Below are 72,089 nucleotides of genomic sequence, written 5' to 3' on the forward strand. Positions count from 1 at the left end.
GCTGTTCGATTTCTTATTTGCCATTCCATTTTTACCTGCTGTTTCATTTACTCGCATTTGTTATTTTGGTGTGAGAGACGATCTGTGGCTGTAGTGAGCCTCGGCATTTACTGCCTCACTCCCAGACCCGTGGTCCATGCTCTAATTTTCTTTCCATCAGTTTCCAAAGGGATGGGCTATTGCTGTCAAACCCTTGACTGATAAAGTTGCCTAGCTTTAAGAGTGTGTGATTTAGTCATTTGAAGTAACTTAGTTATAGACAAGCATCCGTTTACTCTTGTATTTTTGCAGAACGCTGTACTACTAGCATTACTATGAAAAATAGCCTCAGATTGAGTCACTCTTTGAAATAACCAAACGCTCCCGGATTGACATATTAATGTGAGGTAATTAGAGGTGAAAGAGACCCTTTTTATAGCTCTACATTTTGGCGCCGTTGCCGGGGAAAGAGTGTAGCCATTTGTCTTTTTCAGAGTAGTGTACGAACTTGCTAGGGAAGAGTTGGATCTTAAAAACGGAAGGTAAGAACCTACGTGCAGAGCATGTAAAAGCCCTGCTCCACTGTCCGCTTTCCTAATAGATTTGTTGTTGCTTTGTTTGAATAGAATTTAGTAGTTCATTTGAGTGCATGACTAAGCAGAAAAAACCAGAAAAGAATATTAAGCTTCCATCCAAGCCCGAAAAAGCTAAGGGGCTGGTGACCCTTGGCCGAACAACTTTCATAGACGAAATCTATAAGAAAATAGAATCTCAGCCATCAGTAGGCCCCAGGAAAATAATTTCTAAACAAACTACTAGTTCCCTTCAGGCCACAAGATCACCATCCGTAGCCTTTGCTGAGGTGCATAGTCAAACTGAAGAGCAGGACTTTCAAGAAATTGAAAATTCTACTCCAGAACTATTGCAGGAAGGGAATTTCAGCAACTTTTGTGAAGGAGAAGGAGAAACAGGGGAAACCGAGGAACCAAAATCTCCCATTGGAACAGATCAGCCATTAAACAACCCAGATAAGGGGAGCACTACGGAAATCATTGTTGAAGGAGTCCAATCTCCTCAGACATTAGGTATTCCCCTTATCCCAGATAAAGGAAGTGCCATTAAAACTATCCCTGCTAAAATTGTTCCCTCTCAACCTAGGAATACCCTCTTAGATATCCCAGAAGGTTATTGGCATATATTCGATCCTATGGCTCAGAACCAGCCAAATACTCAAACCTCTACATTACAATATCCTATAGTGGATTCTGCAGCAAATGCACCCATGAAAGCTATCCCTCTTCAACATATCCTTACATTTCACGGTCTCACATCAGAAGATCCGGATGCATTTTTATTCGAATTTGATGTGTTGTGCAGGGGATATGATTACACCACGGATCCCCAGAAATTGAAATTATTCCCCTCTACATTAAAGGGGGCTGCTTTAAGATGGTTTATGGGACTAGGTGGTGGGGTCATCAACAATTGGGATCAAATGAAAGAATCCTTCTTAAAAAAATATCAGGATTATTGTAGGTCTAGAGAATTGAAAGACGAAATATTCCAAATGACAGCCCAACCGAACGAAACATTAGAAGAATATGTGGAACGTTTTCAATACAAGTTACAAAGATCTCCTTATGCATCACTACCTTTACCTGATAATGTGTTAAAAACTGCATTGATAAGGGGCATGAAGGAACAGTGGATTGAAACATTAAACATCATGGGAAAAGGGGATATTTATCAAGAGAATTTTGCTGACATTATTGATTTATGTATCAGGAGTTCGAGAGGCAGCACAAGAGTAAAACCAGCAGAATATGATCGGTTTGCAAGAGACAATAAAATATCAACAGAAGGAGTAACGCGTGTGGAGATTGGAAATTTATTAGAAAATTTTAAAACTGATATTCTAGGGACACTAACTACACAACTTGATATTATGCATGCCAAACAAAAGCAGATGGAGGCAGAACAGAATTTGGCAATCTTCTGCCCCTGATGCAGTAAAAAGCATAGTCACAAGGAGTGTCCACTAGATACAGTCCAAACATGTGCCATCTGTACAAAAGATCATCTGACGGAAAGCTGCCCCTCACTTCCTGGATTAAAAGCAGTATATAAGGAAGCAGAGGAAGAACCAGAATCGGTGTGCTTGATCAACCAGCGCCACCAGTGGCAGCCAAGACAATCTGGTATGTTTCCAGATCCAACCTCTTCTTTTCAGCCTCCACAATATAATGCTCAACAATATAATATGTGGCAAAGTCAGTCCCAACCCCCATTTTCAAACTGGTCACCACCATCGTTTCCTTCTTCAAACCCATGGTTGAATCAGGCAAGCCAATTTGGTTGGCCGAATTTTCCTTACACCCCACCATATTGGCAAAATAGCCCATATCCTCCGCAATGGACTCCCCATACTTCACAAAGTTCACCCTGGCAGACAAACTAGCAAAGACCGATGCAACAGCCAGTAGGAACTATTCCACTCCCTCAACCTACTCTGCCAGCTTTACAACAAAATCCCCAGTCTAATCTGAGACTGCAACTCCCAGCCCAACCCAACCCCAATCCAAATAACAGACCGGTCCATTCTCTTCAAATCATAGAATCACCAGAAATAGGACCTGACCTGCGGGAGTGTAACGATCTTCAATTACGATCTGGGCGTATCATTGAAAATGAGGGAGATAAAACAGTTCATATTGAAGATCAGTTATCAAGAGAACATCAGTTGCAACAAGAGGATGTAAATAAGCAGCAGACTCATAATCAAGCAACCACATCCTCTCCTCCGTTCCCAGAACGATTAGTCATACCTCGACCTTTACAGTATCTTGACTTTGACATTCTGGGAGAATTACAAAAATTGTACATAAAAATCCCATTCCTCCAAGCCATTCAAGACATTCCTATATACACAAAAACTATCAAAGAATTGTGCATAAAAAAACCAAGGAGGAATATAACAACTAATCCAAGAGTCCAAGTAGTCGGCACTTTATCTGATTTATTATCCGGGAAAGAAACACCCATTAAATATGAAGACCCCATACCCTGTCTAATGCCTTAGTTGATCTAGGAGCTGCAATCAATATTTTAACAACCACTACCTATCAAAAGCTCGGCATTACATCTGTAGAACCCACCTCTACTTTGTTAGAATTGGCTGACCGATCTGTGGTTAGACCAGAAGGCACTCTACATGATGTCATGGTCTCTGTAGATTCCTGGGAATATCCAACCGATTTCCTGATAATTAATCCAAAAACCCGACTTGATGGACACCTGTTAATCCTAGGAAGACCTTGGCTTGCCACTGCCGATGCTTATATTGGTTGCCGGCAAGGAAATATGACCATAACCAAAGGACCTGATATCAAGAATTTAGTTCTATATCCTCCAACGCAGCCAAGTGTCACAATAATTAAAACTACCAAGTGTCCTGTATCATATCTTACTGATAACATTAGATCTCCATTGACTATACAAGAGGCACTTGATTTTAAAGACCAAACAGAAGATGATGCCATTAACAATTTCATTAGTCAAACTGAATCCGGAACCTGCACACAATGTCATATGATAGAAGCAGCATTTGATAATGAATTAGAAGAAGATCCTCTGAAAGAAACACATGATCAAACAATACCTGTTACTTCTGTCACAAATAGTAAAATTGTGGAAATTGAACCGGGAAAAACTTTAAATATCAATGCCAACCTCACATCTGAACAAGAAACTAAGCTCATCCATCTGTTAAGAAAATATCAAGAAGCATTTGCATGGGATTACCCTGATATGAAAGGAATCGATCCACAATTGTGTACACACCACATTTATATAGAAAAAGATGCTAGACCTGTCCGTCAACCGCAAAGAAGACTTAATCCTCATCTAAAGGATGTGGTAAAAGCGGAACTTCAGAAACTTTTAGATGTCAATTTTATTTATCCTATTTCTGACAGTAAATGGGTCTCTCCGCTTGTGGTGGTACCAAAAAAGAATGGGAAATGGAGAATTTTTGTGAATTACAGGGAACTCAATAAAGCAACACAAAAAGACCACTTTCCTCTCCCGTTCATAGACCAAGTGCTAGATACTTTGGCAGGAAAGAAATTCTTTTCCTTCCTGGATGGCTTCAGTGGATACAATCAGATTCAGATTGCCCCTGAAGACCAGGACAAAACTACTTTCACTTGTCCTTGGGGAACATTTGCCTACCGAGTTCTACCTTTTGGCCTATGTAATGCTCCCGCCACATTCCAAAGGGCTATCCTTAGCATTTTTGCAGATTTAATAAATGATGGACTTGAAGTATATATGGATGACTTTACACCATATGGAGATGATTTTGATCCAGCACTAAATACCCTAGAAAAAGTCCTACAACGCTGCATAGCTACCAGGCTTTGCTTAAGCCACGAAAAATGCTACATGATGATGACTAAAGGGCTTATTCTAGGACACTATGTTTCAGCAGCCGACATTCAGGTAGACCCGGCCAAAATCCAAATACTTTTGCTTATTCCCACTCCTACTACTCAAACAGAGGTACGCAGCTTTAATGGATTTTCTGGTTATTATAGACGATTTATAGAACATTATTCACACATTGCTGCACCTTTATATGCACTAACTGGTAACGTTGATTTTCTTTGGACAGAAAAATGTGAACGTGCTTTCAAGGATTTAAAGGAGCTCGTATCTACAGCCCCAGTCCTTCGAGGACCAAACTGGGATTTTCCATTTCAGATATCAGCTGATGCTTCAGATACAGCCATTGGCGCAGTCCTTGGGTAGGAAGAGGATAAAAAACCATACGCTATCTATTACATTAGAAAAAATTTATCCCCTGCTGAATTAAATTACACTGTTACTGAAAAAGAATTCCTAGCTGTAATACATGCTGTCAATAAATTTAGACATTATATTACAGGTTATCCTGTTATCTTGTATACGGATCATTCCGCCATAAAATATTTAGCAAATAAGCCTGTCACAAATGCCATAATAACTAGATGGTTGATCTTATTGCAGGAATTCGATATCACAATCAAGGACCGGCTCGGCAAAGAGAATCCTGTAGCCGATTTTCTCTCAAGAATGCCAAAGCCAATTGATGCAACAACAGTTGAAGATCGATTTCCGGATGAACATCTGTTTGCTGTTGCCGTTCGAACACCCTGGTATGCTGATGTTGCCAATTACCTTGCAGTAGGTAAACTATCAAAACACTTAACCCCTAATGAACGAAAATAGATTGTTCAGAAGAGTACTCGATTCTCCTAGATTGGGGGCTATTTGTTTCACACAGGGGTAGACATGCATATCAGGAGATGTGTTCGAGAAGATGAAATCTTTGACATCCTAAAAGCCTGTCATGACGGACCATGTGGGGGACACTTCGCTGAACGTAGATCTGGACACAAAGTATTACAGACAGGATATTATTGGCCCACGATTTTCAGAGTTGCAAAGAAATTTGTCCAAGCCTGTGACAGCTGCCAACGAGCAGGACGTCCTGGTCAAGCTGACGAGATGCCTCTGAAACCATAGTTAGTCATCAAACCATTTGAGCGATGGGCTCTTGATTTCGTTGGACCCATCAACCCTTCATCAAATCAGAAAACATATATCTTGGTGGCAACAGAATATGTCACCAAATGGGTTGAAGCAGAAGCATTGCTAAGAGCCACAGAGGACTCTGTCATACAGTTCATGTTCCATCTATTTGTACGTTATGGCCTTCCAAGGGAAATAATTATAGACGGAGGACCACAATTTGCTGGCAGTAGATTAGCTGCAACACTTAATAATTATCATGTCCAGCATAAAATCACTACTCCATATCACCCACAGGCGAATGGACAAGTAGAAAGCAGCAATAAGGTAATAGAATCAATCCTAATGAAAACCATTGTGTCACATAGGCGTGATTGGGCTGCCCGACTACCTGAAGCACTCTGGGCCTGTAGAACAACATGGAGAAGCACCACTAGTTACTCACCTTATTAATTAGTGTTTGGAAAACAACCCATTGTTCCTATAGAATTTGAAATCCAAACATTACGAACAACACAGGAAGTTGGCTTAGATCTAACCGAGGCACAGATTAATTGACTACAGCAGATCAATGAATTGGATGAAATTAGGCTCTCTGCACTACAAAATACAGCACTGATTCAACAACAGCGAGCTAAATGGCATGACGCGCTCATCAAAAACAAAGTATTCCACGAGGGAGACTGGGCTCTGTTATATGACTCTCGGTTTCAGGACTTCCCTGGGAAACTCCAGACTCGTTGGTTGGGACCATACGAAATCCAGAAGGTACATGACAATGGCACCATCACTTTAATCACCATTGACGGTTCTAGATATGCCTTCAAAGTAAATGGCCACCAAGTTCGTCTCTATTGTAAACCACTCACTTGGGAATCCTTCTGCCAACAGCTACACAGAGACACTGATATGGAGATTTTAGGAGAGGAAGAGAAGTCTTCCTCACCTGTAATTCATTAAGGAATTCATTTCTTTTCACAATTTGTACATAATTTCTTTTCTTTAAGTCGTTTGTGTACATACGTTTGAACTAAATGTGTTCTTTTGCTCAAAGATTTCGATTTTTGCCCTTCCTAAAACGAATGGCATTTGCATGTTTCTGCTGTTCCTTTTTCAAAAGAAACAACATTTTTGGTTTTTCGATTTTTCTGCTGTTCCTTTTCAAAAGGAACAACACTCTTGATTTTTCAGCTGTTCTTGATTTTTCTGCTGTTCCTTTTCAAAAGGAACAACACTCTTGATTTTTCTGTTGTTCCTTTTCAAAAGGAACAACACTCTTGATTTTCCTGCTGTTCCTTTTCAAAAGGAACAACACTCTTGATTTTTTCTGCTGTTCCTTTTCAAAAGGAACAACACTCTTGATTTTTTCTGCTGTTCCTTTTCAAAAGGAACAACACTCTTGATTTTCTTGCTGTTCCTTTTCAAAAGGAACAACACTCTTGATTTTTGCTGTTCCTTTTTCAAAGGAACGACGTTTGCTTGTTTTGCTGTTCCTTTTCTAAAAGGAATAGCATTTTGATTTTTGCTGTTCCTGTTTCAAAAAGAACGGCACTGCGGTGTGTTTGCTGTCCCTTTTTCAAAGGCGCAACATATTTTTGATTTTTGCTGTTCCTTTTTCAAAAGGAACGTCATTTTGAGTGTGTTGCTGTCCTTTTTTTCAAGAAAGATAGCATTTTTTTTTATTTTCTGCTGTTCCTTTTTCAAAAGGAACGGCATTGGTGTGTTCTGCTGTTCCTTTTTCAAAAGGAACGACATTTGCACTTTTGAGACCTATGCTCCTTTGTTGTTCTTCTCTCAAAAAGGAACACTTCTAGCATACTTTTTCTCTCCTTGTGAAATAGCTTATCCCTTTTGTTGATCTAAATTTGAGGATGCTTCTTGCTCCTGTTCTTTCAAAGTCTTTTAGAGACAGCTATGCACTTATGCAATGAATACAAAATCACAACATACTGAAATCAGAAAATTATAAATCGCTATCTTTATAAGGCTCTGTATTGGTAAGAGGACAGAAGGAAGGACATACTTATCTTTTGTTGTCATTGTCTTACTAATTTTGCCCTGATTGGTTATCTTTATCATGCCATTCTTTTTAATCCTCTTTGATTTTTGTTTAGGAATAAGAGCAAAGGGTTTATATCCTCCTATTGAGATGATAAGACTTCTTCCACCATTCCTACTCTTAAGGAGTGTTGAACCACCCTTTGTGTATATATAAGGAAAAGTGCTTTATGAAAAAAAAAAAAAAGTAAAAAAAAATGAATTATAAGTTGTCAAATGCAGGATAGGGGGTCTCATCAAGAGCCAGCCTACCATGATCATGAGGATGGAAGTGAAGTGGAATTCCCACTATGGCCACCACACCAGGGATATGGTCCAAAAGGTATATCAAATAAACAAACCTTGGAATAGGAGGTCTCATCACGAGCCGGCCTGCCCACTCTTCGCCCCCTCCTCATGAATGGCATTATGGCTAACTGGTTACCAAGCCAGCATAATGGCCTACACTTTGACATTACGTTCCTTAATATGCACATAAAGGATCATGGTTCCAGGGGTGAAATAAACAACTCTGCCAAGGTTATGGACACCTGTCGGCAGCAGAGCACTGTTAATGGTATTGAAGTCACATTGATTACACCAATAGGTAGGATACTAATACTCTTTTGTTTCTTATACCCTAGGCACTAATCATACATTATTTCTCGACTTATATATATCGCATGAACATTTATTACCACCAATCATGGAAAAGGAGGTGACAATGACCACTTGAGATTTTGCAAGTACGACAGACGTCCTATCCCCTGGCCTCGCATCATATCACAACAGCCTCTTACGTAATACACGATCCAACTTTATGCCTCGATTTCGGTAATCCGTTGTTTTTCTAAACATGGCATATTTTCATACACTGTTCCTTTATGACTTGGTTACAGATCGGGTGCTGCTCCTTTCTTTGACGACTGGGACAGCCTATCGCATTGTGGGGGGGAGGTTAACCTCATTATTCCCCGGGTTATGTGTCAGCTCACTATTCGGGAAAGATAGTGTACCAGGGAATGGCACGGTTTAACGGCATGATATTTCTATTTTCTAAACAAGTTGCTATTCATAAGTCATTTCTGTTGCATACTCTATGTTTTTTCTAAATCCTACGCTTATTACCCTCTCTGTGTTTCAAACAGCACAAGCAGTTGTTGTTCCATTGAGAATCCACAGCGAAACCATGGGAGGCAGGGCAATCCTAAGCGAACCACAGGAGTTGACAGTCTCCGCTGCTGCTCGGGAGATCCTGGAAAGAGCAGGGTGGCTGACTTATCTCAGTCGCCTGCAGGAGTCTAATGAAACATTGGCGATGGAATTTCTGCAGAACCTGCAGGAGGATCACTCCACAGTAAGGGGGAAGCGGATAGCGGTCACCGCCGATATAATTGCAGAAGTCTCGGGACTACCAGCCACCGGACCTGTATGGACACTAAAGAAGGAAATATTACAGAAGATCATGGAAATTTTCCAGGACGAAGGCCAGAGCTTGACGATTAAGGGGAAGGGAGTCCTGCCAGCAACGCTAGGAGAACCCTGGGCAGAATTAGCAAGAACAGTGCAAAGCTACATCACCTGCGAGGGGAGGAAAGACGTGGTAAGACCACGACATCTTAAACTCTTAGCTATTCTAAAGCAGAAATGCTCTGTAAATCTTCCTGCACTTTTGAATTCATTACTTCATGACATTGCACGAAGCCTAAAAAAGGCACAGCATGTAGAGTCAGTTGTCAGCCACCATGGATTAATTCGATTAATAGTTAGTCATAGCCTCACCCAGCAGCAAAGCAACTGGGAAGAGCTAATTGCAATAATTGAGGGGAGAGCGACAGCACCATCCCCAAAATGTAAACATACTACAAGCACACTAGAACGTCCGGAAAAACACAGAGAATTAGGAAAACAAAAACATGTTGCGAACACATCTAAACGACCAGAAACACGCCAGGAATCAGCAAAGCGTAAGCATGACACTGATACACCGGAATAGCCAGAGAAACACAGAAAATCAGTCCGGTTAGCCCGGATAAGAGGAAGGCTGGAAAAGCTCCAGGAAAGCACCAGCCAGCCAGTGGTAATTGAGGACGAGCAACCCTCACGACCAGAAGTAGAAGAAGAACAAGCTGAAGGAGAAAAGGAAGGAGAAGCCGAGGAGGTCGAGCAATCCGAAGAGGAAAATGAGGAAGCAGCTGAGCATTCGGAAACAACAGTTGAGCATTCGGAAATAGCAGTTGAGCATCCTGAAACAGAAGCTGAGCATCCTGAAACAAGAGCTGAGCATTCTGAGACAGAAGCTGGACAATCCAAGCAGGAGGAGGAAATTGGACAACGGGAAGGTAGCCCACCACAGGACCCAGTAGGAGAAGATGAATTGGCCGCAATCTTGGCCAATATGGGTGAGTATGTCCAACCTTCCACTCCATCATACCTCCACGGCAAACCCCAAGAAGAAGATACACCCGAAAAAACACATGCAGAAGAGGCAGAAGAAGGAAATCTGCCTGTTCATGATGAAAAGGAGATAGGAGACACTGAACGGGAACAATCTGTTCCCAAGGCACCAGAGGAAATTCCGGAGGAAGTAGGGATAGAAAAAGAAGTCACGGAACCAGTTAGGGTTCCTACCCCAGAACAGCCAGCACAAAACAGTGAAGAAGCACCCCAGGAGAAAGATCCAGGGACTAGTCACGGCCCAGAACGCAGCAGAAAGCCTGCTGTTCCTTCTAATAAAACATTGGAAATTAGGGAATTACGAAAGGAACAACGGAGGTTATTGAGCATAATAGCCCAGCTCCACCAGTAGATCAGGATCCTGAAAGCGAGGCAGAGGGTAAGGAAGACCGCAGGGAAGAAAAAGATGACCACTGCAGTAAAAATCCGCAAGATAAAAAGGCGGAGGACCAAAAATCGCCCTGCTGATCAAAACCCTGCTGAAGATCCAGCTGCTGTTCCAAATGATGCTGAAGATCCAGCTGCTGTTCCAAATGATGCTGAGGGACAGACTGCTGTTCCATTTGAAAAGGAACAGCAGCAAGCTGATATTCGTGTTAAAAAAGAAACGGACAACAAGAAAATTCAAAAGGAGGCACCACCCTCAGGGGTGATAAGGGTTCTGAACTCGAAACAACGCAATAAGAAAGTTCAGGTAAAACTCCCGGCCTCCACTGCTGCATGGAAAAGAGATCCAAAGACAAGGACCTTGCACAAGGGATTGAAACAGGCTTAGCAAGAAATGGAACAGCTTAGAGAGCAAACAGTCCCTCGCGAGAAGTATGAAGAACTACAACAACAGCTAAGGAACGTCAATCAATCCGAAAGCCAAGCCTTTGAAGGGTGGCGAAAGGAACAAGAGAAAGTTGCAAAGGTAACTCGTAGGCTAGATACTGTTATCAAGCAGATGGATACCTTGTGTTCTTTATACAATGACGTTTTAGCATGTAGGGCCCCTGCCAAAAACTATGCTCTGTTTTTATTGGAACGATACTTACAATTAAAAATAAAAGCTGTTAAAGAAGGCGCCCCAATACAAATTAACACTGTCAATGACTTTATAGATTGTTGTAAACATTATGGGGTGAAGGTCCAGAGATTGCTATGTGAATTTTATTTGCATAACCTCGTGCTAGATCAGGAGACTGAATTGAACCCTGGCCCTTTTGTTGGAGACATCCAATTGCAAGCATTCATCTCATTCAGGGTTAATCAGATTAAATGGCTCAAAGCCTATAACACTTTCCAGAGGCAGGAAAATGGCCTAGACTTGTGGGTAAGGGCTGAGCCTAGGGACCCAGTACGGTTGTGGAAAGCACATAGAAACCTCATGAGAACTCCGGGTGTCATCGAAACGTTAGGACCCATGCACGAGGCACTCATTCGACAAAGTTTAGAATATTTTCTTTCTATCAAAGACCTTGCCATTGATGCAGCCAAATTTCAGTATCGAATCTCTAATCCAAACACCCAGCTCAGGGAGCCATTTAAGTATGAGAATTTTCAATTAGCTGCCAACCGTTTGAACCTCTATGGCGAAAGCATTTTGAGGGCAGGACCATCCTGGTTAGGATATAGATTCCGCAGTCCAATTATCTGGCACCCTGCACCCAGATATCAAGCCCTATATGAGATGCCTGAGGGTCAAACATGCCAGTTCTTTGACTACCTAGTCACTCACCATGGCTGTAGGCCTCCGCATGAGATTCCTTCTCCAGCCTATTCTCTCACTGCTTTGCATGTCAACTACAACGTTTTCATGAGGGCATGAAACAGGGTAAGCAGGGGGGTGTGTGGAGTACTAAAAAGGTATGTTTTTGATGATCATTTCAATGGTTTTTCAGTGGGACTTGTGAATCTTTTACATCATGAATGTGGAAAACAATAAAGAATTATGACAAAACATGTGGAATTAGTATGCAAGACTTAACCGCTGATAGTTGTCATTCTCCTGTGCAGGAAAGGGTAAAAACGAGGAGCTGCTGTTCCAAAGAAAAAGACAAGAACAGGGTAACTGCTGTCCCTTTGACGAAGGACCGAGTGCAAACGAGGCTAAGCAGGTTGAAGCAAACCGGTCCGGAAAAGGAGGAGAAGGCACCAGCTCGGCGGAGGAGAAAAGAAGTGATTAAGGATTAACAGTTTGGCGAATCCCTCAGGATCTTCGATCCTGAGGGATCACTGCTTTATTTATCTTATTGCTTAGACATCTCCGCCGTCACCCTTATATAAAGGGACGACACTGTTAGCTTTGGGGGATTATGCTTTTATGTAACTTTCTGTTAAAGATTGAACTTTGATCATCGAGTCTCGTTGAACTTGGCTCATTGTACTTTCTGTTTTATGCATTAATATAAACTTGGTGATTATCTTATCTCTGCGTCTGGATTAACTTAAAGCGGTGTACCCTTGAGGCTAAGGGCCCAGCCCCGGAGGACACTTGCTTCTGTATCACTACGATTTGATTTCTGCGTGGTTTGCTTATCATCATTAGTTGGTAATCTGATATGCTTTATAAGTTACATCATATGCTCTGTTAAGATTCGTTCATTAAGGTTTTTATAACTGTTATATTGACTCTGCATTATATCACCAATACCTTCAGAGTTGATTGAATATTATTAGACTTAATTGAACATTGTTATTATTTTGTTACGGAGCTCTTATGCTGTATATTCGTGTTGTGGAATTTATCTGAAAGATGTGTTCTTTATGATTCAGGAGTAATGCTGTTCCATTTTGAAACGCAGTTGTAATTCCTGTTGATGACGATTGGTGCTAAATCAGATTACTTTTCAAGGGTGTTGTGTGTGTATGATTTCCAAATGCTGTTCCATAACTTATTAGTAATTAGTGTTGTTCCATTAGCGCGTGCTGCTTGATTTGCTTGGAGAATGAAAGATTGATGTTTGATTACAATGAGTGCATTTGAGTTGATAGGATAAAGCTTGATTACTGCTCGCGAGGTTTAGTTATTTGATTGCTGTTCCATTTCAGAATTGCTGTTCCATTTTAAGCATTGCTGTTCCATTCTAGATTTGCTGTTCGATTTCTTATTTGCCGTTCCATTTTTACCTACTGTTTCATTTACTCGCATTTGTTATTTTGGTGTGAGAGATGATCTGTGGCTGTAGTGAGCCTCGACATTTACTGCCTCGCTCCCAGACCTGTGGTCTATGCTCTAATTTCCTTTCCATCAGTTTCCAAAGGGATGGGCTATTGCTGTCGAACCCTTGACTGATAAAGTTGCCTAGCTTTAAGAGTGTGTGATTTAGTCATTTGAAGTAACTTAGTTATAGACAAGCATCCGTTTACTCTTGTATTTTTGCAGAACGCTGTACTACTAGCATTACTATGACAAATAGCCTCAGATTGAGTCACTCTTTGAAATAACCAAACGCTCCCGGATTGAAATATTAATGTGAGGTAATTAGAGGTGAAAGAGACCCTTTTTATAGCTCTACATCCTGCATCCCATGTATTTTGTCACATCTGATATCTCTTCTGTAGATTCATCTAGATATATATAAGTGAGTTGTTCTTCTACGAGTGGGTAGCCATCAAGTACAACACATGCATCATAATGCCAACAATCTCCCCCTTTGGACTTGATGGCAACAACACCAAATCACTCTCCCCCTTTAACATCAAGGGCAAAGGGCAGACCAAGATATTCTCTTTCCTTGATAAACATTTCACTGTCCATACTCCCCCTGAGTACCTGTTGAAATCTTTGAATGAGCTCCGCCTTTGTATATACCAAGGTGTACCAATCTGACCATGCTCCCTCTGAGTACATGCTGAAGTCTCTGCTCTGAAGTGTGCCGTTCATGCTCCCCCTGACTGTAAGCAAGGTCTGCAAAAAGATGTTCTACAAGAAGAACATGACTCTATCATAAATGACCTTCCTATCACCAAGGACTCATACATACATCCATCTCCCAACCCAGTGGGGATATACCAATATTGACTCATCCACCCAACCAAGTGGGGATATGCCAGATACCAAATGTTTATACATGACTGAACTATTACATCATCCTTCCCATGCATAGAGGGGGTACAAATTACATCATATGACCAAAAGGGATTCATCAAATGACTACAATAGATAGAGACAAACTATTACATCATGAGTCTTGATATGACCTTTACATGACATTTATAACAGAGACCAAACATCTAAATAAGATCATGATAGTCATCAGCAACTATCATACACAATGTATGATTTGCTCCATAATCATCTGACAACAACATCTAGACCAGCAACAAGGTATGTCTGCATCAACTCATCCTTTTGAACAGAATTCTATCATCATATAGGTAAGAACTTATCATCATCATGTCTCCAAAAATGCAACTTTGAGTAAACATTCATGTATCCAACACTATGTATCTTCAGCTCAAGATCATTTGTCAAGACTTCTTGATATCATCAACAACAACAATCCTCATCCACATAAGCGCCAAGAACTATAGGAATCCTGCATCATAATAGTATTATAAGATCTTTATGCATATGACGACAGCAGCATATGAGTGACTCATCATCAAGTGTATTCAAGCTTTGTACTTCTCCTTATCCTTATGAAGATCACCATGTAAGCACCATATATGCATCCACAAATCTGATCAAAACACCAACTATGTAAACCCAAGAATCATATGAGATTTTGTCATGGACAACTCATAACCATATCATAGCAAGATGTATCATTTAGCCATATAAGCATCATCACTAAGGACTACTAACCATAATTCCAACAATGTATTATCAAAATCATATTCTCCCCATGAACTTGTGCCATCTTGGTTACTGTCAGATTTGATCATGCATATATCAGCAAGAAGTATCATCATCCACAAGTTAAGATCAAATCATTCCTAAACATCTTACAAGTATCAAGACATTTCCACACAACATCAACAGATTGTAACCATTATGAAATAGAGAAAATAATGGACTGAATCATATCAGACCCCTTTTCCTGAGCCTATCCCATTGCTTTTCCTCAAACTAACATATACGCGACTATGTAGTAACCAACTCGCGTATATACGCGACTTCCCTTTATGAAACTTGCGTATGAGATTTAGCACACTGAAGTTTTTGCACTTTCAGGTCCCTCTGAGTCTGTTATGTCTGTATATTGTGCTGTGCCACATCTTTCTGATTGTACTTCCTTCTTCTTCCATATCTTCAAGTGTGATGATGTTTTCTCCTTTTGGTATGGTGCCCGTACTTTGTTCCTGCATTCCTTTGCTGTATGTCCAAGCTTGTTACATGCATAACATCTTACATGTTTCATATTCCTTCTATAGCAATCAACAACTCTGTGACCAAACATATTGCAAGCAAAGAAATATCCCTTAAAGTACCTGGAACATGATGATCTTTCTGAGTGATAGTCTTGAACCATTCTTCTTCTGCATCTGGCTGCAACATGTCCAAGATTATGACATACATAACATTCAACATTATTCATTTGAGGAATTGACCGACTATTATTTCCATAGTTAGGAATAAAAGATTTTCTTTGAAGAATTTCTTTCCTTGGTTGTTGATGGGATTGACCTCTCATCTCCTTGTTGAGCATTTCAGATTTTACATTAGAGTCCCTTGTCTTACTTTGAGAACTAGATTCTCCTTCAACAGATTCATGAAAACCAAGACCTTTGACTACTAAGAATATCATCCAAGATCTTAGTACTATCTTGAAATCGTAAGAGCTTATCCTTTTCTTCTAAGTTATCTTTAAGAATATTTACCTCAACCTGATGTTGCTCCTCCTTTTCATGATACTGCTTCTTCATGTTTTCTTCAGCTTTTCTTCCTTCTTCCAATTGATGTCTTAGTTCAAGAACTTCGTTTTCTTGTTTTTCAAGAGCTTGGAGTAGTTCTTTATTCTGCCTTTTTGATTCTTCAAGATCTTCTTTTAGCGAGAGGATCGTAGCTTCAAGACTTTCATAGTAACTAGATCTATCTCTGAGTTTCTTGATTGTTGTGCTCCTTTCATTGACTTCATTTCTTAATGATATCACTTCATCTTACAACTTTTGACATTTATCTTCCTTGTCCTTGAATAACTTCCTTACCTTGTTCCCTTTTGCTCAATAGATCTTGTTGATCTCTAATTTTGTCTATACGCCTTTTAAATTCTGCCTCTATTTGATATCTTTCTTGCTCACCCATAAGAGAAAATTCAGTTGTTTCACTATCACTTTCATCATCTTCAAAAGGATGGATAAATGTATCACCAGAGTATAACAAATTCATACCTGCTAGTTCTTTTGCTTGTTCATCTTCATTCTAAAGTGATTCTAAATCTAAAGTGCTTCTTCCACATATTCCCCAATCAATTCTCCCACTGTCATAGCTCTTTTGAGATGTCTTCTTCTTCTTAGGCGCTTTCTTATTAAGCTTCTTTCCCATTGATCTATGGATCTCCTTCAAGCGATCAAGCTTCTACCAAAGGACTTGCTCTGATACCAATTGTTGGAAATAATACTGAGAGGGGGGGGGGGGGGTGAATCAGTATTATTAAATGAATAAAACTTTTTCATTTCCATATTCAGATTCATATACGCTACTTCAGTTAAGGCAAACCGTGTGTATACGCAACTGTGTTTAAAGCAACAAGTGTATATCCAGTAAACTTATGATTTAGTTAGTTGATCCTTAATGAGTGCATCAGAACATTATTAACCATATGAACAGTAAATAGGAGCAGTAAAATAGAAAAGATCATCACACACAAGAAGCACACATGAACACCATGATGTAAGGTGGAAACCCAATGTGGGTGAAAACCACCTGCTACAAGTCGTCTCAATCTTCTTTTAATAAGAAACTTATTTATACAATAGTTTTGTACTGGTGCGGTCTTATACCAGTACATAGGCTTCTACTTGCAGAAGGCTACAACCTTCACTCGTTTTCCAGCATCTACTGGAAGGGATCTACCACCCCCTTAGCTCATGTACTAGCTGATGTACTAGTACGTAGGTGCCGACCTACAGAAGGCTACAACCTTCTCTTTCTTCCTCCAGGTACCACGTTTCATAAATTTTCAGACTGGATATTCCTGAAGCACATCACCATAATCTGAAAGGCCACATTTCATCCAATTTTCATACTGGACCTCATCAACAACATTGAAGCACAAAATCAATCACCACTACAAAACACCCATCAACTACACCTGCATCATTAATCTCTGAATCACCCAATACTAAAACACTGAAACCCTGTCAACAACATAATAACCAGAACACAAAACAGACAACAGAACTCTGCAACAATAACCAGATCCAATTGTAACTTCAAATATCATGTCCCATAATGTATATGCTACTATGATGAATCAAACCAGTGTACATATGCGCTTTCACCAAAGCCAACCCGCATACAGATCTGCAAATATAACTTTGCAGCTGTTCTAGACATCAGTGATACCCAGATCATAACATTCATACAATAAAAAAGTGCGTCAATAATTCAGATCTAGTCTATCCATAATCAAACCATATAATGATAAAACATTCCAATCCTTAAGCTCTCGATCCATCATTCATCATCATTCACATGGGTGCATCCTTGGTTCAGATCAATCACAGCATCAAAAACCCATAACCAGAATACTAGATCTCACACTTCATCAGATATTCATCACTTCTCAAAAATTGCCTTTGCCTAATGATCTTCTTCTCCTTTTATAGTCTTAGGCCTTGTCATGCGGAAAGAGTCAATTTTGCGGACAAAACTGACCTCCCTAGAAGCTAAGTCTTTCTAGTGACAAACAAAACAATCAAGCACTATCTTTCCCTAAATATGCATTTAAAATAAAAGCAACCAGGTGTTTAAAGCATACCTTTAGTCCAACGCTGTTTGTAGCAGCCAAGCCTCTTCGATCCATATGAGCGCCTTCTCCTTGAAGCCTGCATTCACTAACAAGCAAACGATTACATAGCACCTGAATAACTCATATAATAAAACATATTCATCATAAAGACCAAGGAGTTTATGAAACAAATTATATATAACAACTTGTTGAGAAAAATGAACTTAATTGTATTAATTGGAAACAAAAGAACCCATTACAACCAGTGCCTTGGTGTTGTGCACGTCCCTCCCAGGGTCCAGCAAGAGTTCTCTTTTACTTTGATCAGCTCACCCACTTCCAAATGAAGCTAAGAAAGGATTGGAATCTCTCCTCTCAAGCTCTATAAGGGAGTCCTAATTTCAGCAGCATCTACCCTTAGGAATGTTCAGCTTTCAACCTCCCCCCCCTCTGGCCCAATGCCTGTATTTATAGTGCTTTGGAGGAAGTTAATCAGGTCCACCATCAATGGGATAAGCCCCTCTTTCAATGGGATAGCTCCCCTCTTGATGGGATAAGTTCCTCTTTCTTTGGGATGCATGAACCATCTGGAGACGCTCAATCCACGTCAAACCATCTTCTAGAATGCTCTAGATTCGACCACAAGTAACTTTTTTGAAGTAAAACTTGCGCCTTTTGACCTTTACAGGAGTACGCACCCACCCCTTTACAGACAGAGCGTACAAGTACGCAGGTATTATGAACTTGAGGTGCGTACACGCAGGTAAGGGTAAGAGAAACTGCGTAACCAGAGTTATATTGATTTTTAAGGACTTTCTCTCTTTCTTGGAGTTTGACATGAGGAGCAGAGGTATAAGACTTGCCAAGGAGGACAGTATGACAATTGATGGAGCCATACTGACTGCAAATAGTCATGGTGACAAATTTTAGTGTAACAGATTACCCCCTAAAGTGCGAAGCCTGTAGTAGATTAGGGTTTCATATCATCTAGGAAGGGTGAAGCACTTTATCATTTCAAGGATTATCTTGTGGAGAGCCCAGTTGGAACCTGCAAATATTCAACACAAAATACATATGTGAGATCATATCATCGCTGAGGTAGGCATTCCCATACTCAGATCAAAAACTTTAACTAACAAACTAACTACTGCTCTGATCTAGGAATGATTTCGCAGTACATCATAATCATAGACTCATGTAGACACAGTATGGACGCAGCCATCTGTTTATGATTAGTCTACTATATAATGAATACAAGACTCCTCGTAGCCTGGATGGTGGAAACTAGATCCAGGGTCTTCATTTCCTCTTCCCGAAATAGTACGATTCTATCCATGCGAATAAATGAGTTGATGTTGAACATGGTAGAAACCACTTGATTACCAGTCGATGATGTAAACTGTTAACAAGTGTGAGAGAGACCACCAGTGATGTCAATGGTTCTCAAAGTACCCAGTACAATCCATGAGATGTGAGTACATGTATTGATGTCGAACATGTCACGGAATCCTTCGATCGAAAGTCAATGATGTAAACTATCGTCAAAGGCGAGAAACCTGCCATTGAGGCATGCAGATCTCAAGGTACTGACGATTTCTAGGTCATCTTTATAGATAATGTGCTGATGTCGATAGAAAGCGACCTGTTGCAGGCAAGCTTACAACACGAAATCATAGTTCAAGTTGAAGAAATGTAGCTGTAAGGACTGACTCAGGGATGGTCAAGATGGATGACAGGTATTTTGCAGATGAATGGTTTATTTGCAGTGACCTCTTGAACACATAACGACACAACAGATGGCTTGGTGACAATTGACCCAAAGTTAATACCCAGAAACCGGCTGAAGACTTTCAATGTGGTTTGATCAACTATTAGGCAAAGGATTTCCCAACCCAGGTGAATGAAAAGTGTCGTGTTCAAGAGTGGTGATAAGGTTTTTTTTTTTTTGATGAGACAAAGGATAACAAATAGGCTCATTTTTCTCTCTTTTCCCCCACCATTTCTGGCAAGTACCTCTTTATTTTTTTACAAGCTTGAGGAGGATAACATTTGCTTGATTATAAGCTCATCCTTCGGATGAGTCCAACTTAGTTTAGATTCGAACCCTAAGAAGGAGTGGTCCGTTCCTGTTTGTAATCGAACAGGTCCTTTATCGTGAAATTTTAACGAGTCCAGTATAGGAGAAACTCGGCGTTTTTCAATTTTAGAGAGTCTGAAAAAACTTAAGAAGACTCCAGGGTTGACCTTTTTCGTAAATTTATGTCTCCCAAGCACGAAAAAGTATAAAATAATACTTGAGAGAACCGCTTGATCTTTACGACCAAGGAGTACTTTCATGATTAGTGTCTCTGACCTGAAAAGTAAAAAGCGATCAAGGACACGTCGTTTTATTTCCAATATCGAATTTGAAACGCCAAAAATGCGGCAATCTTTTCATGTTTTTACGGTCAGAAAAGGGCTATAAGAGGACCGTCTTTTAATTCCGTTTTAACGAGTGTAAAAGAAACGCTCGGAAATCTTTTCATGTTTTAGGAGTTAGAAAAGGGCTTAAAGATGACTCTGATGTTTTTGTTTGTAAAAAATGACAATTTTTCCTGAAAATCCTTTATCCTGCACAAAAACCAACACATTACTCATACCTGTTGAAGATAGATAAAAATACTTTGAAAAATACCTTTTCATGGTGAAAAATAAACAAATTTACCATTTATTTACCCAAAAAACCTATAAAAAGGGATTTTACCAATTCATTTTTACCATTTTACTGTTGAGGAGAGAAAAAGGGCTTTTGGCAAGAAACTTCCCGTGGACATTGCGGAGAATCCGACTGTCGAAATCGAACGCCGTCTCTTTCAGGTATTCTACAACATCCTTCTCTTCATTTTCATCCGTTTAGAATTATTTTTTAGGCCCTAGATTTCATTTTTTGGAGGCTTTGGGGTTTCAAGAATCGCCTTTCGGGGTACGCAGTTGCCACACTAGGGACCCGCGTACCCCCACATTTTCTCAGTTGGGAAAATGTCGGGCGTACGCACCTTGCCTTAAGGGAACCTGCGTACCCATGCTCTGTTCCTAAAGGCGGGGTGCGTACTCCGCGCAAAGAGTTTTCAAACCCAAAATTCTCCAAATTGGACCAATTTTTTTTGATTTCATGGAATCTAATGGATGTTTTCTGGTGTGTAGATTGTTCACCATGCTTGATTGGCGCGAGAGAGAGCACGAAGATGTTGATTTGGCCGCCATTAATCATCAACCGTCAATTTATGCTTTGAAGGCATGCGACCTTTATAAATACTGGGCCATACCTGGCATGAGGGTCCAAGTGAGATTTCTAGAATGGCTGGTAGAAAGATGGAATGTTCAGGACCAGTGTTTTTATATTGGAGGGCACCAACTCGAGATGGAACCTGCAGATATCTACTTTCTCACTGGTTTGCCCAAGAGAGGCAAACACTTGACTCTGTTCGGGACTAGGCCGGGTGGCCAGTCCATCGCTAGTCTCCGACTAGAGTGGTGTAACACTCAGACTCAGGAGAAGGGGATAGAGATCAAAACTATATCCCGCCCTGAACTTATGGTGATTGCCTTTACAGTTACCAAACTTTGCGGGGCTGCCGCTTTACACATTGCCACTGGATCCCAGATGCGGATGGCGATTGATTGCTATCGAGGTACCATTTTCAACTAGTGTGATGCTGTGTTGGCCAATTTAAAAGGCCAACTGAATAGACCCAAAAACGGACAGCTAAATACTTTTGGTTATGGGCCTTTAGTTGTGAGTTTTGGCTTAGAGAGGGTTCCGATGCTGATCCCACAGCAGCTCACTGTTGAGGCTGGGCTTCCTCGAGAGCCCATATTGATGCGATGGGTTGCGGTTATGGCCCGTCGTCCTGATGAAGGAACGGAGGTTGTCCGATTTACTCCGGAGTACTTTCACTGGTTAGAGGACCAGGTATTTTCTATACAGGATTTTCCTTATGCCGGAGTTGATTTTCGTGGAGATCCGGACATGGTTCTTCCACCGGGAGAACAATGGGATGATACAGGTAACTTCATTTTCCACAAGTTTTTTAAACTATCTATTTTTTTGTTTGTTTTTATATCGTCTCAAAACTGATAGTAATAATTTTCAAAATGAAGATGTAGGCCCATGTCGTCCAGCCAATCTCTGGCCTTTCGAGAGGAGACTACCAGTTGCAACGGCACCGGCCCCACAGGACGAGGCCACAGAGACTTTAGCTGAGTTGGAACATGACCTAGAGTGTCTTACAACAGATATACCTGAGACTACTATAGATGATATTCCTATCAGGCTTCAGTGCTATGTAGTTGGGGTCCCAGGACCTTTTAGGAGGTTCTTGTGTAGGGTGGCCCGTGCAGTGGTGTCATATAGAGATCATCACCAGTGATTGGATGGTCGTTTTGTAGACACATGTGACATTTTGGTTTTTGTACTTATCATTTTTGCCGATCATAAGGTGTTTTTCAACCTATGATCGAAGACGATGTATTTTTGACAAACTCCTATCTATATATATCATTATTACCGGCTTGTCTTGTTAAACATGTGTGATGAAGTGTTTTTAAATTTACATGTATGATTATTGCAAATGTCTATTTAACATTTGAGAAGAAATTGCATCTGCTAATGTATTTAAAGACCTTGGAATATGCTGATATTCAATGTAATCAAACTCACGTTCCAAGAGACGCACTCTCAAAAATAACCTTAATAACACTGGGTTTCTAATAGCATACACTCTATTAAGCTGTAATACAACGAGTTTAGAATCCAACCTCACTATCAAACTCCGAATCCCAAATGAAATAGATTCAGACAATAACTCAATCACTGCACTGTATTCGGCAATGTTGTTTGTTGTTTGACCGAGGCTCACCCCATGCATAGAAACTAACTCGTCAGAGGGCGAATAGATAACCCAAGCTGCGGAAGAGATATTCCGTGTACTACGACAAGCACCATCAGCAAATCCAATGTATGTTTGGAGAGGCATCGACATCTGCAATATCAAGAGTAAAACCAAGATAAGCCAGAATAACGATGAAAAACACACTCTCTAAGCTAAGCACACTGCCTAAACTAACAAACACGCCAGCTAGAAAGAAAACTAACCTAACTAAAAATTCTCCATACCCATCATTTAAGCATAATACCTCTTTAGGTAAAGTCCATTTCTGGGTTTACCCAAAGAGTCCCCGTCAAAGTCTACCAGCTCATAGGCCCCTTTTGCTAGCTTTCGCTTGACAATATAGGGCCCATGCCACATAGGAACGAATTTTCCAGCACCTAATTTATCATTAGCTTGATCATACAATAACACTAGGTCGCCTTCCGAAAAATTTCGAGGGGTCACGTTTCGATCATACTGAGCTTTCATACGTTTTGCGTGAGTCTCGATTGCCAATGCAGCATCACGTCGATTCTCATCTAATTGAGCTAAGTATAATAAGCGCTTCTCCTCTTCGGAAGTAGCTAGAAGTAACTCGATGGCCATTTGCAGTGACGGGATTTCGCATTCAATGGGTAGCACAGCTTCCAAACCATAAACTAGTTGGAAAGGAGTGAACCCTGTTGATGTTTTCACTGAGGTTCGGTACGCCCAAAGCGCTGAAAATAACATGTTGTGCCAATTCGACCGATGAATACCAATGATTCGTCGGATCATGATAACTAAAACTTTGTTGATGGACTCAACCAGACCATTCGCTTGTGGATAATAAGGAGTTGAACTATCGTGACGCAAACCAAGCTGGCCTGTAAGTTCTGTCATCATAACGTTTCGAAAATGGCGCCCATGGTCAGTGATTATCGCTTGTGGGACACCAAACCTAGCAATTATGTGATTGAACACGAAAATTGCAGCTGTCTTGCCGTCTGCCTCGAATGTAGGCATCGCCTCGGCCCACTTAGTAAAATAATCTACCGCAAGGATGATATACGCATGCCCCCCGGCCGAGTGAGGGTTACATGTAATAAAATCGATACCCCATTTGGCAAAAGGACCAACGACAATTATAGGGTGGAGAGGAGCAGGTGGATCGCGCATCTTTCGATCAAACACTTGACAATTGTGGCATTTTCAGACCGCAGTAATACAATCTTTAAACAAGGACGGCCAGAAGTAGCCAGCGCGCAATATCTTTTGGGCTGTGGCATACCCAAACATATGACCGCCACACGCTCCAGAGTGACAGTCATTTAGAACCCTTTCAAGCTTCTTCGTGAGTTAAGCAACGTCGAAAAACCAAGTCCGCCCCACGACGATAAAGAGTATCTCCAATAATTTTGTACTGTTGGGATTGGAATCGAATTTTCCGATGTTCCGTCTTTGAAACTTCGGGCCGAAAGGATTGGGTCTGGAGATAGACGATGATATCCCCATACCAGGGATCTAAAGTGCTGATGAGAAACAAAGATTCGTCCGCAATGGGCTCCTCTGCCACAGTTTCCGTGTCAGCACGCGGGAAGTCACACATTAACTCTGCAAAAACTAAAGATTTATTAGACTTAGATTTCTCAAACTCCAAGTCGAACTCTTGCAGGATGACAATCCATTTAGAGTACTTGCCCCCTAGCAATTGTTTAGTCAAAATGTAGATCATAGGGTTGCAATCCGAAATGACTATAGTTTTACGGAGTAAAATGTAGTGACGAAAACGTTGGACAGCTTGAACGGCTGCCAATGCCAATTTCTCCACATGTGAATATTTTAGCTCAGTTGGATTTAACGTCTGACTAAGGTAATATATCACATGTTCCGTTCCAAGTTCATCTTCCTGAACTAAGACCATTCCAATGGTGGAATGGGAGGCGGCGAGATACAAAAAGTAATCCTGGTTGTAGTTGGGAGGATGCAACAACGGTGCATGGGTCAACGCGTGCTTGAGTGCATCAAAAGATTTCTGAGCTATCTCATCCCAAGAGAATTGAGCGTTCTGTTTCAACAACCTTGTAAAACCCTTTGTAATCTCTGCGTAGTTAGGAATGAATCGTCGTAAAAGGTTTGCTTTCCCTTGCAAACTTTGGATTTGGCGAAGACTCGAAGGAGGAGGCAATTTGATGATAGCTTCTACCTTCGAGGGATCGACGCGAATGCCGGCTTACGAAACTACAAATCCCAGTAATCGACCCACTTCTATACAGAAGACACATTTGTGTGGGTTCAACCGAATACGATAATGCCTACACCTCATGAAGATTGCTCGTAAATGGACAAGGTGGTCAGCTCGATGTAATGAATGAGCGCGCAAATCATCGAGATACGGTTGCACAATGTGTTTGATGTCATGAAACGCATAAGACATCGCCCTTCGAAAAGTTGCTCCGGCATTCTTAAGCCCAAAAGGTAATTTGCAATAAGCAAATGTCCCCCATGGACAAATGAAAGCCGTTTTTGGTTGATCGGCAGGTAGAATATTGATTTGATTGTAACCGGAAAAACCGTCCATAAAGGAAAATATTTCACTGTCGGCACAATCATCAATTATTTGATCGATATAGGGTGTTGGGTAGTTGTCCTTTGGACAAGCTCGATTAATGTCCCTATAATCGATGCATATTCTTATTGTTCCCTGTTTTTTGTTAACCAGAACAATATTCGATACCCAATCCGTTAACGAGATCGGATAAATGAAACCTGCTTTCAACAATTTTTCAACTTCTGCTTTAATAGCAGCCGCTTTTCGTGGGTGAATCTGACACAAACGTTGCCGGACGGGTTTAGCGTCCGGGTAAGTCTTGATCTCATGGACAACAATCGCGGGATCAATTCCTGGCATTTCCTCATAGGACCAGGCAAACACGTCGCGGAATTCTTGAAATAGGGCCTTGTATGTCTGAATTTCGTCATCTGTACACGAGGCACCTATATGAATGTTCTCAACAATTCCAGGCTTGACTGAAATGTCAATGGGAATAGTTCGAGAGATGTTTCCCAAATTCAGCTCTGAATCAGGATGTTTCATTGGATTCTGAGCTTCTTTGACATATTTAGCTGTAAAGATTGATGAGAAATCATTTTCAAAACGATCATCCTCAGGTAAAAACGAAGATCTGTGATGGAGATCTTCCCATGGTAAATCGTCTACACACAGGACTTCACGAAGTTGCTCGTCAGATGAAACAACTTCAGGAAACGCTATTAACTCCGAGGTTGATGTGAAAAGTGATTCCTCACGGACCACATTCATTTGGTCGATTTTGGTTGAACGCGGGTCGGTAAAAGACTGCACGGCTTCATAGGCAATTTCATATGGACTCAACGGCATAGCATCACCAAATGAGTCTATCTCAGATTCAGAAGGAACGATCCAAGGATCATCATAAACAATGGTGTTTGATGTAATCATATGAATGGATGCAAACGAAGACAATGCGTTGATTGGAGGAAAAGGAAAAGTTCCCAGTAAACTGGCATCTTTAACTAATCCTACTCCAACATCCTTGTATGGGATAGTCATTTTACTGACATGCTGAATACTCTCTGAAGAGGCTGGGTCGGATGAAAAGTAGGCCAGCTGGTCTATTGTTACGATCTTGCCATTATGTGGAAACTTTATTACTCGAAAGACCGATGAAACGACCGCTGTCATAGCGTAAGACCAACTTCGACCCAAGAGAAGGTTGTAGTCTAGAGGGGCATCAACCACCTCCACATCTAGACTAACGGTTTTTCCTTCAACCCCTATAGGCAAATCCTGAAGAATACCAAAAGGATGAAACCCACGGCCATCAAAGGCCTTAATAATTGTCGGGGATTGATTTAGTGAAGGAGAACCAAGCGATCTCCAACACTGTATCGACATAATACACGTGGAAGCTCCCTCATCAATTACAGTCCGATGAATAGGCCTGTTTTTGACTATCACTGGGATCTGGAAAGCCTTTTGATGAGGCAAACGTGGTGTACTATTTTCTAGATCAAAGATTATTAGGTTCGGGTCCTGAACATCAACAGCTCCTATAGCCGACAAAAGTAATTTACGCTGTGCTGGGCATGATTGCAGCACTTCCAAAGCCGACATTGCTGAGGGTGAAACAGCTAAGTCCTCAACAATGTTATAATTCTGGGCCGCTCTCGCATGTGGATTGAAAGCAGACTTTCGAAGTATACCCTTGGTGGGCGGTTTGATTACTAAGTCCGGGTTAGGTTTCTCGATCTGTAGTGGATCGGAACCGGGAGCTGAGGTTGATGGATTAGAATGAGAAGATTCTGCTTCTTTGCCATCAACAAGACTTTTACTACCATAATCTTGCGATCGAGTCGCAATCCTTACATGGGACATCATCAATATGGGTTCTTCATTGGCACTCGAGGAAGAACCTATCATCTTGCTATCCTGCTTTGGAAATGGATCCTTCAAAACAACAGGAGTTTGGGAACCTTTAACAATCTTCGCAACCTCTGCCCGATGAGGGCAATCTCTTGTAAAATGATCCTCTTCACAAATAAGACAAGGATATCAAGGTTTGCGTTTTTCGTCATTGGTTTCCGACTTTTCAGTTTTCTCCTTTGGAGTTTTGTCTGCTTTATTCTTCTTCTTTCCTTTCTTCTTTCCACCGGATTTTGATTTAGCTGTAGATGACTCTACAACGTGAACATCGGCGGAAACCTCTGCAGAAGAATCTCCTGTCGGGGAATCAGGCAAGGTTATGATAGGAGAAGAATTCTTGGAAGACTTCTTCTTACTTTTAGTGTTCACCGTACCAATCATGCCATCAGCAGCATGAGATCCCGAAGGAGCAGCAACGATTTGATCTGACTTAGGAAGATCTGGGATCTTTTCGTGTAACGTACATGACTGAGTATAAACTAAGTCAAGGTACTGCGCTTGAGCAATCAATTGCTCCTCAGTAACTACTCCGGCCTTAGCTACGTCTTCAGTAATCTTCGGTAACAATGATTTAACAAACCATTCAGCTAAGATCTGGTCCGGGATTAAAACTTTCACTAACCGCCTTCGACGTCTCCATTCATGAATATGATCGGAAATATAAGTGGACGTCGATTGCTTTAATGAAGTTAGTAACTCCGTGCCATTATCATATCTGACCGGCAACTGAAAATGAGTTAAAAACGAGGTAGCTAACTGGCTAAAATTATAAAAAGAGGCCCGTGGTAACTCAATGTACCACTTGGCCGCAAGACCAATGAGAGTGCGCTGGAAAAGACGTAAGCGGATCGAATCATCCGAGTTGGAGTTAGAGGCACACCAGAGGTGGTAAGTCATCACATGATTTGACGGGTCCTCTCTAGACTTACCCTCGAACTTGGGAATGTCACTGGGCAACTTGTTCGGCATTGGCGGCCAAAACGGAAGATAATTAATTGGATCGTTCATTAGGCGCGACAAGTCTGGTAAATCCAAAGTTGCGATAAACAGTAATTGCCGATTAGGATCCCTAAAACTCTGGGTCACGAGACCAGCCCCAGGAGGAGGATATCCGGGATAACTTGGAATAGGAATCGCGTTCGGGATATTCTATCCTCCCGGAAAACCAGGATTAACTGGACCATACTGGGGTTGTTGTGATTGTTGATAAGTGTACCCAGGATACGGTTGATACTGGTAAACTGGCTGCTGGACAGCAGGACCGAATTGGTACTGTCCCTGGTACGGTTGATAAGTGAATTGTGGTTGACTTGTGACAACCGTACTTAAACTAGGTTGTCCTACAGGCATCTGAACCGTAGTTTGAATCGTGGATCCAGACGATGGTAAAGATGTCTGAGGAGTAGTTACAGAGACAGTAGAAACCGGAGCTGTCGATACTCCAGAAGTAAGTGGGGTAGATTGAACAGATGTTGCGGTAGTTGCAGCAGTCGTTTGAGATGGAGTACGAGGCGAAACAGGCCCAGACTGAGAAACTACCGAAGGTACAGAAGTTTGAATGTTAGACTGGACTGGTTGCTTGGGTGAACCAGAAACTAAGGGTTGTCCAGTTTGAGATGACAACTGTACACTTGGCTGCAATACCTGTTGAATTTGCGATGGATCCCACACTATGTTCATTCCGGGGTATTGACCCATAACAGGTTGAGGATATTGAGATCCATAACCGGATTGAGGGTAGGATTGATAATTGAAAGGTACATTTCCCGTACCTTGAACATAAGATTGACCTTGGGGTGGTTGGAAACCTTGACTCGAGTACTGACCTTGGGGTAGATACCCTTGAGGCATGTACTGATACTAGGGTTGACCTTGAGGTATAAATTGATACTGAGGTTGACCTTGGGGTACATATTGAGGCTGGGGTTGACCTTGAGGAATGTACTGCACCATGGGTACATACTGTCCTTGAGGTTGCCCCCCAGACACAATTTGTGTACCTTGAGGTTGCCCCCCAGGCGTTAATTGAGGCTGCCCCCCAGGCGGTAACTAGCCACCTTGAGGTTGAGAATTGGGAATAGAACCTGACATCATAAGAATGTTTTCTACGCTCAACGGTTTATTACCATTGTTTCCAGTTAATAACCCATGTTCAATGGGTTGAGGAGATGCTCCCGCAAAAGTACTAGAAAGTGACTGATACCCAGAGGGAACAGAAGGACCGCCGTACAAAAAGGATTCAGGCGATTGAGTAAACATGGACGACTGACTAGACATATTTATGGGAGTATAAATACCTCTAGGTGGATAAGGAACACGAGGTGGTGAAAAACTTGACACTGAGTTGTCCAAATAATTAGTTAAAGAAAGATACCAAGTAGTACTTCTAGGTGGACTGTAAAAAATGGATTCACGCTCCCTTAGATCAATAACAGGTTGATTTTCAGGGATAGGGATGCCTATTTCTTCTTCTGGAGAAAGTTCTTCAATAGCTATCAAACTAGAAGGAAGATTTTCGGTGATGACTCTTTCTACCCTAAGTGAATCAGGAGCACTAGAAGTTGGAGAGACTAACCCCGATGTTGGAGTAACAGGTTCATATATCTCAGGTTCTTCGCCTATATCACTAGTAGATGAAAAACTACAAGCAAGTTTGGAAACCGAAATAGCTTCAGGATTATAACCTGTTTCTAGAGTTTGGTAATCAGGATGAACAACCAACGAAGACTCTCCTTCTTCAGGTGAACCTACTTTACTGCCACTAGGAGTTACGAGGACTTTCAAACCTTCGTAATGACCCAGGACGTCTTCAGGAGTTTGGCCCCGAAGTCTACGGGACTTCCTCAACAAATCGGCCATAGTTACAACCTCAGGAGACTGGCCCCGAAGTCTACGGGACTGTCTCGGTAATTCAGCCACAGCTAAAACTTTTAACTACTGCACACGCAAACAAAGTAAAATCTCAAAGAAAACCGCCTAAAGTCTCTAAAGAACCAAACAAATTCGAATCACACGCCTAAATAATCTAGGGTGTCAAACCACGCACAAACAGTAACCTTCCGGACCGAAAACACTAGTTGGTGATGAAATCCAACATCGCAGAATTCAGTACAGAAGTGGCGGGTGGAACAGTTACCCCGGAAACCTGCTTAATGAATAGACTGGCACAAGTTCCTCCACTTTAACCGTCTCGAGTGAAGTGAACCCCCTAGAAAATCCAAGTGAGTCTAGCTGACGTCTGCTCCAGGTACAGTGGGATCTTCCCTCCACCGTCACCTTGGGTAGAACCCTAAAGATAATAGTCCCTAAGGTCAGCAACAACAACAAATATACCTGGGGGAACAGTCTATGATCCGATAGCACGCAAGGGTAGAGTAACAAGCTCAATCCCCTTGCCGGCTCCTTGACAATAATCCAAGGTTTACCGACAAGTGACCCAGGCTCCTCGACAATGGTTAATCCGAGGTTTACCGTTTGTAGTACGTGCATATCTGGCATCGTTCCCAATGAAGGAGGATTGATCCCCTCACTGGTTCGGACACGATCTCGTGCTTCTCCTTTAAGAGGAGCTTTCCCAGAGCATAAATGTAACAGTTGGATTTATCCTACCGCAAGATAAGCTACTTGTTTGTTTTTACTGTCTTGGAGAGTTAATTACTCTCCTACTCCAAGACACTAGCCTGATCTATGTTGGTGTTTCAGAGCCCTAGTAAATAAAAAGTTACTAAGTAAATTTTACTTTAAGCGTTAATTTTTATGGCTTTTCTTTAGGACAATAGGTAGCGGAGATGAAACTGATGATGTGTAGACTCGACTCAAATCCACTAAAAAGATGCACCTAGGATGATTTAAAATATCTTTCCTTTTCAATGAATTCCCTAGATAAGAGAGTTGGAGAATGCAAAATTTATAAAGACAACTTTCTTAACAATGAAAATCAAAGAAAAACTCTCTTTATCTTTTCCAAAGCACACAACACATGACCACTAATTATTTCACGAAAATTTCCTTTCTCTTTTCAAAGACTTCAAATGCTACTAAAACAAACTTTTTTTTCCAAAAGAGATTTTGTATTTTTCCTATTTTAACAAAGCATGAAAAACTACTTAACAAAAATCAATTTTAAGATCTATGAAAATCTAAGAGAATTTTACCTAAAAGAAAATCTAATGAGAAATTTACCTAAAAGCAAATCTAATGAGGTAAAAGCCTACAAAATATAATTCCAGGATGTTTTACTCAGTTACAATTCAACCAAGGACTAATTCATGCAGAATCATAAATCAGTCAAAAACAAAAATAAAAATCTTTTGTTCTTTTTCTTAAGAATGAAATTCACAGCTTAACCAACAAGCCTTCTCAAAATTCCGCAAAGAGACAACACAAAGGTAGGTTTCTCACAAAGGTGGATTTTACGAAAGGTACGACTCCTAAGAAGACTGAAAAGACCAGGGATATCCAAGGTTTTTACAACTTCTAAAGCCAAAGTCACTACAAGACCAATACAAAAATCAAACCTAGGGCTAGAATTTCTATGAACTTCACTAAAACCCTTGATGCTAATGAAACAAGCTTAGATGAAAGCTTTTGACAGGTTACCAGTGGATCTGGGCAACAAAAAACAAACTATAAACAAAATCTAATAGGTAAAAAAGAAAAAAATGGAATTTTCTCAACTTTTGACAGGGTACGCAGGCAGCCTGTTTGCACAGGTGCGGCCACGCTCTGTGTACAAAGCAGAAGTGCGTACAGGTACGCACTGTGCTTAACGCAGAGGGTGCGTACTACTCTCAAAATCAAGAAAAATAAAAACTAACTCAACCCTAAGCTATTCCACCCAAATTCACAGTCAATCAGTCAAAAACTAGAAAGAAATCAGATTTTCTCAAATCATAGTATCAATCAAAAGAGAAATCAATCAAATCCATGGATTCCCCAGTGGAGTCGCCATTTTGTCATGCGGAAAGAGTCAATTTTGCGGACAAAACTGACCTCCCTAGAAGCTAAGGCTTTCTAGTGACAAACAAAACAATCAAGCACTATCTTTCCCTAAATATGCATTTAAAATAAAAGCAACCAGGTGTTTAAAGCATACCTTTAGTCCAACGCTGTTTGTAGCAGCCAAGCCTCTTCGATCGAGATGAGCGCCTTCTCCTTGAAGCCTGCATTCACTAACAAGCAAACGATTACATAGCACCTGAATAACTCATATAATAAAACATATTCATCATAAAGACCAAGGAGTTTATGAAACAAATTATATATAACAACTTGTTGAGAAAAATGAACTTAATTGTATTAATTGGAAACAAAAGAAACCATTACAACCAGTGCCTTGGTGTTGTGCAGGTCCCTCCCAGGGTCCAGCAAGAGTTCTCCTTTACTTTGATCAGCTCACCCACTTCCAAATGAAGCTAAGAAAGGATTGGAATCTCTCCTCTCAAGCTCTATAAGGGAGTCCTAATTTCAGCAGCATCTACCCTTAGGAATGTTCAGCTTTCAACCTCCCCTCCCTCTGGCCCAATGCCTGTATTTATAGTGCTTTGGAGGAAGTTAATCAGGTCCACCATCAATGGGATAAACCCCTCTTTCAATGGGATAGCTCCCCTCTTGATGGGATAAGTTCCTCTTTCTTTGGGATGCATGAACCATCTGGAGACGCTCAATCCACGTCAAACCATCTTCTAGAATGCTCTAGATTCGACCACAAGTAACTTTTTTGAAGTAAAACTTGCGCCTTTTGACCTTTACAGGAGTACACACCCACCCATTTACAGACAGAGCGTACAAGTACGCAGGTATTATGAACTTGAGGTGCGTACACGCAGGTAAGGGTAAGAGAAACTGCGTAACCAGAGTTATATTGATTTTTAAGGACTTTCTCTCTTTCTTGGAGTTTGACATGAGGAGCAGAGGTATAAGACTTTCCAAGGAGGACAGTATGACAATTGATGGAGCCATACTGAATGCAAATAGTCATGGTGACAAATTTTAGTGTAACAAGCCTTACTCAATACCATGGTCCAAAACCATTTAGAACCAATACTAGGGACCCAATACTTGGGTTCAACACTTCGGACGCAATACCAAGGGCCAAAACCATAGGTCTAAATACCACGGACCCAAAAATAAGCTTTCCCACATGTACGCGCTTTTCCGTGCATGAAAGTGCGTGCATACACATACACGACCTTTGATCAGCAATCTCGCGTGTATATGCGCCTTTGTATATAGTGAACCTGCGTGTATACCCTACTTGGTATATAGCGAACCTGCGTATATACGCGACTTGGTACATAGTGAACCTACGTATAACATGCATATGTACGCGACTTGGTATATAGTGAACCTGCGTATATACTCTTCTTTCTTCATTTTTGTAGCCTGATCATCAATTCTTTGCTACTGACCAGCTGCACTATAATCTGTCATCTTGCCATCAAGGACAACACTTGTATCATAATGCCAACATTGTGTAGATCTTATGATTATCTGCTTGACCCTCAAAAGTTGAAATTGTTTCCAGCAACTCTTAAGGATGCAACATTAAAATGGTTCATGGGCTTAGGAGCACACTCTATAAGAACATGGGAAGAAATGAAAACTACATTCTTAGAGAAATATAAGGATTATTGTATGCCCCATAATATTAAGGATGAAGTATTTAAAATGATGCAGAAAGAAGATGAAAATATTGAAGATTTCATTGAAAGATTTGCTTATAATGTTAAAAGGGCTAAAATGCATGAACTAGATGAAGAAACTTTGAAATCTCTCTTATTAAAATCCATCAGAGATGAGTGGATTGATCTCCTCAATTTGATGGGTAAGGGAGATATTTCTCAGTTATCATTTGGAGACATTTGTGAGTTGTGCATACACATTTCAAGAGGTAAGGCAAGAACTGGGAAAAATCCAAGAGATCCTCTCATGTCTAGGATTAATAAATCTACAACTGGGATTGTAAGTAGGTCCGAATTAGGCAATTTGCTTGGCAAATTTAAAACATACATTTTGGGAAGTCTTAGTGAACAAATAGATACTGTTAACAAAATGCTGAAAAAGATGCATTGCCAATTTTTTGTCCCAAATTTAGAAAGAAACATGCTTTAAGAGAATGCCCTCTTGATTTAAAAAGTGTAGAAACCCGTGTTATATGTGTAGAAAATCATGATACAAAAGAATGTCCTTCAATACCAGGGCTTAAAGCAGTTTACCAAGAGGAAATGATACAAATCATATGGATCCCCTATGTTTTATAACTAAGGGACCATGGAAAAATTCACAGCCAAATATGACTAAGGGATTTAACACTCAAGTGTTTTCAAAACCATCACAAAGCAATTGGACTGCACCCATGCCTTGGCAATATTGGCCTCAACCTTGGGCACAAGGATGGAAAAATCCTTATGGAAAATATCCTCAATATCAACAACATTATCTTGTTGGCTTAGGGGGTCCTGACTCAGGTCCAGAGTTAGTTGCGCCAACCAACAAATCCCTACACTACTAGCCCTTTTGGAAACAACCCACATAGTGTGGGTTGTAGTCTCACCCGAAGTAGTATGGGGGGATGCTAGAACCAAGTTTCTACATCCAGAGACTAGTGTGATGTCTTTTAGCACCTCAGATATGCCTTCATGCAGATTGATACACTTCTTGAGCTCACTGCTGCAACTCTGTCAAAATTGTCTTTAGACTTTCGTGAAGGTCTACGATCGATCTTTGTGGACCTTTAATAGTCAATCTATCTACTTACGCACATCAGAAAGCATTCCTAAATTAGAGTTTGTGCAGATTTACTTAAGTTATTAGTAAACATCAGAGAATTCATTCGAGTCTTCGCGAAAATACATAAACATGCTTTACATACATCATTAATAGTTATTCAACAGAATCGCACAACATTCCATCAATATTTCATAAAACACATCATTCATTGACAACAAATATCATAAACAATAGTAACTAGAAATACGCAAGAATTCGTCGGAAACTGTCTTTATTGATCTTCAATTTAGGATTACAGATTCAAAACTACCCTGCGCACTCAGCTGCAGGGGTCCATGCACTTGACTATGGACTTTACCTAGGCCTCTGCACACTCAGCTGTAGATCCTTTCATCTCCTATCTGACTCACTTCTCTTCACTAGCACTTCTCTTCTATTGACCCATTTCTTATCATAACATTCAAAAACATGCCTTAGACTTTCTAAGACACATCGATTTATAGCCTTTTTCGTACAATACCATGGTCCACGGACCATGGATGGATCTCAAAACCAACTCAAACTTTACATAAAACAAGGGGCTAAACCCCTTTGACTCCTGATCATCTACGCGCTCCACATCCACAAATCACGGAGACTTTACATTAATTACAAAAATGTATCAAAAATTGGGTTATTTTAACCCCAAAACTGACCCATGGGACCCCATCCCAACAGGCCCCCAACACAAATATTGTGACTCGCCCTCGAGTCACTTGGCTGGCACTGCAATCTTACTGTGAAGATCCCCTAGCTCCACCTGGATCACTGCGACTTCGATAACACTCTGCGTTGCTGCCTGCTTGACTTCCTCAACTAATTTCTCCACGGCTGGTCCTTCTATGGCCAATCTCATCGTCTGTTGTGTCTTTTGCAAGCCTTTAAGATTATCTTGAATAGTAGTCATGACTTGGTAAGATTCTTCCAACCATGGATGCAACCTGGCCTTTAGCAAGGTCTTCTTTTTCTGCGCTTCCTCCACCTGTGTTAGGAGTTGCTTTCCTTCCTGCAGTTTAGCAAGGCGCTGCACTGGTGCTATGGAGCACATAGTTGCCCTGAATTCATCATATTACCACTACAACTCCATTACTTCTGTATTCAACGTCTGTAGGTTTGGATCCCCCTGCAAATTGGTCACTAACTCCATTGTTTGCTCAAACAATGTCGTACAGTCATCGATTGTGGCATCTAGGGTGGCTATTCCTTCCTTTATCATGGCTCGGCACTGGTCCCGGACCTCAGGTAGAGTCGTGGGATGCAACTTTAACTGCAACTCTGTTATCTTCATATTGAGCTCAAACTAAACTTAGGCAACCTCAGCTTTAACTTCACACACACAAGCGACTAGTTTTCTGATCTTTTCTTTTGGCTATGCATCCTCTGGGATGTGGAGCTTAGGCACTGTCTTTCATGCCTCGACGACTGCTGAATCTAGTCATTAAATATGCACCTACAATGTCTCATTTTCCTTCAGAGCCTACATCTTTTTAGTGAACATATTCTCATTGTTCACTCTGTACTCGCTGATAAGGTTGAAGGCGCACTACTCTGGGGCTCTCAATTCAGCAGCCACCCCTGCATGCAGCGCATGGAGGGTCTTGTTGGGGAGCACCGCTATATTTAGCTTGATGTTCTTGATTGTGTTTAGGATAATGCGATCAGCGACTGACTCTGCGCGAAGGGACCCATATGGCAATGATATAGTCCTAAGGTCTAGGGTCCTTACCAACTCAGCTGCTTGACTTGTCCCAGGTTCCAGGCTCACTTGCTCCATGCTTTCTTGTCTGGTGCCCACCTATATTCTGCTTGCCTGGATCTGTAGCACGTGTAGATCCTTTGGGACGCTCACCAGCATCTGCATGTAGTGCTGCTTGAACTGTTGTAACACCTTAGTTGTGGTATCCCTGATTTTATCTCCGATCTTATCAAGATCGCCTTCTGTTAAGACCATGGGATCCACTTGTGACTTATCTGATTTCTACTTTTTTCCTTGGACCTTCCTGTTTCTCCTTGCCATGTTTCTTCAGAATGAATGGGGTGCTCTACCCCTCATCTCCTCCACCGCCTTTCCCTGAAAGTTGTTCCTCCTCTGTCTCTGGCGAAGGTGACTTCTCACCTTGTTGTAACTCATGTTGTTCCTGTTCCACCTGTTCCTTTGCAGCGTGTTCTTTCTCCACTCGGGCCTTCTTTGCGACTTCCTTCTTTTTCTGCATAGCTATGTTACCTGCAGCCTGCTTAATTTCCTCATTTCTTTTCTGTGCGGCAGAACTCATCACACCCGTGCTTGGTCCCATAGATAAGTCTGATAGGGCGTGCAATTCTGCAAGCCACTTCGTGATGACCTTCTGCACATTTGTTTCTGTGACTAAATATGGCAAGTCATGCCATTTATGATGTGGATCCTTTCACGCTTGAATGTACATTTTATGGAAGTCAGCCTTGAATGTTGCATAGGCTGACAGCTGCGTGAACAAGGTTGGGAACAACCTCAGACGCTGGTTAATGGCCATGCGGAGAATTGATTCCATAAGGACCCAAAATATCTTCTTTTTTTAATTCACGTGGGATCCTTTGTAGCCCATAAGGAAGCGAATTGCGCTGCCCCCTGCAATCCTTCCTCAAGCAGAGGAAATTGGCTATCCATCAGCAATTCCCATGCAACTAACACAATCGACAACAACAACCAAGCATAATGAAATGACTTGGTTTCATCCTGGGCCTCTTGACAGTTCATTAGGAACTCCTGGCAGAGGTATCTTGACCAATTAAATTGTACGCCCTTCACGTACTGTACAACCAGGGAAACTATAGGTGCCATAACTTCATTCACGCAACATTTCCTCATCACCTTCCTTGCTAAGATCTGGGTGGCTATTTGAACTGCGGGATCTTATATAGACATAATTGAATACCCTCGCAACTTCTTCACGAGGTCGTAATATTTCTTCATTCTTTCTACATGGTCCTTTTCCCTTGTCTTTCTGCCAAACTCCTTGGGCGGCTTTGCGCCTTTATAAGGGAGGTGCGTGATTATGTGAATAAGCATATCTGTGATGGATATAGGTCCTCCTAGCCATAGTCCCCCATCGTGTACCAATGTGAGCAGCTGGCCCACACACATTGTGTTAATGGGGGTGAGGTGGTAATTGGGTACCCACAATAGATTGAGTAACCCCGACTGCTCCACACTGCGGATCCATTCCTTCTCCGACTGCTTATCTTTCCTCTGTTTCTAGGTTTTTGTATGCTTCCTAGGGGAAGTGCGGACTGGTACTGGCTTCTCCTGCTTGTCCTTCTTCAGTTTGGCTGTTTGGATTTCTCTGGTAGGGGTAGGCTTCGACCTAGGCGACCTTGGCATCGTAGGCACAGGAGCCAAAGCTTCCATACTTAAGATTTCCGGGGTAGCTCCCTTAGAGGCAACATCACCCGTACTCACAGTTTCAGCAGGACTTAGGCCAAGCATTTTCTCTAGGATAAATTTTCGGTTCAACTCAGAAAACTTAGCAAATGCAGGGCTCATGAATAAATCTTCCGAATACGATCGGTCCATAGGCGACAAACAACAAATCTCACTAACAATTCTGAGAGCATAAAGTGTTCTCTGTTGGACTAGCATGTGTAATTTATAGGGAGTTTTGAATTCAAATCCAACTGTTCCCCCCAAATTTTGACAATAAATTCTGTTTTGGCAGCAGATCTTCAAAGATTTTTTCCTTAAATGCCACCAGCCCACTCCTCTTAACCATATTCCGGCTATCAAGTCATGAATAGTGACTCCAACAGTCACTTTTCTGTTGTGCTACACGACACCTCCCTCCATGGCGCAACTTCCTGCGCACAACTTCATTATTTTCCACACAATCTGCCTGTTGCATAGTCCTCCAAACATGGTTGTGTAGTTTATAGTCACGCATTCCCTTGCAACTTCCTAGAGCACTAAGACTATCCTGCTGCCATATAGTCATTGTGCAATATCCCTTGTATACAACTTCAATCTGCTCCCATTCACTCTCCCAGGAAAAAGGTTCTCCATTCAGCTTTGCGAGCTGAACTGCAACTCCATCTATAATTTCTTTGACAATATATGGCCCTAGCCAATGCATCTAGAATTTCCCCGGAAACTCAGTGAATTTACTATCATATAATAGGACAATATCATTTACCTTAAATGTGCAAAGCTTGATGTGGCGATCGTGGCATGCTTTTTTGCGTTCCTTCTGTACTTGCTGATGAAATCCTGCCAAAAATCGATCCTCTTTGAGCTCCATCAGCCGCACAAGCCGTTCCTCCAAGGCCTTGCAATCTTCCATACCTGTGAGAGCTGCTATGCGCAGACTAGGCACAATATACTCCATCAACATTACAGCTTTGACGCCATATACCAATCTGAATGACGTTTTCCCTACCAGCTTCTTGCTAGTAGTCCTATAAGGCCATAATGCTATAGGTACGCACACATCCCAATAATTTTGCTATGTGTTTCAGATCTTCGTCAGTGCATTCTCCAAAATCTTGTTGAAGGCTTCAACAGTTCCATTGGCCTATGTGTGATACAATGTACTCTTCTGATGGTAGAACTGGAATTCTTCAGTCAGGGCGCTGATCTTTTCGTTCAAAAAGTGCGTACCTCTGTCACTCATCAACACTTTCGGCACCCAAATCTGGTTAAGACATATTCAAACAAAAATTTGTTGCCATATCCCTAGTACAATCCTTAACTGGCTGTGCTTCTACCCATGTGGTTAGATATTATATCGCAGTGTTGATATAGCATGCACCAAGTTTCTTCCTTGGGCACTGAATTGGCCCAACGAAATCAATCATCCATTTCTCAAAGGGCTACAAAGATACTTGAGGTTATAATGGAAATTCATCCCTTCACAATGGTCTTCCAGTTCTCTGACATGCATCGCATGCCTTACAATACACTTTGGAATCCTTGTACAACGTTGGCCATCATAGACATGCACACAAAATCTTCTGCACAGTCACCTTTCTTGCATAATGACCTCCCGCAACCCCTCCATGAGCTTCAACGAGAATTTTATCCCTCTCAAAATCTGGCACATATCTTCACAATATTTCATCAGCACCCATCTTATACAAATGTCCCGTGATAACTGAAAAATATGTTGCGCGCAATACTAGTTCCTTCTTTTGCTAACTTGTATACCCTTTCAGTGCCATCCCCATAGTCAAGAAGTGGCTAATATCTACAAAATGATTATCTGCTACGTGCACTGCAAAGAGCTACACATTTGGCAACCCTTCCTCCAGATTAGTGGGTTCCTCTCCTATTTCGATCTGCGACAGATGATCAAGCCCTGCATTTAACCTCCCTAACTTCACAATTACTTCAAATTCATACTCTTGGAATAGTAGCAACCATCTGCAGATATTCCCCCCAACATAGGCTTACTGACCAGGTGCTTCAAGGCAGAATGATCTGTGTACATTTTGAAATGCCCTCATAACAGATAGTTCCTAAATTTCTATAGTGTGTACACCATGGCCAATCATTCGTGCTCAGTCGTTAAATAATCCTTCTCAGCCTTCGATAATTTCCTACTCGCGAAGGCTATAAGATGGCCCATTTCTCCTTCACTGGCTTTTGTTAACATTGCACCCAACACAATACAAAAGGCATCCACATTATGTGAAACTCCTTTTTCCATTCAGGGAATACCAAGATCAGTGCGATGACAATCTTTTCTTTCAATACATCTAAGCTCCACTGACATTCTTCATCCCAACAAAATGTTGTGTCCTTCTTTAGCAGTTTCTCCATGGGTGCAGTAATATGAGCGTATGCTTTGATAAATTTTCTGTAATATCCTATATGTCCCAGAGTCACGCGCTACTGCTTAACGTTCCTTAGGGCCTCCAGGTTCACTATCACCACAATATTTGCAGGGTCCACCATCAACCCTTGCTTGCACACCACATGACCCAGCAAGATTCCAAAGGGAACATAAAAGATGCATTTCTTCAAATTCTAGGCGATCTGGTATCTGCGACATGTATCCAAAATCGGGCAAAAATTTGCTACATGGCGTTTTACTAATCCGAACACCGTCTAGTCATCAAAGTACACTTCCAAGAATTTATGAATGAACTCCTTAAACGCTGCAATGACTATGTGAGAGAATATTGCAGGCGCATTCTTGAGACCAAATGGCATCACAATGTATTGAAAACAACCCCACTCTGTCGCAAAGGTCGTTTTGCTCCTATCCTCAGGTATGCTCTTAATATGATGATATCTAGAGAACCCGTTAGTGAATGAGTAGGCTTCCTGCCCTCTAACATTGTCTAATACTTCATCGATAAATGATGTTGGGAATGGGTCATGGACACACGCATCATTAAGCTTACGCAGATCTACACAAATCCTTATCTCACCATTTTGTTTCTTCTCCTGAACCACCATTGGGCTTACCCAATCAGATTCTTCAACTGGTTCTTTGATGCCTACTTCTAGCATCTTATCCATCTCTAGGTGAACCTTTTCCTTGTATTTAGGATTAAGGCGATACGACCTCTGTTTAATATGCTTCACATTTGGCTTTAGAGTGATCTTCATAATGCCCAAATCGCTAACTATGCCATTCAAATCTGAAAAATTGGTAGGGAATAGGTCTTGGTATTCAGAGTAACTCAACAACGTTATCCATAAAAGTGTCGTCCCAGTAATACCAAAAATTTGCAAACTTCGGTTCCACTTCAGTACCAATGTTTACTTGCTTTGTTTTCAGCGACGCGGTGATATCCGGGTTGTCTATTTGTGGGCCTTGGACCTCGTGATGCCTTTCTGCCTATGGAATATTATTTTTTCTTGGATCTTCAAACTCCTCTTCAGTGGTCACATTATAGCATTCCAGCGCATGGCGCAGTTGGGTGCTCCAGCCTGGTTGGATCCAATCCATATGTTCTTGCAGCGTTCTGAAGATAACTATCTTAATCTCCTGTAGGGATTCATCAATGTTGGCGAAGCTGTCTTCAAAGTTGAATGTCAATAAGAACCCTTCCCTCAATATATCCCACTCTACGGTGCCATGGAAGAGCTCCATTTCCAGATACCAGTTCATGGGAATTGTATCCAAAGTATGGAAAAATATGTGCACCCACTCTGGCTGCGGTTCCGTCCCCCATGATTTAGTCCATTTCATTAGGAGATCACGTGGATCATCCTTCCCATTATATTTCTCAGTCACTTGAGAGTTATGACACCCAAATTGTAATCTCATCATTCTTCTGTAATCTCGCCATCCATCAAAGCTATCTTTATGCAAAGCCCACCATCGTGCAGGCGTAACGTGCAGTGCCAAATCTAATGCTTGGAAGCGGTGATCCTTAGGGACTTCACGCTCAAATGCATCCAGAAATTTATCTACATCCGTTAAACCATCATAATACGGTAAGTTCCTTACCTTCGATGAGACACAGTGCAACAACTTCATCATCATATTGCATCACAGTGTGGATACTTCATGCAAACGATTTTTCCAATGCTCCAACTCTTTGTGTGGATCAGAGGTGCGGGAACTCTCCCAGTCCCATTCAATCTGTCCATCAACCGTTGGGTTGATCCAGTCCTGGTCTTGCATGGTTATTTTTTAGATTTGGTCCAGTTCATTCTCACTTTCTTCATAATCATGGACTGGTTCAGTGTAGCACGCCCCTTCTGCAGGGTCCAACGACACTACAATACCAAGCGATTTCCTTTCAAACGACATTGTCCTCTTCTTCAAGTTGATGACTCCATTCATATCAATGGCTTAGTCTATCCCCAGGAGTGCAGGGTATGGGTTACTGTCATCAACGAACTATATAACCTCAAAGTCGGTCATCACGCTCACACCTTCCATATCAATGGGTACTCCATATAATCATCCCATAGGGATGATTTTCTATTGGTTCACCCTTCAGAGCTAAATCAGAGACCACTGCAACACATTTCTCCCTATTCTTTCCCATGTTTATTTTGGAAAAACGTTCGCATTAGAACCTAAGTATAGGATGACCTGGTCCATCTCATAATCACCTATTTGCGTGGTGAGACTCATATCGCGCCCCGTTCATGCCTTATGTTTGCCAATCTTTTTGACCACTTGGTGTCCATTAAGGACCTTTTCTTTGCTGGCGCATTTGTTTATCAACTCCTGCAGGCCTTCCACAACTTTTCTATCGCGCAACGGCTTTATGCAGGTCCCCAAAAACGTAGTAAGCACAGAGGGATCATGCAGGCGCATTGGTTTCTTGCACCTTGTCCTGACTCCTTGAGGTAGACGCCTCAACGAAGCTTTTCTGGGCCTCCATAAATGTTTCCTTCACGTGATTCAGATCAAAACCAACTTTCTTCTTTGGGGCCTTACAAACCCATCCATCCTCTTTAGTCTATTTACCCTTATCATCTCCAGTCGTTATTCCACTTCTTAGCACTATATTCACACTTTGATCTACCTCGTGGGGCTAAACTCTCATCATCTATAGGTTCTGCGTAGGCTGTTGAGGCTGTGCTTTCTTCTATTGCATTTTAGCTATTAGCATAGGGCATTCTTATACGGTATGATCAAACTAGCTACAATATTGACATGACGAGCGTGTCTGATTCTGACACTCCCATGCATAGTGCCCCGATTGTCTGCAATTGTAGCAGATGACCTAACCATGACCTCTACTAGGCCCTCCTCCTCCTCAGCCCCATCGTCATCCCTGATAAACTCCACGCGCTCCTCCAGTGCCATGCTCTAGAGGCCAAGTTTCTGCTTGCATATGGTATGTAGGTGTTCTTTCCATCATCAACTCATAACTACGACAGTGGCGCTCAGCATGGCCCACCAATTTGCAGAATTTATAGAACAACTGCTGGGGTGTCTAGACAAAATTTTGAAGTAAATGATAATTATCTGTCACATGTTGTCCAACAACCTGAAAAATAATGCACCATAGTGCAACCCCCACGCTTGGCCCCACTGGGGCTTCTGGCTTAAAGGGAATTGGTCCCCCTCCTATAATATAATTCGAGTACAGGAGACAATGGTATTTATCGTGCCCCTGGCTCTTGCACTTCAAACACCAAACTTCATATCTTTCTTCAAGCTCTACAATTCTAAGAAGGGGCTCTGTAATTGAAAGTGGAGCTACTGTACCCCCAAGGTCGCTTCCTAAATAGGTGTTTTATGCAACCTCATCACGATTTGCAAGGCTTCAGCCAGTGTTCCTATCTTCTGTTGTGACAGAGCAATTCTCAGGTGGGGTAGAAGCGAAGCTATAAACCATTCGCGATGCTGAATATCTGAGAGCTGCATGTTAGCTTCTCGAAACTGAAACTTCAACCTTTTATCTAATTCCCATGGTGTTTCATCGACCATCATCATGATTTCTTTAAATCCAACTACTGATTGTGAGTTAGAATTAGGCTTACTAAACTCCTTGTTTAAGGTTGCTTTAGTTTCTGCTAGTGATGCAAGAGGATTATCAGAACAGTATTTAATATACCAAGTTAGCACGTGATCCTATAGAGTGGTAATGGAAATTGTGCCTTCTTTATATTGTCATCAATAATCTGTTGTGCTGTCCATACAACATTCAGAACAAACCAAAACTACTCTATATCTTCACTCTCGATTCCCTTGAAAATCAGCAACTTCATAGTGTTCGCCATGTTGAATGGAGGTGTATACGGTGGAGGTGGAGGTGGAGTGGATGGATGATGTGTTCATGGAAAACCCTATGTTATCAGTGGGACAACACTTCGCGGTGAAGCCTGTACCGCTCATTCGTCATCGCTCGAAGGAGGTCCGATCAACAGACTATTTTCTAGACCTGATATCTCTCAATCTCTAAAGAGTCTTCCACTTCACGTAGCTTCGAACATCAAGGAAATGGCATAACCCATTTTTCACATAACAAAATTTTAATCTAGGTATTCAAAGATCTTAAATACTAACCTCGTGGTCCTTTGAAAAATCACTGCTTCGCTTCGCTGTAGCTGACTGATGTATCAATTACAAATTCTGTAACAAATTCTCCTAGAATCCGATCGAGCTAGTGATTGACAACCTGTGCAATCTTGTTTTCAGAGGCTTATAACCGACACACTAGTTCTGGAGTCCACACTATAGGACTATCAAGCTTCCACCTTCCTTGGCTATATGTTTATTTAGCCAACCATTCATACAACTCAATGGGGAAGTTGCAGAAGAAGATCTCGTGTATCTCTATATATAGATGCCTATTCAACCACTCTTCTTTTGACAGGCATGGATTCCCATTTTCTTACCCCGCGAACTCGTGAATCTTCCGATCCAACCACTTTTCAATTTCCTTCTTGGTCGGATTCCAATGATGTGACATCACACATCTCTTTCAAGAAGATCTCGATCCTGGCAATAGAACCATTTGTTAGCTTAGGGGGTCCTGACCCAGGTTCAAAGTTAGTTGCGCCAACCAATAAATCCCTACTTTATGGCCCTTTTAGGAACAACCCGCATAGTGTAGGCTGCAGTATCACTCGAAGCAATATGGGGGGATGCTAGAACCAAGTTTCTGCATCCAAAGACTAGTGTGATATCTTTTAGTGCCTCAGATCTACCTTCGCGCAAATCGATACACTTCTAGGGCTCACCGCTGCAACTCTGTCAAAATGGTATTTATACCTCCACGAAGGTCTATGATCAGTCTTTGCGGACATTTAATAGTTAATCTATCTACTTATGCGCATCAGAAAGCATTCATAAATTAGGGTTCACGTAGATTTACTTAATCTATTAGTAAACATCAGAGAATTCATCCGAGTCTTCGTGAAAATACATAAACATGCTTTGCGTACATAATTAACAATTATTCAACAAAATCGCGTAACATTTCATCAATATTTCATAAAACACATCATTCATTGACAACAAATATCATAAACATTGGTAACCAGAAATACACAATAATTCTTCGGAAACTGTCTTTATTGATCTTCAATTTAGGATTATAGACTCAAAACTACCCTGTGCACTCAGCTGCAGGGGTCCGTGCACTCGACTATGGACTTTACCTAGGCCTCTGTGCACTCAGCAGTAGATCCTTTCATCTCCTATCTGACCCACTTCTCTTCACTAGCACTTCTCTTCTATTGACCCATTTGTATCATAACATTCAAAAACATGCCTTAGACTTTCTAAGACACACCTATTTATAGCCTTTTTCGTACAATACCATGGTCCATGGACCATGGGTGGATCTCAAAACCAACTCAAACTTTACATAAAACAAGGGGCTAAACCCCTTTGACTCCTGATCATCTACGCGCTCCACATCCACAAATCGTGGAGAATTTACATTAATTACAAAAATGTATCAAAACTTGGGTTATTTTAACACCAAAACTGACCCAGGGGACCCCATCCCAACATATCCTATTTTTCCACCACAACATTTTCCTCAACATGTTCAACGAACTCAACCTCAGAATCCAAATATACAACTTTCATTACCATTTCCGCAAAGACGAAATCAATTTCCTACTCAACCACTTCCAAATCCAAATAATAATAAAAATTCATAACCTGTTTACAGTATGGAAGGACAAAATTTTGAAACTTACATGATAACTCCACTAGATCTAAACAATGTCCAACTTAGATCTGGTAGAGTATTGGAAAATAAGTCCTCGACAGTTGTTATTCATGAGTATGAAAAATAAAATGCCTCTGGAAAAGAGGAGCCTCTCAATGAAAAAGAAAAACGTCAACAACAAGTCACCCCTACACATTCTGATAACATTCCAACTCCTATTATGGAACAACCTTCAGTATCTATTTCAAAAACACCTTTTCCTAAAAGATTAAAAATTGATGAGGGGGTAGAAAAACATATTTTATTGCCTGACTATGATATGCTTGATGAGATGAAGAATGCTTGTATAAAAATTCCTTTGCTACAAGCCATTAACGAAATGCCGATTTTTGCAAATACAATTAGGGAGTTGAGTATTAAAAGACCAGGGAGAAAGAGAAAAGAAATCAAAAGAATTCAGTTAGTTGGAAAAATTCTAGATATCATGATGGGAAAAACAACAATTCAGAAATACCTTGATCTAGGAAGTCCCACTATGAAAACATGTATCAATGGTATTGGAATTCCAAATACATTAATTGATTTCGGATCAACTATAAACATCATGATTAAACAAACTATGAATCAATTGAAACTTCCTAATCTTCAATATACACCTACATAGTTGCAATTAGCAAATAGATCTATTATTAAACTGGATGGTGTATTAGAAGACATATTTGTATCCTTATATTCTTGGGAGTATCCTGTTGATTTTATGATTCTAACACCCAAGGTTAATTTAGGAGGACATCCATTGATTCTAAGAAGACCATGGTTAGCTACAACTGATGCATTTATAAGTTGTAGATCTGGTGATATGTTTATTTCTGATGGAGGTTCAACAAAGAAATTCACATTATATCCTCCTACATAAACAATAATAGAAGTAGAAAGTGAATAATGGATAGATGATGATATTGATATACAACCAATATTTGTTACTTCAGAAATAGATGACGAAGATCGAATTTTGAATTTATTGGAAAATAATGAGTCTTCCTCATATTGTGAATCTAATCAAAGTTTTCAAGAAAAATGCAATATTGAATATTTATCATCTCGTCAATTATCTTTACATTCTATGGAAAAATTTGGCAACAATTCAATAGATATTTTTCCAGGAAAAACTTTGAATATCAAGAATAATCTAGAACAATTTCAAAAGAAAGATTTAATAAATATGTTACAACAACATTCCTCTGCTTATTCATGGGAATATATTTACATGAAATGAATTGATCCTAATACTTGTATAAATCATATTTACATTGAATAAAATGCCAAAACCAATCTAATAACCTCATAGAAGAAGAATGAATCCAAATTTGAGAGAAATTGTTAAAGAGGAATTGCAAAAATTGTTAAATGTGAATTTCATTTATCCAATATCAGATAGCCAGTGGGTTTCACCATTGGTAATTGTTCCTAAAAATAATGGAAAATGGAGAGTATGCATTGACTATAGGGAATCAAATAAATCAACCTTAAAATATCACTTTCCACTTCCTTTCATAGATCACGTTTTAGACACATTGGTAGGAAAGAAATATTTCTCATTTCTAGATGGTTTTAGTGGATATAACCAGATCCAAGTAGCTCTAGAAGATCAAGATAAAACCACTTTTACCTGTCCATGGGGAACCTATGCTTACTGAGTACTTCCTTTTAGGTTGTGTAATGCACCTGCGATATTCCAAATTGTAGTTTTAGGAACCTTTTCTGATCTAATTCACGATTGTGTGGAAGTTTACATGGATGATTTCATGGTTTATGGAGATTCTTTTGAAGAAGCTCTTAAAAATTTGGAAAAATTTCTCATTAGATATACAAGGAAGAAAATCTCTCATTAAGCCATGAAAAATGTTTTATGATGTTTATTGAGGGGATTGTTTTAGGACACCATATTTTAGGAAATGGAATTAGAGTGGACACATCTAAAGTGGAAGTTATTTCTAAATTGTCAATTCCAACGTGTCAACGAGATGTTAGAAGTTTTCTTCGTTTCACTGGTTACTATAGAAGATTGATAGAAAAATTTACAAAAATTGCATCTACACTTTTTAAATTTCTCACAAAATATTGTGAATTCAATTGGAATTCTAATTGCCAAAAAGCCTTTGAAACATAGAGATAAAATATTTATGAAGCACCTATTCTAAGAGGGCAAAATTGGAAATTACCTTTTTACATTTCAATAGATGCTTTAGATACATCATTAGGCGCTGTACTAGGACAGAAAGATTTAACTCCTTATGCCATTTATTATATCAGTTAAAATTTGATTCCTGCAGAGTTAAACCATACTATAACAGAAAAGGAGTTTTTAGCTGTTGTTCATGTCATCAATAAATTCAAACATTACATTACTAGCTATGAAACTTTTGTACACACTAATCATTATGGAATTAGGTACTTAATGAACAAACCCGTCACTAATGGCAAAATTACAAGATGGTTGTTGTTGTTGCAAGAATTTAACATCACTATTTTGGATCGACCCAGGAAACAAAATAAAATTGCCAACCTTTTGTCTAGGATTCAAAATGATAATAATTATGTACCTATAGAAGACAATTTCCCTGATGAATTGTTGGGACACGGTCCCCTATGTCAAATTTTGTAAATTTTTGTTCAATATTGTAAATTCTTTGCATCTTGAGGAGTAGAGCATGAGTAGTGTAGGTCAATAGTAGTCAAAAGGGATTTTAGAAGGTCAAATCCCCTTAGTTTGTTAAGAGTCAAGCTATTTTGAGACCCGCCCATGGTTCGCAAACCATGGTATTGTAATGGAGAAGAATATAAAAGGAAGTCATAGAAGAGTCATAGGGGCAGAATATCATAGCATAATAGTGCACGATTTGAGTTTGTTTTTGTCTATTATGTACTTGGGGGAAGGGGAAAGCTCTTGCATCTTTGTGTGTGAAGACCTTGGTAAGTACGCAACTGAGTGCGTGGGCCCCTGCAGCTATGTGTGCAGTGTTGGAAAGAACTGTAATTGAAGATTTGAAGCATAATAAAGGCTTGTTTTGTAGAACTATCTGTGCATTTGTGTATTACTGTGTATCTCTGCGTTTACTATATTTTTGATCTATTGAATGCAATTAATCAAGAAAAGTACTTATTAGATTGGCGAAGATGTAGATCTATTTATTTATATGATGTTATGCATGTTTAGCGTAATCAGTGAAGGGCATAAATCTGCTAACTGTTAATTGCTGTAACTTCTAGGTTTTAAGGGTTAAGGGTTTGCGAAGGTCAAGATAAAACCATAAGTTTGGCATAAAAAAATCACATAGTCTTCTGGATGTAGAAACCTGGTTCTAGCATCCCCTAATACTACATTGGGTGAGACTGCAGCTTGCGCTACGCGGGTTTTTTCTGAAAAGGCTGATAGTGTAGGTTTTTGTTGGTTAGCACAACTAACTTTGAACCTGGGTCCAAGCCCCCTTAAGCCAAAAAATGGTTCTATTTTCGAGACTTGAACCTGAGTCTCTCGGGTGAGAGCCACGTATTCTAACCAACTAGAGGTCACATGGATAAAAGCAAGCAACCATCGGAACCCATGGAGTTGGATGAGGAAGAATTGACTATGGGGGTTGAAGATATCAACATAGAGGAAGAAGTGCCGATTAGTCGGCTACCGACATATGTACCCCCTAGGAAATCCACTTCCAAAGTGACTAAGGACCCATAATCGGTGAAATACAACGTCTTCACACCATTGTTGGCGGAGGAAGTACCTGTTGAGGGTGACTTGTTGGCCGAGGTACCATTTCAAAAGATGGAGGAATGAGATCTGGGCGATCATGCGAAGTTCCCGCAGTTGGAACCCAACAAATAGTTGAAATCAGTCTACTACAAGGAGTTGGGTGTCCTAAGGTTTGATCCAATGAAGTGGGCAATCGTAATTGAGTGTGCAGGATTGATCAACATGTTATGGGTCCCTGTTGAGACGGGGTCCCCTGGGTCAAATTTTGTAAAGTTTTGTTAAATATTGTAAAGTCTCTGCATTTTTAGGAGAAAAGCGCAGGTCTATAGGAGTCAAAGGGGATTTTAGAAGGTAAAAGCCCCTTAGTTTGTTAAGATTTAAGATATTTTGAAACCCACCCATGGTTCGCGGACCATGGTATTGTAATGGAGAAGAATATAAAAGGAAGTCATAGAAGAGTCATAGGGGCAGAATAACATAGAAGAATTGCGCATGATTTGAGTATGTTTTTTTCTATTCTGTACTTGGGTGAAGGGGAAGGCTCATGAAACTGTGTGCATGGAGACCATGGTAAGTCCGCATAAGAGAGTACGGGCCTCTGCAACTGTGTTCGTAGGGTTGGAAAGAACTGTAATTGAAGATCTGAAGCATAATAAAGGCTTGTTTTGTAGAACTATTTGTGCATATGCGTATTACTGTGTATCTCTGCATTTACTGTATTTTTGATATGTTGAATGAAATTAATCAAGAAAAATACTTATTAGATTCGTGAAGACGTAGATCTGTTTATTTATATGATGTTATGCATGTTTAGCATAATTAATGAAGGGCATAAATCTTCTAACTGTTAATTGCCGTAACTTCTGGTTTTTAAGGGTTAAGGGTTCACAAAGGTCAAGATAAATCCCTAAGTTTGGTAGAAACACATCACATAGTCCTCCGTATGTAGAAACCTGGTTCTAACATCCATCAATATTGCTTTGGGTGAGACTGTAGCCTGCGCTACACGGGTTGTTGCCGAAAGGGCCGGTAGTGTAGGGTTTTGTTGGTTAGTGCAACTAACTTTGGACCTGGGTCCAAGCCCCCTCAAGACATTGTGAATATCTTTTTGCAGTATCTATTACATCTCCACGGTTTGCAGATATTGCTAACTATTTGGCTATAGGGAAGTTACCATCATATTTGTCTCCTCGAGAGAAAAGAAAGGTAATTCAAATTAGTGCATCTTACTGATGGATAAATGAAGAATTGTATAAAACAGGGCCAGATCTAATAATTCAAAGATGTGAAAGAGAAGATGAATTACCATAAATATTGAAATATTTTCATGATGAACCATGTGGAGGACACTTCATTGACAAAAGAACTGCTTATAAAGTCCTTCTCTTAGGTTACTATTGACCTTCCCTTTTCAAGGATGCCAAAGAATATGTAAAGAGCTGTGATAGTTGTCAGAGAATGGGGAAACCTGTTCCTTTAGATGAAATGCCTCTGCAACCTCAGGTACTAATTGAACCTTTTGAGAAATGGGCTCTAGACTTTGTTGGTCCAATTAATCCACCATCCAGACAAAAAAGGTACATTCTTGTTTGTACTGATTATGTTACAAAATGGGTAGAAGCTAAAGTACTTTCTTTTGCAACTAAAAATTCTGTAGTTTCATTTATTTTTGAGGATATTTTTACTTGTTTTTGTGTCCCAAGGGAGATTGTGACAGATCAAGGTACTTAATTCACATCCAAGTTGGTACAGAAGATAATGGAGGACTACAAAATCAAACATCAGAAGTCCACTCCATACCATCCATAAAAAAAATGGATAGGTGGAGTCCACCAATAAAGTAATTGAAGCGATTCTCACAAAAATTTTGCATCTGCATAAAAGAGATTGGGAAGAAAAAGCTTCCATAAGCTTTATGGGCATAGTTTACCACATGGAGAAACACTATAGGGCATACTCCCTATGAACTTGTTTATGAGAAGCAATTCCTTTTTTCTATTGAGTTTTAAGTAAAAACTTTCAAGACAATAGTTAAATTGTGTCTTGATATTTCAGAGGCACAAAAACAAAGAATGGAGCAATTAAATGAACTTGATGAGATAAGACAAGATGCTATCCAAAGAACCAACTTAGTTCAACAACAAAGATCTAGGTGGCATGACAAATACATAAAAGAAAGGAAGTTCTGGCCAGGAGATTGGGCATTACTTTTTGATTCAAAGTCCAAATATTTCCAGGGAAAATTTTAAACTCATTGGCTTGGACCTTATGAGATTCAAACAATATTTGATAATGGTGCAGTTAGGATCAAAACTATTGATGAAGAAAGAATCACCTTTCTTGTGAATGATCATCAATTGAGAATTTATCATAAGCCATTGACAAAAGATGAATATGTTAAATATTTGCAAGAGAATACTGATTTACAGTTGGTTAAGAAGGATTCTCCTTCTCCTCCAACTTGACTCGCAAGCCTTTTTCTTTTCTAAAAGAAATAAAACAAAAAAAGTAATAAAATAATAATAATAATAATAATAATAATAATAATAATAATAATAATTTGTATAAACGTGAAAACCAACACTGTTGGCATGTTTATACATAAAATTTAGGGTGAAAACCAAGTAATTTTGGCATCCTAAATTTTCTTTCCCATTCCCATTTTCTTTTTATCCCTCTTTTTCTTTTCAGAATAAGTAGCTATAGAATTGATGAGAATTTGCAGCTTTGACACAATTCTGTAGCTGAAATTTACAGGAACCATCAACTGGGACAATTGAAGACTTCAGCAGAAGAGGAAGATCAAACCTACAATTGCAAGTACCTAAAGACAATTCAAGCAGAACAATCAAGTGTTAGAATCACAAATTCAAAGGTATGCAAATATTAGACTTAGCAATAAAGGTAAAACATTAGATTATGAATGACATAGACGTTATACTACCATTTAAAATAATGATTTCTATTCTGACTTCAGACTGAGTTGTAAACATTATATCACATTAATGAAATCAGCCATGAAAGAGCCCAATTACCATTCATCATTACATGAACACTCCATTTTAACCCCGCCTACTCATATCCATTTAATACCCTGTCCTCTCAACCCTATTCTTCAAATAGCCGTTGTACTCTCTACCATCTCATTCTCTCATATTCATCCTCAGAACTAATATCATTCTAAAACCCTGTCAAGGAAGCAACTATGAAGCAAAACTTTTTCCAACATGGGGGTCATCGTCCGAACAAAGCCGAATGGGAGAAAGTTTATGCAAGGGTATCCACATGTCAGGCAACTCCTCCAGTAAGCACAATTTCTAAATTTAATAGAAAATTTTGATGGCCATGATTGAGAGGTGACCAAATCCTTTGCTCGAGATTTTGATGGAACATAGGCAGAAATAAGAGACATTAAAATTGTGGTGACAGAGTCCTTCTTAGCTGAAGTAACTGGACTACCAAGAATTGGTGAAAGATGGTTCAAAAACAGGGGCATTGAAGGAAGTGAATGGAAGGTATTATTGAAGAACCCATGTATGGATACAACTGTTTTCAAAACGGGTATTCCAAGCACAATTTTGAAAAATAAATGGAGAAATTTGCTATTAGTAATCTAGAAGTTTATCACCTGCGAGGGAATATTCGATAGTATGTTCTTTTATCATGTTATAGTAATGATGCATTTCGTGGATGGAAATGAAATTAATCCCCCTTATTTTCTACTTAATAGTCTAAAGAAGATGTCTGGCAACACTAAAAGGAAATCCAATTCATTGAAAACACTTTATATCATCATGGCCTTTTGAAAATGCTTATTGAAGCCCATCTTGAGAGCATAGGAGATAATTGGGACAAATTCCTAATCAGAAATCATTTCAAGGAATTAGAGCAGGAAGAGCCTAGTGATAGTGAGATAAAAAGAAGAAAAAGGAAATTTTCAGAAAATATTGTTGAAAATATCATTGACAACCCCACTAATAATTCACCTATATGACAAGAACAACACTCAAAATATGAGATTCCCCTGGTGAATATTTTAGAAAACATAAAGAAACAACATGTTAGAAGAAAGAAAGCTAACACAAAGCAGAATCTTTCATGCACTGTAAGAAGAAGTGTCAGACTTAATAAAACAATGAAGAATTCAACTGAAAAGTTTACAGAGGTTGTTAATTTGGAAGAAGAAGAGGATTTGAAGGTTCCATCACCCACTGTTGTTACACCAATCCATAGCCCAACAAGTAGAGCACCAGAGATTGATTTAGTTTAGCAAGAGATATATGACTACATTGAGTGTTTGGAGATAAAAGCTGCAGAAAAGGCATCTTCTTCTACAATCCATGACAAAGAAATCCAGTCTAACAGTCCACAAGGACCTCCAACCGTGAAAACTTTGAAACAAGAAGTCTTTGTGTTGGAGACATTGAATATACATTTAAAGAAGGAACATGAGACATTAAAGTTTCAAAATGAAATTGAAAGAACCAAAAATGATAACATTCTGTTGCATCTAGGTTTATGGTATGAAAAGAACAAGAAATTAAAGGAAATAAATAAATTTCTCAAAAGAAAGGTCATGAGTTTAAAATGTAGGATTTTGATGAAGAAGCCCAGAATGACAGTTGCAAGAAAGAAGGTAAAAATGAAAAACTTGGATGTCCCGGACCAAGTTTATGAGAAAGTGCAGTGATAGAGAAAGACTACCAGTTTTGAATTTTTGCATGAGGAAATGCAATGACCTCCGTGTGGGGGAATATTGAGCCTCATAATTGTTTCCTTTTTGACACCTTTTTCACTCATTTCACCTGATTTTGACCACCATAATCACTCCACGGGTATCAGATAACACGAATAATGGCATGGTAGGTATATATTTCTCTTGAATTTCATAAATTCATAATTTTCCTTATCTTTAATCTAATATTTGTTTCAGCTACCTAAACAGGGGGATTCTGTAGCTAAGCTCATGGTTTTCTAGGTTCTGGAGTGCAAATGTAGTGAGAAATATATGGGAAGGTGGATAAAGATGTGTACAAGGATTTCCTTCTATCTACACGAACCAGATCAACGAAAGAAGCTTCCAGTCACATAGTCAAAGGAAAAGTCAAATTTGTTAGCTAAATCAGGTGAGCGAGAAACGATATGCATGCCTCACGATTTTCTTTTTCAAATCGAAAATTGTGAGCCGATCTCGTGATATTATCTTTTATGTTATTTTTAGTATTATGTTATTAAAGTTTAAGCTCTGAACATATATGATACGGCTTATAAAAGACCTCGTAGCAAATAATTTACAGTGACTTATGTTATGTGACATCGATAATTAAAAAATCTATTTTCAATTCAATTACAAGATATCCTTCTTGTTTCATTGCGTGGTTGAGTGTTGATTTCAATTGGAAACCATCTACTTGTCAAGGGCCCCCTCAAGTAGTCAGGTTTTTCAATTTATTTGTTATTTTATTCATTAAAATTTCCGCTTAACTCAGTCCATTAGTTGTTTTTAATTGAGTAGATGCATCTATTAAATTGTTTTCTTTGTACTGATCTTAGATTTCGTAACATGATTTGAATGATAACTTAGACATATGGATTGAATCTAGTAATAGTGAAATTGATATGATTCTATACTTAGAATAAGATTCAATTTTATAAAACAAAGGATTTATTTACAGTTTGTATTCATAGTTGATTTATAAATTCAAGTGATTATGATTCTTTTCAAGAAAGGTTTTGATTTGTTCATGCAAAGAGTGTGTTGTATTGATTCAAATTTCTTACAAAACAGAGTGATAGATATGTAATAGAATTTGAAGAGTTTCATGAATTGAGTCTTTTTATTTTTTTTGCAAGTGTGAGATTGGTTGTCTAGATTAAGAGTTTGATTGTTTTCTTCTTGAGTTTTATTGCTTCGACATCATATTCATAAGAATGTGCTCATCTTTAATACGATTATTCTCAATAATGAATTCACTCATATGCATTTAAATTTGAATAATTAAATGCTTCTAGCACATATAGTGCACTTACACTTCGTCAATTTAATGATCTTGGTCGATAATTCATGTAACAATTTAAGACAACTAAATTGACAAACATATGGATAATTTCGATAAGTATGATTCCTTTGGGAAAAGATAGTCCTTAGGACGATCAAATTCGCAATTCCATGACTCTCTGAGAGATGCACATTCCCAGCTTGAGTTTGATGCGAGATATTTGCATGAAAATGAACGAACTGTAACATATTCTTGAATTCAGTCAGAAGCAAAATCTTGAAAATTTGAAAGGTCACACCCAGAATACCAAACAATTTTCACAAGGAAATTTACATAGAGTGAAACCATGCAGAGAGACGGATTTTGTGAGAGAAACCAAATCTGGCTTAATTCAGGGTGCTTACCCGAGTCGCGAGATCCTGACATAACCATCAACAATAGTTGAAGTGCCTCTATTCCCTAGCAGGTCCTGAAACTTCCCAGGATTATAGAATCACATTTTGAAGCTTGGACCAGATCATGCATGATTTAATGAAAGCTACTATTGTTGGTTTTACTAAGACCACTGCTCATCGGATAACAACCATCTCTATAATAGATTTTACCGAATTTTTCAACTCCAACAATCCAGGAGACCCAGGAACTAACCATTAAGGGATAAATTCGATAAGTATGATTCCTTTGGGAAAAGATAGTCCTTGGAAAGATCAACTTCACAATTCCATGACTCTATGAGAGATGCATATTCCCAACATGAGTTTGATGTGAGAGATTTGCATGAATATGAATGAACCGTAACAAATTCTTAAATTCGGTCAGAAATATAATATTGAAAATTTGAAAGGTCACACCAGAATACCAAATGTTTTTCACAAGGAAATTTACATCAAGTGAAACCATGCAGAGAGACAGATTGTGTTAGAGAAACCAGATCTGACTTATTTCGGGGGGCTTACCAGAGTCACAAGATCCTGACATAACCATCAATAGTAGTTGAAGTGCCTCTATTCCTTGGCAGGTCCCGAAACTTCCCATGATTGTAGAATCACATTTTGAAGCTTGGAACAGATCACGCATGGTTTAAGGATAACTTCTGTTGCTGGTTTTAGTAAGACCACTACTCATCGGATAACAACCATCTCTATAACATATTTTACCAAAATTTTCATCTCCAACAACCAGATTTCTCAAGTTAGAAGACTCTTTTGATCGCAAATTCAAAGATAAATGAATCAGTGAGATCTCATGAGCAAGCTGATTTGAAGAGTTTTCCTCATGCAAGAGAAGAGATGATGAGGGGTGGGAAGGGTTCTCTATGATTTGACTGTTTTCAATTTCATCATGGATAACCTCACCGCCTTGTGTCCATCGAGGGGATAACTCATCAGATGAAGAAACCAAATAGAATGAAGTATATCCATTGTAAGTAGATGCATTGCAAATGGTAGGACACAAGGGATAGTGAGGTGAAGAGGAAGTTTTGATATGAACATCTTCTTTGACTGAACCAAATTCTAGATCTAAATTAAAATCTTCATGAGAAACCGAAAGATCACGTGATGTGTTTGGGCATTCGTCATGACATATAACAATAGAGTCATCGTCATTAGAATGATTACTGCCCAATATTAGAAGATTGTGAATTATCAAAGAGTGGAAACTCATTATTTTGACACAAAAGATTATGAAAAAGATAGGTAAATATTGAAATCATCTTCACCTTTCTGCTCCTCTACCTGCATAATGTGACTGATTTGTACCTGATCGCAATTTGAATTAGAATCTTTAGAATTAATAGAATGTGAAGAACTAGCTGGTGGAGCATATTAATCAAGTAGGTCATGGTACAAATAGTTAGGATATGCATATGATATAGGATAACAAAAATTTGCATTAGCTTTGAGACTAGAGTTGTGAACGGTGACATCATCTTGCAAAATGGAGGAGTGAGTCTTCACTATAGGCTTCATAAGCCATTCTGGAATTTCCTCCATTGAATCTGAATCATGCAAAGTGGAAGAAGAATGAGAAGATGGACTGGAGATTTGATTTGTAAATTTCCTAGTTTTACAACCACTGCAAGGAGGCACCCGCATCAGGACTGGAAAGGGAGGAGGACAAAGAATAAAAGGGGAAGTAACATCCTCTAAAATTTGAGGTGTCTCATGATTCACAAGAGTTTGGGGAGTGGAAAAATTAGGGGGTTCAGGTTCACCATATGAAGAGACAAGAACCAAGTGCTCAAACTCCTATTTCAAGAAATCCCAGTTCAGATGTTTTTCAGGAATTTCATAACAGAGGTGAAGGAATCGATTAGAAAAATCCTCAACTGATTCATCAGGCTTCATTCTTAAAAGATTGATTCTTCCACAAACATATCAGTAGTTATACTTATCGAAGGATTTATGAATCTTCTTAGCAAGCTGGTTGAGTGAATGGATAGAAGCAATGGGTAATGTATGACACCATCGATTAACATGAACTTCGAATGTGAGGGTGAGTAATCTAGCCATGGAATATTTGCAATGTATTCCATTAGAAATACAAAGGTAGAGAAATTGAAATAGATTTTCATGAAAAGTTGATTCACCGTCAGCGTCGAACTTAAATTTGGACAGGTTATGAATAAATTTCGCAGGGATGGTACAATTAATCTCTTTAGAAAAACATCCCAGGATTATGATTTGGGGAAGAGCCATTTAAAATAAGAGATTCAAACCAGGCTCAATAGGCACAACTTATCATTTGGCCCTCCTTCCAGCGCCATTTTTTTGATGGTGATGGAAATCCATCAACCAAGGGGATCTCCCTGATATGAAGTCCTAGTAAGACATAACACCATTTGGTGTAGGAGTCCCATCTGGTATAAAGTCTTGGTTGCCAAATCCTTAAAGATTTTCCTTGGCTCTAGCTATCAGCACAAGAGAGTGATGCAATGGTGTCTTCGAAAATTAAGGGAGGTGTGCCTGGTGAGTATGCATTTGCAACTGTGTGAAGGTTCTTCTACTACAAAAGGGGGAGAAAAAGTGAAAATTGTAGAAGAATATCATTTTCTAACACTTGGAAATATTGAAAATGGGTCTTTATAACATCATGTTAATTTAGTGTTCCTTAAAGCACGAATTAATTCACATGTGAAAATTAACCATAAAGAAAATAACACAAATAATCACGCAAACATCAGGAACAATGACACGAAGTTTGGTGATGGAGTTCACCCCTTCTGGGCTACATCTCTGGGCCCTACTCAAAAGGCTAGGCCGCTCATATTTTAGTATTTTAAAATGAGGTACATCAATTTGCTGTTTAGAATTGTGCCTATTTCCCTTTCAGGGAAATGTCCTCCTATAGAGAATTCTCACAATATCACTTGACAATCTGCTATCAATGTGTCATTTACAACAAAACAAAGAGTCTCATGTGAGGACTCTAAAACTCAACTGAAATTGAGCAATCATGCATCAACAATACATCATTCAACTGAAATTGAGCAATCATGCATCAACAATACATCATTCAAATGAAATTGAGCAATCATGCATCAATAATACATCATTCAATTGCCTGTCTCAACTTGACTTGGAGAGACAACAGTTCATGTACCAACTTCTGAAGAATTAGCTGCTACAATTATCGAACAGACTCTTTCGATGACTTCGGAGCGCACCAAAACCCCTGTTTTGGTTCTTCAAGCGTTCGATTTGGACTCTGGATGACTTTGGAATTCCATTTACAAAATGAGCTTATAACATGGTTGACATCAACAACTTGGAGTTGCACAACTCCCTTCTCGTTCTGATGGCGCAATGACTAAACACCTTCTAGCTCAAAAAACTATATTTTGACACCACTCCAGGCTTCACTTGCCTCTAAATTACTTGCCTTTTACTTTGGTGCATAAACCACCTTTTATAAGGTTTTTGGAACTCTAATTTTAGAGTTTTGGTGTAACAAGCTACAAACTTAGCAAGTTGCAACTATATGGTACCACACTTAGCAATTCGAATTAATACGAATGCAACCATATATTCATAATAGAATAAAACCATATTATATGGTTGTGTTGTTACATCCCCGCGCCAACAATATCACATATTTGTTTTGAAACTATATCATATGGTTTCAACAAAATGTTTTATAGTGAAAAACTATTGGACCATCTCATCCAAAGCTTTAATAAGCCCGACGTCATGCATTTGACCACATTTCATTGGAACGATGGGTCTAAACATGAACCTCCATTATATCATATGGTTGGAATGATAATATAACTTTGGCATTAGGCTCCGACAGTGAAATAACGTTGCAACTCATGGATTCTGATAGTGTTAACATGTGCTACCCATGGCATTCAAAACAACGGTGACATGGCATTGGTTTCCAACACCAATTCCACGTTGTGCTAATTGTGCCACATTGTAGTATACCTAGGGGGATATTATGGGATACAGAGGGAGGTACCCAAGGGAATAATGTAATAATGGGATGGGCCATAGTTAATAAATAAAGTGGTTAACCCACATCATGTAAGGGACCACAAGTAGTTAATAATAATGTAATAAGCCCATTGTATTAGATATATGGTATTGAGAGAACCATGGTAATGACCCATAGTGTTGTATGTATGAATCATATATAGAGGCTAGAGATTCCCCATTGAGATATGTCAAGGAATATTGTATGGATAAACATATGGCTTGTGGAGTGTTCTCCTTCCATAAGGAGTGATTGTATTGTCTTACCCTACCTCAAGGGTTTTGATACTAATAAAGATCTGAAGTTTGTCTATTTCTATCTTGTTATTTCTTGGGTACATTTATATTTTTAGATATATTTTAGGTCAGATATATACCAAGTGGTATCAGAGCACTTTCTTGGGCAAGCAGAGAGATATTTTTTGTAGGAATTTTTTTGAATGACGAGTTTTCAGATCATATCTGTAACTTATGGTGAAAAATTTGAAGAAAAAATTGCAGATATAGATTCTTTGCGAAAAAATACTCAATTTCAAAAAACAATCAGCCAAATGGGAGTCCAGATGAGGGAGATATTGCTGATTTAAAAATCAGCTGTGTTGCAGAAATTTTGTGACAAATTCGTGGACGATAGATCTCTAGTTTTTTTTAAGTCATTTTGGGGGGGATTTTGAGAAGCTCATTTAAGATTTGAGATCCTCTTGAAAAATTACCCAATTTCAAAAAAAAAGTCGGTCGAATCGGAGTCCGGATGAGGGAGATATCGCTGATTTAAAATCTTTTTTATTTATTTTATTTTTATATATATATATATATATATATATATATATATATATTATATTTATTTTTTTTTTTTTCAGAATTTTTGTGACAGCGAGATAGTTATAGCACGAATTTGAAATTTCAAAGTGCCTAGATCGAGATTTCTATCACATGGGAAGATGCAAAATGGCTGTTCCATTTCCGAAAATAGGTCATAATAAGGATTCTGAGCAATATTGACCGAACTGTGGCCATTTTAAATTTTCACCAAGTAAGTGATTTTTTTTTTCAAAACCCTCTTCATGGCTTCTAGCAATATGTTTTCAGGAAAAAATGATGGGCTGACTATTGAAAAATTTATACAAGATCAGAAGGTTGACTTCCCAGGGTATTGGAAGGACAAAATAGGGTATTATTTGGAAGATGAGGCTGCTATATGGTGGAAATCACTTGACAGTGAGATTCTGAAGTTATGTTGTGCTGACGAAATTGAAAAACTATTTTTGGACAAATGGTCTCATACTGGAAAGAAGGAAACCAAAAAACCTAGCAAAGATTTTATTTTTACAGGAAAGAAGGAAACTAAGACACCTAAAGGGTTGTTTTCTGCTGGTATCTCCTTATTACAGGTTCATGGATTGATTCAGAAGGAGAAGATCATTGTGTCTATAAATCCTAGTTGCAAGCATAATTTTATCAATGTTAATTTGGCAAAAAAATTGTAAGTTCCAACAAAACACAATGGAAACACACAAGTTGATAATGAGGATGTTCAAGTTTATAAATATTTGAAGCTTTCTATGGATAAGTATGTGTTGCATTGTGATTTTTATACTTCAGATATGGATAACATGGATGTTGTTTTGGGATATCTTTGGATGGAATCTGTGGGTACTGCCAATATTAATGTGCAGAAGAAATTCATGAATCTCTGGTATAAAAAAAAGAAAAGTACATTGTAGGATATTTCCATTAAGACCCAAGTAGAGACTATGGAGATAGAAGCACATAGCTCTAATGAAATTGACACATTAGATGACGAGCCCTTGATGGTCAACAACCAAACACAAACATCAAACCAAGAACCAAAAAAAGCACCAGACACTACTCAGGCACCAATAGTAGAGGAATTCAAGAAAGATATTCCCTTAGTTAAAGCTTCAACATATCACCACCCACATCACCCAACGAGACAACAACCAATAAGGTGGCAAAGAATGAGCAACAAGGACAACAACCCCAGGACAACTGATAGAGTGGTGCGACGATCCACCCACAACACATCAACACAGAAGAGTCGTCAGGTTCAACTTCCATCTCAAGCGAGCGAGGCACCAACTGGATCAAGGGTTCACCTTTCTCTTGGATGGATATATGCACGTGCATGGTACCAATGGACTACTCTTTTGAGTAGATCTTATTATTTGTGTTCTTCTTATGTTTCGGGGACGAAACATGTTTAAGGAGGGTGGAATGTAGTATACCTGGGGGGGATATTATTGGGTACAAAGGGAGGTACCCAAGGGAATAATGTAATAATGTAATAATGTGATGGGCCATAGTTAATAAATAAATTGTTTAACCCGCATCATGTAAGCGACCACAAGTAGTTAGCAATAATGTAATAAGCCCATTGTATTAGATATATGGTATTGAGAGAACCATGGTAATGACCCATGGTATTGTATGTATGAATCATATATAGAGGCTAGAGACTCCCCATTGAGAGATGTCAAGGAATATTGTATGAACAAGCATATGGCTTGTTGAGTGTTCTCCTTCCATAATGAGTGATTGTATGGTGTTTTCCTACTTGAAGGGTTTTCATTAATAAATATCTAAAGTTCTTATCTTAAATTATGTTATTTCTTGGGAATATTTGATATTTTTATTATATTTGAAGATCAGATATATAACACACATCTCCGCGCCAAGTGACATATCATTAACCACCTCCGAGGATGATGCATCCCATGTGGCATATCATAAATTTTTATAATAGCTTCGACAGTGTTGAAACTTTGGACAATCACAAACAATATGGTTGATATACTCATGGCAACATAAACGCTCCGACGGATACACATATGCCAACCCCCGTGGCATTGAAATATAACATGGCTTTGACATTGGATTCCAGTGGTGTTAACAAATCCTAGGTTTTACCAACTCGCGGATATGCATATCTCCGACATCTGTTTTGAGACTTCGTCAACCAAACTCCGCCCGACAAGTGAGAAATAATTTTGGCGGTTTCGTGCGGTGACATAATCAATCAACCCCATGGCACAAGTTGTAAAATTAACACTATGCTAATCCGATGGAATATTACTATTCAGAAATTTTAAGACTTTAACTATGCGCTGAGTTTGGATTTTTCCACCATGTTTGGTAGCATTAATAAATAAAACTATGGGTTTGGCGGGGCCACCAACCCTTACCCCCACATGCCATACAACTTTAATATCATTTTGCGCCCAAGCTTAAAAAAGGACCATCAGTGGTGTAATGGTTAAGGTTGTTGTTTCTTGGTGCTAGGTCATGAGGTCAATTCTCACGGAGGCCCTATACTCATAACAATTTTTTAGCATGCCTAGAAGAGGCCACATGGCAGCTAATCATTGGCCCACGCGACTCTCAATTATTGGTAAAAAATAAACCAACCAATTATAAACACCAAAATTCGACAAACCGGAAGGAGCACCTTGTTGGAATTTGAGCACGACAAGTTTCCATTGGAACCATGAGCTTTGATTGGCAGAACCATGATCTTTGACCACCACTTGCGTTGACTTTGACTTTTTACCTGTTTGGAGGAAAATTTCAAAAATCCTTTTCTTCCTCATATGGAGGCCATTTTAGAAACCATATATACCACCAGAATCAGTGCAACGAGCTCTTTGACTTGGCACTGATTTCATATGCATTTGAGACTATTAAATTCTTAGCATGTCAAGAACTGTTGCCATATACGACCATCTTTGTCTTTAATCATTACATAGAAAACTACGACTAGACTAAAAAAGATCCATCCTGGATCAACCTCTAAGTGAGAGGTAATAGTACCACCAAGGAAGAGACACACATGAACCATGAAGCTCTATCTAACGTCCAACAGAATATTCCACATCAGATGTGATGGTTGTTACAACCAACATTAGGGAAAGATCTCTCTAGTATCCTGCGGAATAGTCCACAAGGATGGGACAACGATAAAAACCATTACAACACATTCTCAATAAGATAAGCACTAAAATAACCAAAATAGTTCAACTATCTTAGTACATGTGAAAGAGAACATGAAACACAAACGTCCACATAATAGTCTTACAAACATTCATAGTCCATGAATGAAGAACGTGCTAGCCTCAAAAGGATTCTATTATTAAGAAAAAGTTCCAAGACACATGTTTATAATGTACACCACTAGCCCCAATAGTGAGACATTGGAGCCACTCCTTGCTCCTCAAAGAACTAACTGATCTCTCTAATGCTTTGCAGGAGGAGCCAAGGTGAAAAGTCCCTTTCCTCATACAATGAGGGTGTATATATAACCAAGGGGTGATGCTTCCGATTTGTGACTCTTTGACTACCCTCATGATTGTTCAACTTCTTATGACTTTTCAGCTTACATGACTCTCCATATTCATGTGTGTCCTTTGAAATTCCACTTTACAATACATTTGAATATAATATACATGGTCCTCAATGATAATGTGGCTTATGATAGGTCATAACAAGACATGACATGGAACTACTGATATAAACTGCTTGGATGTTCTGGCAGTTTCAAGCCATTGTTGCTGTTATGAGTGATGTCTTCTTGAGAATACTCTTATCTTCCGCCTCCTCATGGATTGGTGAAGAGTCTTTGATGATTTCAAGTCATGGGTTGTGGTGATTGAGTTGGCGTCCCTTTGGAAGATATGCTTGCTTTCTCAGTTGCAATAATGTCTTTTTCATGTATTCCTCCTTCATCATCCCGCCATGATAAAGTACCTGTATCTGAATTTTACTCATGATGAGACGACATCAGCCCGAAAACCTCCTAGCCTAAGATGGTTCCTTCATCTTCAAAGATTGAGAAAGAATTGAGTTTTAGGTTGGAGAGAGAGGCTGAGTGACTATGAATTGTGAAGTCCCAACAACCAGGGTTGAGGCTTGAGGCCTGGAACTGCACAATTCCTAACTAAGGCTAGGCTCAAAGGCTGTCTTCTGTGCAGTTTTGGAGATGAGTGAGTCCGGCTAAAGGATGGGCCACTATGGAATATTTATGCGTTGTTTTGGAGAGGAAGGTGGAATGAATTATACATAGTTCTGGGAGACAGTGGGTCAGGATGAGGGGAGGACCACTGAAGGAAGCTTCTGTGCAGTTCTAGAAGGGGAGGCTGACTAAAAGGATTGAAAAATTCTAAAAGGGAAGGCTAGGTCTTGGGCTCAAGAATTGCGCATTGTAACAACCCTATGGGGACAGGAAATGCAAATTGCGTAGATCGAGGGGTCAAGGTCACAACCTGCTAACTGGAACTGCACAATGTGAAACCTAGGCATTTTTGGTGAAGCCAAGTTGAAGGGTCGGGGAGCTTCTTCGGAAAAGGCTAAGTGTTGGACCAGTGAGAATAAAAAGTGAAGTGATGAAGATTCTAATGTGTCCTAAAACTTAGAATAATTGATGACTCAACCATACATTGATCACCCATGAAACATGAACAACACTTTTACTTGTGTGTGCCCGCTTCATGACTAGTTACGACAAGTGCGACACCTAAGATAAAATTTATGATGACCATGACGACACTTGCATGACAACAATCAAAACTCTTTTAATGAGTACAAAATGTGTTTACATGTTTAGGAACATATATGAGCCCTTGAAACCACCATAATGAGCCTATGCACAAAGTGTGACAACCAGTATGCAAAAATACGACATCTTTCCTATCTTGCGAGAGGGAACAAAGCACTTAGAGAAAAAACATGGAATGACTTTCAGTGTTTGCGACCATTCATCTAATTGAAGACATACTGATATGACAATGATAAGATGTCCTTCATACTACACTAAGAGGTGCATTTCAACTTCATGAAAGATGTGCTTCGTTCTTCGTACCTACTGTTAGAGTCGGTCTTTACATCCCTCCATCAGAGATCATTTCTCTTTTTACATTTCATTTTTAGGTGTCCCATCCTGCTCGATCACCTGCATTCCATTTAGGAGCATGCCATAATCTGACGGAAGGGCTTTGTCATTCATTCCCCTCATGTCTTCTACCTACTGGCTTAGGTCTTTTCATCAATGTTTATTAAAGTCCATGACAGTCAATGTTTGATCTTTTAATCGGCAAAGAGTCATGTCCATCATAGGTCTAGGGTTTCATAAATTGAGTCGTTAAAGTGTCCAAATGGCAGCAAGCTAGAGGGAGGTTCTACACATGTTTTTTTTCTTTTTTCACAAATTTCATCGTCATATTGATGGATTATGACTGTTCTTCAAAACTCTGTTTTGAAGAAAAGTCAACATTTTGTCTTTTGTAACATTTTCTAAAGTTCTTCAGTTATTGAATTCTCCAGGCGCAGCCCTGGTCTTCCTTGGTCAAAACATGCCACCGTCCCTGCAAAAATGCCAAAAAGATTCATCATTTAAAGCCAAAATCAAAAAGAAACTTGAAAAACAGAGCTGTATTAAAGTGTTTAAAAGTGCCAAAACTAAACATAAGAAAATGGGTTTTCGAGAAGAAAAAATCAAACCCATCGCTATATAAGTGTTTTTCATTGTTTGAAAAATCATTAGTACACTAAGAGATCGTTGGAAAGCCGAGTCAAGCTCTGGAAAAGTGAATTTCATATTTGAATGCTGAAACTGTGAGCTGGAAGGGGTCGCGGCACATAGAGTAGGAGGCGCGGCGCACCCACAGAGCGAGACGCATAGGGCTGACATACACTGTGTATTTTTCCAAGGGCGCGACACATCTAGGCTGTGTGGCGCACTGGGCTTGCACGTGGCGCATAGAACCTCCAACACCAGAAATTCATTGTGGCCTCAATAAAATTCAAACCCATTACTCCATGAGCCATGTTCATCACTTGAAATACCTTTTGCTATGCAAAGAGGTCAAAGGATTTTGATTTGAGGGTTATAGGAGCAAGTTTCTTGTTTGAAGAGCCGAGGCTGTGTTCGAAGGGCCGCGCGGCGCATTGGAGGAGGTCGCGGCACACACAGGCTACGCGACGCACCAGAAAATTACGCAGTGTAAAATTACACTGTCGCGGCGCATCCAGCAGGCGTGGCACACTGGGTTTGTGTGCGGTGCACAGAACCTACAGGCCACTTTCTTGCCACTTCGGTCATCAAACTCACAATTTCTTCTGCTCCAAGTAAGTTCAAGAGCTCTTCTAGTGAATTTAACTTGTGTGGGGTGTTGTTTAGAGGGAAGAATATAAACCCTATATATTGAAAGTTGCTCCTTTGGTGTTGAGAAATTGGTGTTTTCAGATTATAATTTTGGTGCCAAGTTTATTTTCCTATTCGTGATCCCTTCCCTTCTCATAACCCTATCATTGTAATTAATCCCTTATCCTCTAACCTCCCATCCCTGCTTCCCATTTTCCATATCCTAAGATCCTATCATTCCCAACCATTCTCACTTTCCAATATCACTTTCGAAATCCCTAAATTCCCTCATCCCTCAAAGTGACTATTGCATATTTTAAATTTCACTTGGCAATCTCCATCATCCACTTTTCCCATTGTCCCATATTCTTCCTCACAGTCCCGTTTCCCTTTGGCACATTGGCATTGAAAATACATCACATATTTCTCTTTGCCAAACCAAACACCTACTCAACATACACATTGCAGCATTATGACAGAGACAGATTCATCATATGAGCAAGAGTATGAGCAAGGCAGTGACTCAACCACTGAGCTTAATGTGCCGAGAAGGCCGCGAAAAGGTGGCAGACATGTTAGAGAAGAGCCTACTTCCTTAACTCAATTGCAGACCTGCCCACTTGCAATGACATGCTTTCAGCAAATGTCATGCCTTCAGTATTGTGAGATGATTGCTCAGATCCAACATCATCAGGAGTTAGTTCAGTTGTTTGTTTTACATTTGCATGATAGTCATGTTACTCTTGCTGGAGTAAAATTTACCTTGACACCAGAAACCATCTCTCAGGCCACCGGGATACCGAATATAGGGGAAGAGTGGAACAAAGGGCAGCAGCTGAATAGATCATATTATGAACCTTACATCAGGCCTAGCTATTTGAAGCAGCTTAGGAGAGTATTCCCATTTCAGTTTCTGAAGGAATATTATGCATCGTTGATGAGACTCATTATCAGATACTTCAGTTGTGAAGGTCACTTCTCACGCCTCTATGCATACCATATCAGGTTATTGATGCATTTCACAAGAGTGAGATTCATGAACATTCCATATTTCATGTACCAAAACATCAAGAGGATGACCACTCTTGTGTGGAAGAAAACTCCGGAACAGCAGCACAACAACATTTACCACTATGCGCTCATCAAGATTATTGTTGTGCATCAGCTTGGTTTGCAGGGTATCACATGGGATGATTTCATTTCCCGTGATTTTTTCAGAGTTTCACAGGGGCATGAGATAGGTGTACATTCTCATCAGTATGAGCATCATGAGACTGTTAGTGTGCCGGTATTCATCACATATCAGAGGGGCACTAGACATTTATTTGCAGCAGCAAAGCGAGTGTTATCTCCACCCGGGGTGGAAGGGGCCTCGCTTCCTCCATCAACACCCAGGTATAGGAAAAAGGCAAGAGGCCAATACAGGATGAGGGGCCTTTAGGTGAAAGAGAGACTGACTTCATTCTCATTCATGATGATGATACAGATATGGGCCCGCAAAGTGCACATCTTAGAGAGATCATCCAGGAGCAGCAAACATAGATCAAAGCCTTATCCCTTGAATTGGAGAGGGCTAAGTGGACTATGAAATGCTTGGAGCAGAGGAACAAATAGCTTGAATATCAGCAAGCTATCATGGAGTTACAAAACATTCGCGAGAATCACCAAGCTGCACAAAGGAGAAGGGTTGAGCTCACTTCGTTGGAGCAAGAGATTAATGAGGATCGAGAGTCTAATCTTGAGAGAGTTAACATCCACTTAGAGAGACTGTTGGACAAGGCTGATAATGACCTTGCATTGCTGAGACATATGGCTTTCCACTACAGGGCGCGACATATGAGTTCCAAGGCATGAATAAGGAATCTGAAGGCAAAATTGAAGAAGGCGACAAAGAAGCAAAAGAGGCAAAGGGAGCATGATCGTCTTCAGATCTTGGCCAAAGCTTCTTTGGCTGATCATGGCACTTGATGAGGCACCTTCAGCCCAAATTTCAAGGAATTTGGAGAAAATTTTGTCAATTTTGATTTTTTTTGGTTTTAAAAACAGGTTTTTCTGCCCTGTGCGCCGCACCACGTGGCGCGCGCTTATAATTGGGAGATATCCAGGAGGAAAACTTTACATTTTTGGATTTTTCATCAAAATTTATGCATGCTCATGTATTACCTAAGGATTTCATCAAGTTCTGGGTTGCCTAAAGGGTCAAAAACACCCTAAAAATGACCTCACTGCCCCTATTTTGACACACAGGAAGCAGTCTTGGGAGATTGAGGTTTTGGAGGGGCAAATGACATCCAAATTCAGAAATTTCACTTGGGTTGGAAAGTAGATAGGCAGGGATTTCCAACAAGCACACTTGGGCTCAATTTGGACTTCAGGAAGTGCCTAAAATTTAGCTCCAAAGTGGCACTATGCACACAGATTTTGGCGCGGCGCACAGACAATTTTGGCATGTTTTTCACTCAGCAACTCATAATTTCGCCTAGTTTTGACTAGTTTGACTTTTTGATGTAATTATTGATCTATCTTGATGTAACTTGATGACTATGATGTAATTTTGGCACATATTTACTTGTTCTAGATGATTCATTCACTAAAAGGTGAAAATTTAATGGATGAATCAGTTTCCTAGCATATAGGGGTAAGTTGTTTGACTACCTAGATTTCAGTTCCTTGTTTAGAATTAGTTCAAACAGCTCCTAGAATGATGAGCTCGACCCCTAGAGGCAAGGGAATGGGTTGGGCTAGTCTATATCATGTCTTTTCTGATTCATTTTCAAGGTTGGACACTTGGGATTGCTTAGCACTTCATTGTACATTTCATTTTTGCAATTTTGGCAAAGGAAAGACCAGGGTTTTGCAGAACTTGTTGGGATCCATGTGGCTTTATGTTTTGATGGTTTGTTTCTATATGTATTTGTAAGTTCATTGATATTATTGTGTATCATATTCCCTTCTCTTATCTTCTACAATTAAACAAATGAGTGATTAAGGTAGATTTCATGAACTGCTATGCTCTACCTGTAATTTTGTTTAACTCTTCATGTTTTCATCTGTTTGAGGAGGACTCTTGAGATCTTCTTGCCCTCCTTGGCTCCTCACCGGTCTGATCCACCCATTCATTCAATTCAGAGCATCAAATTGATTACCTTCCTTTCCCCAATCAGAACTCTGCAAAAATCTGGCCTCATCCCCGGACCCAAAATTTGCCTGTCCCTTTTTCCAACAAAACCCCCAAAAAAACTCAATTCAAATCCTTGCACTTAATACCTAGCCTAAAATTAGTTGCAAAATCAATCATCTCAAGCCCCATTGATTATCTTTCGTTGAGATTGACCCGGAGAGAGCCCTCTCCTGTCCTCATAGGGCTAGCTACGAGGCTGAGCGTGGTTTGATGTGGACCTAGAACCTTGTCTTTTTAGCCTGAGGAAAATATAGGCTGTAACACCTACCCTCCAAAGGGTTGTGTATTAGATGGAGTTTTTCATGCGGTCCTGATATCTAATCTTCTTTCATACCTCAAGGTTCCTTGGTCTTCTTATCTGATGATTATCTTTTCTCCTCAACTCCTTAAGTGTGATATAACATGTCCTCCTTCTTCATCTCCTTCTTCATCATCTTTCCATAACATGTTAGAATTTCTGTATCTGCAATCCACTCATGAAAAAACAACATCAGTCTGATAAACCCCTAGTCTATGATGAGGCATGATAATCCATTGACTGATCCAGGCCTAGTATTAGGTCAAGGGGGAAGGCTTAGTGACTGGGCTACACTGACGGATAAGATTGCACAGTGCCCACGGAGGGAAAAAATTTCGTAGTGGCCTTTGAGGGATAGAATTTCATAGTTCAAGCAGGTAATGGTTGCTGCGGGATGGGGCTCTAGGAGGAAAAACTGTGAAGTTTGAGGAGGTAAGGGGGACTAGGTAGCTAAGAGGCTTCAGAGACATAACTGCGTAGCTTCTGGAGGCAGTGAGCTCTAGCTAAGGGAAGGACACTAGAGGAAGCATCTGTGTAGTTTTGGAGGCCAAGGGAGGCTGGGGATTCTATGCATTACACATTTCCAGCTAGAAAGGAATAATATTGAGGGTTG

The sequence above is a fragment of the Pinus tabuliformis genome, chromosome 4_2 (assembly GCF_031772625.1).
Source record: "Pinus tabuliformis cultivar Carrire ecotype Pingquan chromosome 4_2, CPIR1, whole genome shotgun sequence".
NCBI classification, from domain to species: domain Eukaryota; kingdom Viridiplantae; phylum Streptophyta; class Pinopsida; order Pinales; family Pinaceae; genus Pinus; species Pinus tabuliformis.